Source organism: Clytia hemisphaerica, unplaced genomic scaffold (assembly GCF_902728285.1).
Source record: "Clytia hemisphaerica strain Z4C2 unplaced genomic scaffold, Clytia hemisphaerica genome assembly, whole genome shotgun sequence".
In the NCBI taxonomy this organism is placed as follows: Eukaryota; Metazoa; Cnidaria; class Hydrozoa; order Leptothecata; family Clytiidae; genus Clytia; species Clytia hemisphaerica.
The window spans coordinates 1,906,248-1,961,360 of record NW_027103598.1 but is presented as its reverse complement, the minus strand read 5'-3'; the positions used below and the strand labels follow the sequence as shown (position 1 = coordinate 1,961,360).

Sequence of the window (55,113 nt, the reverse complement as noted above, 5' to 3'; positions counted from 1 at the left end):
TAAAATTTAATCAGATTTTGTAATTTTGTAATTTTTTTGCTTTTTATTTCGTTTTCAACCTGAAGATCCTATAGTTTAGAAATAAAAAAATCCTACTTTCAAGATGCAAAGAATAATATCACTGTGTCTTTTTGCCATTTTTGCACTTTTTGCATGCATGCAGAAGCAACTTTTTATTTTAGCTGATTCAGCAGTTTTAGCGCTTATACCCGTACCGGCTATCTTTTGAACTTTCCCACCATGTTTGCTAAACATTCTAATCAGTTGGAGTGGTTAATTTTCGATATTATGATGTAATATAGACAAATTGGCCAATCAGTGCTCGGCAAAACGATTGAGTGCGGAGCATACTATTGGAAAGTTAGCCGTAAATTGTGAAACACGATTCTGTTTTGACGTTCTCAATCGGTTCATGGGAAATGGCGAAGTGTTTTTGTATTCGTTATATTTGTAAGTATTTTTACAGCACAACAAGAAGAAGAATGTAAGATAAAATCCCAGTTTATCACAGAGTGAATGAAAATAAGAAGAGATCATCTGTTGATTCTAGATACATTTATTACCATAAAACTAGAGCAAATGTACATTTTATATGCTCTTACGAACATGTATATATTTTTACGATCGTCCCCGGTAAATATATTTATCTATCTATCTATTATCTATCTATCTATCTATCTATCTAGATGTGTTGTGCTTTTCACGTCAATATCCAGCAGTGTGTGGTCAGGCACTTTATTATTCAGCAGTTCTGTTCTGCGCTGAGAATAGATCCTCTAATTAGTTATTATGCGCTCAACTTCTGAGGATTTAAGCCGTGTAATTGCACAATTTTGATTTGCACTAGACTGCACGCAGCGCCTCTGATATGTTATGATATAGGGAATGCGTACACACAAGTGTTTCAACCGGTATTCCAACGAAGCCATATTTTGGGTTTACAGTATACAGAAATTTTGCCTGCTCAAATCACCAGACGATCTCAATCGAACGGAATCGACGATCGAGCCAGTCGAACCAAATCGAACGCAATCGACCGATTGAAATTCGATTGTCGAATCTCAATCGAATATTACCGCAATTTTCAGGTTCGATTGATATTCGATTGCGTTCGATTGATGTTCGATTGATGTTCGATTGATGTTCGATTGCGTTCGATCGTCGATTCATTGACCCCCGGATTGTTCATTGCATAATTTCTACGGGAAATCGAAAGTGATTTTTCATGCAGCTTGTTATGTTTGAGAGCTTGGATGTTGGGAAGCTGCAAGAATAAAGCCAAACGATCTCAATCAAACGGAATCGACGATCGAACCAGTCGAACAACAATCGAACCAATTAAATATTACCCAGAATTTTGACGTTCCATTGAGATTCGATTGCGTTCGACAATTGAATTTCAATCGGTCGATTGCGTTCGATTTGGTTCGATTGGTTCGATCGTCGATTCCGTTCGATTGAGATCGTCTGGAAATCAAAACAACAAAATGGTCAATCTCACTAAAGCAAAACATTACCGCCACGACATTTCCCTGGATAAAAATTCTGGTCACATGACCATCAGTGATTTTAGACCAACCAATGAAAACACATGAAAACGCTTCATATTTCCCCGGATTAAAGTTGTGTCTACACTAACACGCAGTAAATAGTTAGAAAAAGAGAGAAAAAACCGGGGGTCAAATTGAATTTTTCTCCCTTCTTGCGGCAAACATAAAAGACTTTAAGAGCCCATTTATTTAAGAAAGGCAGGGGTGTTATATCATAAATAAATTACTGATGTAAGTAAGTGATATTTTAAGTAACAAGTTCATTAACAATTTTATTGTAAAGTAGGGAAGACGTTTTTTAATGAAGAGCATGTGTATAAACTCACCTTTTTTGAGAAAGATCTTGAAAATGAATTAACTTGATCATCAAAAAAGACAAAGATCAAATAAATAAAAGCACTAGTTGCCATTCTGTTGGTGGAAGGCTCAACCTCGTCCCCGTGTATCCCAGGCTTTATTTACGTTACTGATTGACGCCAGAGAATACCCTGGTGTTGGCTGATGCGAGTTCCCCCTCTCAGAGGGGGAACTTCTCAAAACAATACGTCATAAAAAAATCTGACGTTACAAACTTACACTGCAATGCAATGGTTTCAAACCCAGAAACGAATGAAATCTGACGTTTTGTTTTTGAATTACGTAATCTTACGCGTTCGAAAACCAGCCAATGCCAGGGTATTATCTAGCGCTATCAGTAAGCATCAAAAAGCTGATAATGCGCAGGGGAACGAGGTTGTGGAAGGCTTTTATAAGAACATGCCAAGAGTAATGTAGCCAATGATTGTTCTTAAAAAAGTAATAAACATACAAAAATGAGTTTTCTTTTAATAAATTTTTCGCGCCAAAACTTTTCTATGGCGTCAAGGCTTTTTCTTTCATTTTAAAAATGAGTGAGGCATGCGGCGAACATTTTCTTTCTCTCGCTATCAATTTTTGATTTTTCTACACAGAAGATATAAGTTATTTTAATCATTCTGGTTATGATAAATTAATTCCCCTTCTTTTTTTGATTTTTCTTTTCGTTATTGTTATATGTTTGTAGCTAGCATTATGAAAACTTATTCGTGCATAATTAGAATAATTAACATAAATCGACATAAATCATGCATGGATAATGCATCGTGCATTGTGAATTGTTGGATTGCGCGTCGTAAATTACACAAATCGTGTAATCTTCACTTTAGATGAATACTTTTATTGGACCTACCTGGAGGTCCTATAAATTAACCTTTGTCCGTCCGTTAGTTACCAGCTTTTCTCGAGATTGGCTCATTAGTTTTTTCTAATTTTTGCACAATGATGCAAAATGGCAATGCCCAAAATGTGACGGAGCCCAATTTTCGAAAAAATAAATTTCCGGCCAAAAATGGCGGAAATATGCCGGAAAAACTGGTTTTTCAGCATTTTCTTGAGATTTCATCATTAGTTTTTTCTGATTTTTTGCTCAAAGATGCGTATTAACAATGCCCAAAACATGGTGTAGTCCAATTCTTGAGAAAAAAATTTTTCCGGCCGTATATGCCGGAAATATGCCGGAAATCGCCGTTTTTCTGGATTTTCATTTGACTTTTTCCATATAATTGGTTGTTTTTTCATTCAAAAACCTTATTGATAGCAATGCCCACCATCAAGCATGTTTCAATTTTCAATAAACTGGAACTTTCTAAAAATCACCGGAACAGCCGATTTTCGCTGGAAAAACCGATTTTCGCCGGAAAAACGGTATTTCTTGAATTTCTTGAGCTGTACTTTATATTTTTTCATGAAATTTTGCACACTGATGCCAAATATCAATACCTAAATTGTGACGAAGCCCGATTTTCGAAAAAAAATTCAATTCCGGCCGAAAATGCCGGAAATATGCCAGAAAAACTGGTTTTTTGGCATTTTCTCGTGATTTTATCATAAGTTTTTTCTGATACTCAAAGATGCGTATTAACAATGCCCAAAACATGGCCGAGTCCGATTTTTGAGAAAAATTTTTTTCCGGTCGGAAAATGCCTGAAATATGCCGGAAATCGCTGTTTTTCTAGATTTTCATTGGACTTTTTCCTTATAATTGGTTGTTTTTTCATTCAAAAACATTATTAGTAGCAATGCCCAGCATCAAGCATGTTTCAATTTTCAATAAAATTGATTTTTGAAGCCGGAACTATTTTAAAAGTCGCCGGAACAACCTATTTTCGCCGGAAAGACAGTATTTCTATTTTCTTGAATTTCTCAAGCTGTAAGACTTTATATTTTTTTATGAAATTTTGCACACTGATGCAATATGACAATACCTAAAATGTGACGAAGCCCGGACATTTTCTCGAATTTTCATTTTTAGTTTTTTCTGATTTTTTGCAGATGCGTATTCGCAATGCTCAAAACATGGCCGAGTTTGATTTTTGAGAAAATTTTTTTTCCGGTTGAAAATGCCGGAAATCGCCGTTTTTGCAGATTTTCAATTGATTTTTTCCTTATATTTCTATGTTTTTCACACAAAAACATTATTGATAACAATGCTCACCATCAAGCATGATTCAATTGTCAATAAAACTGATTTTTGTAACCAGAACTTTCATTGATTTATTGAGCTGCAATAGCTGATTGAAAAACAAAGACTTTTGATAGTTATCAGCTTGGGCTTGGCCGCCATTTTGAATTTCGATTTTTTTCTCCTGTACTCGGCAATTTAGAGGTTGTTCTTAATACGCGATTTGGCTTACGCGTAACACTTGTGTACCGTAAAGTCAGGTAACTTGCATCAGTGGAGAGGGAAACTTCGAAACTTACATCGACCAGTTAGGTGTTTAAGATATAAAAGGACCTTCCCAGGGCTCCAGAAATGTCTTGAGCAAAAAGTGCCGTTTTCCGTTCCCCAGAACACCGGAAGATTCCGGAGCACGATTTTTGGCGATTAGTTAGCTTCGGAACGTTCCCGTGTTCCGGAGCAAGATATAATATATATAATTACGATAGCGCTTGCTGTTTGAAACTAACTGCGCACACTGTGCATATTTTTAAAAAATTGGCCAACTCGCGACTCGGTAGATTATATATTCGTTATTTCGACAAAATTAATTTAATTAATGGCTTAACCATCATCCTCAAAGACTCTTAAGTATTTAATTTGACCCAGGCTGGAATTAGTGAACAGATTTGGCATGAGGCAGTAATTAATTTTGGCGTATTGGCGTAAGGAGTGGATATAAAGTGAGATATTGGCTTAAGTCAAAGCTTTTTAAGAGTAGAGGATCACCGCTATTTTAGTTCATTAATTCCTAATCCTATTAATTCCTAAAATATGGCTCCCAGCAATTCAAGCTCTTTTTCTACAAATTTTGAGCAATTTTTAGACATGAGAAGATCAAAATCTCAGGGCTTTCATGGGCTTCGCCCCCTGAACCCCCATCCAAACCCCCCCCTGCAATAATTTCGCCAGCCTTTTCGGCAAGCCGAAATTCTTTTGGCGTGCACCACACTTTAATCAAATAACAATTCGCCGTGGACTTTGCATCGTTTCCACACTTGAATTTGACCAAAGTTCATCACCTGTTCATCACCTAGTGTTTTTTTAGCTGCTCCAGAAAACTCTGGAAGTTTCCGGAGTGCTGGGAAGGTCCTGATATAAACTGCAATTATTGCTCTTTTTGGCAATTATTGCTGAAAACGGCAATTTTTTCAACGATGAAATGCTGAATCAGAAGAAAAATAAAAAAGTAAATAAATGAAAATTGCCCTTTTCAGAAAATATTGCCGTTTTTGGAAATAAAAGTTGATTTTATTATTGAACACGTGGTATTTGACACCCTCGCGATAAGTGGGCCCACTGTGCCTTGTTTAGTTTTGTTTTCAACTGACAGTCACGGAAATCCTTGCATTTGCACAGGGTTCGACATACGGCAAATGCAACGGGTCAAAAACAAAAGTGACAAAAAAACCCTGTGCAAATAAACTCGATCACTGCGACTCGTTGCATTTACACAGAGTGGAAAAATGTTACACTTGATTATAGAAAAATGCACAGATCAAAATTTTAACCGATAGACAAAATTTTTGTAAAAAGGCTAAAGAATCTTCTAAAGAGAAAATGAAAATGCCATTCGTCTTTGTTTTATGCCATTTACTCGTTGCATTTACACAGAGTGGAAAAATGTTACACTTGATTATAGAAAAATGCACAGATCAAAATTTTAACTGGTAGACAAAATTTTTGTAAAAAGGCTAAAGAATCTTCTAAAGAGAAAATGAAAATGCCATTCGTCTTTGTTTTATGCCATTTTCATTTAAAAGTTGAGATTTGTTAATTTTCGCGCATTTTGCCTAACACATTCTAGCTCATTTGCACAGGGTCGGAAAAAATCGTTGAAACCATTGCAAATGCACACCTCGTGCAAATGCAAGGATTTCCGTGACTGACTGGTTTTTGTTGGAAATGCAGATAGCAAAATCTAGTCATATGTAAACAAATTTACAACGGGGGTTTTGTTATCTCTTTTTGGCTGTGTTTGGGCATCGATGCAGGATCTTTTTACATATTATTTTAGAACTTTTCATGTTATTGAGCAACGAAAAATTGAAAAAATCACTTTCAAAAATCCTAAAAACCTTTTTCTTGATGCAATTTTACTATTTTCAAACACCTCTGACATCTTTGCCCTTAAAAGGACAACACATTTTGCTGATTTAGCATTCAGCAAAATTTTTGTAAAAAGGCTAAAGAATCTTCTAAAGAGAAAATGAAAATGCCATTTGTCTTTGTTTTATGCCATTTTCATTTAAAAGTTGAGATTTGTTAATTTTTGTTCGTTTTGTTATCTCTTTCTGGCTGTGTTTGGGCATCGATGCAGGATCTTTTTACATATTATTTTAGAACTTTTCATGTTATTGAGCAACAAAAAATTGAAAAAATCACTTTCAAAAATCCGAAAAACCTTTACTACTTTCAAACACCTCTGACATCTTTGCCCTTAAAAGGACAACACATATTGCTGATTTAGCATTTCATCGTTGAAAAAATTGCCGTTTTCAATAATTGCTGAAAAGAGCAATAATTGCCGTTTTTATCTTAAACACCCAACTGTCGACCTCAAATGAATGACCATCAAAATGGTCATTGGTCATTAAAATACAAAGTTAAATCAAAACAAAAATGGTAGAGTAGAGCTGCGAGCAGAGCTGTGTAGTTACTTTGTTTTGAAATTTTGCTGCTTTGATTGGTCTTGATGGCTATGCAAGTTTCCCTCAACTGAACACTGATGCAAGTTATATATATAACCGACTTCACGGTATCGTGTATAAAAATTTCCATCCAAGAGTTTTTATCCAAACGGTGTTACAACCGAACGAGTTCAAATGAAAATCGCGATTAAACCATTTTAGCGCGATTGTTTTATTTTCCAAAATTGGAAACAGGAAATCCTAAATCCAACAGCCCTGCCTAAACCCAATGGGGTCTGTCGAAGTAACGTCAAATGCTCTAACTTGGGACTACCGTGAGTGGTCCTAAATCCGACAGCCCTGCCTAATTCCGATGGGGTCTTTCAAAGATACAAACTAAAATAAAAACAAACCTTTTGCTGTGATGCAATGAAGATACCAAAGTGTCAACTAAACTGAGAGATTTGATACACTGAACCAATTGAACCAAAACATTAATTGCTTCTTATACAAAACATATTTTTTTATTACAAAATTGTTAACGTTTTAAACACGAGGAACAGATTCAGAATAATAGTTTTTTTACAACTCAAACTTTTTTTATCACATTAATTGACATTTTGACATTTTAGTCATCTTGTTAGATGTTTTGTTTTAAGAGTTGCTGCAATAGTTTATTGTTCAACCTGGAGAGGGAATCTTTTTTTTCTTCATAGCAGTCATTTGGGGGATCAAATGTAGGCAGGGCTGTCGGATTTAGTACCACTCACGGTACTACGCAAGTATTCAACGGCCTTGAAATTACCACGCAAAAAATTAACACAAATTTGATTTGCTTTTTCAAGAAAGGACACCACGGCTGGTTTTAATTAAGGGGGTTTTTATGTGTAAATTAAGGGGTTTATTCAATTTTATTAACACAAAATTTTACAATTCGTGTTAATAATATGACTAGTAATATTTGTGTAGTAAGGTAACCATTATTGCAATCAATCTTAGTATCAAACATTATCGTAATTGACAGCTTGGGAAATACTGCGTGTCTTGTTTTTGATATAAATAAGCTTTCATATTCTTTCAACACCCCCTGACAATTAAGCTAGGCTAGACTTACTACCTCTTTCCTCTTTCCTAATCCAACAATACATGTTTACATAGTTGACACAAAACAGATACTGTCAACTGCTCTAACTTGGGACTATCTGACAAAACATGGAACAGCAATTCGGCCACCATTTCACCGAACCTTCAAAGTTATTTGATTTGAGTTAATGAACGACGTATTAAAAAATACACGATTTCTCTCTCGCACCGAGTAGGCTTTTGAATCGAAATATGAGAAAAATTTATAGTGGAACACACGCAAGTGTCTGGAACGAAGAAGAACAAATTAGTGGCAAAACGATGGAGCGTTTGCCATTACTCGTGCGGCAAGTTACACACTTATTTGTTAATCCCATTGGCCGATAGGCGGTTAGACGGTGGGCGTTCTCTAATTCTCCAATTGGCATTCGGTCATTTTGAATGAAAACAAAAAAGTTTAAAAGGGCGTGCTATCAGTGAAAGTTATTGTGACAAGTTATGACAGTAAGTATGAATTGTGAAGTTATCAAAACAAATTTGTTGTCAAAAAGTTAACAGTAAGTGAAAATACAGGACAGATATCAACAGGTCCCATGTTTCCCAGTTGACAGTATTACTATTGCCAGAACAGGAAGTAGTGCACACCTAAAGTGAATGGTATTAAACAATTAATGTAATGTTCATTATTAAATTTTATAATCTTTAAACTTTTTCTTTTAGAGAATCTAAATAATAATGTCTAAAAAAGCTCAAAGAACCAAAGGGAATGCAAAGGTATTTTTCGTTGTTTTTTTGGACCTACCGGGAGGTCCTTTAATTTGACCGTTGTCCGTTCGTCTGTTACAAGCTTTTCTCGGGATTGGCTCATTAGTTTTTTTTTAATTTTTTGCACAATGATACAAAATGGCAATGCCTGAAAAGTGACGGAGCCTGATTTTTGAAAAAAATTTTTGGGGGGCAAATTTGGGCCAAAAACTACCTAAAAATAAGGTTTTTTGGACTTTGTGCAAAATTGCTTCATTAGTTTTTCCTGATTTTTGGCAGAAAGATAGAGTGCAAGGTACCCTAAAATGTGGCTGAAGTAATTTTTCTCGGAAAATTTTTTTTCGTCGTCAAATACGGGTTTTCGCAAATTTGGGCCAAAAACTACCTAAAAATAAGGTTTTTTGGACTTGGTGCAAAATTGCTTCATTAGTTTTTCCTGATTTTTGTCAGAAAGATAGAGTGCTAGGTACCTTAAAATGTGGCTGAAGTAATTTTTCTAAGGAAAATTTTTTTTTGTCATAAAATTTTCAAAAAAAGACGACCAAGTTACACAATGATAAAAGAAAATAAATCAGACATTTTTGCATTGTTCTAAAACTTATTGTGTTTGCTCAATACCAATAGTAAAATGCAGAGTACCTACTTTTATCTGATTTTGATCAAGGTAGGTCCATTCAGCATGTTGCTTGTTTTTATTCCATATCACCAAGGCAAGCTCTGTACCGGTGTAATGTCAACATCTTCCTCTAATTCTCTCACTCTTCCTTAGAGATAGGAATGATAGGCAGGTCAGAATCAGTCTGTTAGACCTGCCTGGGTTGTTTGTTAGACAAACTTTTATTTAGGCATACTTAGGCTCCAAATTGGTGAGAAATTAGCATAATGCTAAGCATACCCCTAAGCTTAAATGCTTGTGTATCTTTTCTAAAACGCTGACCTTTTTAGGGTTACTTTTAACGCTATTTTAGCTTTCTTAGACCAAAGATTTTTGCCTGCGGTGCCAAATTACAAAAAAACTTTTTTTAGCCTAATCAAATGTTCCGACTTAAAAATTCAAAATTTCCATGAACCCAAAGAAAATCAACAAAACGAAGTCTAAGCATATAAATAAGCATAAATTCTTATAAAGTATATTCTTATAGAAAAACAAACAAAAACAGAAAAACATAAGAACAAAAGATGAACAAATGTATTGAAGATATACAAGTCGTGTCAGATGGGCAATGTCGATACTGTCTTCTTTGAATTTTTCTTTTCTTTAATTTTCAAAGATTTCGCATATTTTCAAATGTTTTGATTTAGACTTAATAAGTTTGTGAGGTATTAGATATTCGCCCCTGCAAAGTATGGGTTTTTGAAATTTTTAATATTTTTTAGTAAAAATTTTGTTGGTAAGAACTACATTAAATAAATGGGAAGAGAGAAGTGTGAAAATAAATCCTGGTAATACTGGATACTTTCCAGTAAATGAAATGGACTGATCATCACAAAAAGACCCGCACACACCCATGCATGATAAATTGAGATCCACACACCAACTCTAAAAATTTGTACCCACCCAAGCACCCACTCTAACCCACACACCCACTTCACCCACACACCCACACACCCACTTCATCCAAGCTATTTAGCAGATCTAATTGAAAGTTGTACAAACAAATGAATTTGTGCACATTTGTGGCTATTTCAGGCTATTTTTAAATTCACCAAAATATTTGTAAGGGTGAAAAGTGGTCATATAATACAGATATGATACAATATTTATTTTTATTTTCTAAAACACAGCCTTCGAGCAGCAGTCGAGCAGCCAATTTTCTTAATCAAGAAGGGAAAGCTGGTTTCATTGGATTTTCTGGATTACAAGGAAATAATCTTGGTTATGTCCCGCAAGTTAAAGGTGACGAAGAGGAAATCTCAGGTGACCTGCAAATGTTGATGCGAAAAATGACCAAGAAGGACACAGTAACCAAGCTGAAAGTATGTACAGTGTGTTTTTTGTAATATTAAAATTGTGGATGTCAAGGCAAAATCTAGTGTCTTAGGAAAGTGAGAATTTTTCTATAAGATAAATCTTTGACAACCAGATTCGGCCTTGGGTCATGTGGTTGAATCTCTCCTTTGTAAGATGAAATTGGCCAGTTTTATTGTCAAAGGTTCAATCATCTTATTTATAGAAAGATAATTATCTTCAATGCTTCTTTGAAATTTTGCCATTCCAAAAGTTAATTTAAAGAAAAAACAACAAAGTTTTATTTCAAGATTTTAACATGGCTTGTATAAGAGCACTGAAGATGTTTTTTAATCGAAAAGCTTTTGGTTTTCCTCAATCTTCAATGCATTTCTCAAGAAAATCAAAGTTAGACTTGAAGTAAGTGATCGTAGACAAAGTAAAGTATACTGACTGAAGTTTTGAAGTAGCGAGTAGATGAAGTAATAGGTAAACGAGTGTATAAAGTTGCGAGGTAGTGGCTTGATAAAGAAAGATGCGAGGTAGCGATTAGGTAAAGAAATAGATAAATTAGTGAATAAAGTAGCAAAGTAGCGAGTAGATAAAGTAATAGAAAAACGAGTGAATAAAATTGTGAGATAGCGACTTGATAAAGTAATGGATAAACAAATGTGTGGAGTAGCAAAATAGGCGTTGTCTTATAATTTTTTAACTTCCCATTTTTGAGTTAGAAAATCTTTTTTGGTCGCTAAATCTAAAATTCGCTTCGCATTTTGCGAAGTGTGAAGCTATAATTCAAGCCCTGATACATTTCACTATGCATAATTTTTATTTCAATTCATTCTACCTTTATTCTCAATGAAACACTTTCAGGCAACACAAGAGTTTACCGAACTCTGCAAAGTAAAAGACAATGAAGCCATTGGAAAAATCCTATCATTTTGGCCAAGAATTTATCACAAACTTTCTCACGTAAGAATATTTTTTGACTGTTAACTATAAAAGAATTACTTTATCAACAAAAATCCTTTAAAAGCCCTGACCAGAGCAGTTTGTAAGCATTTACTCATTTAGTAACAGATTCCCACTATTATACACTGTCACTATAGCAAACTGTGGTGCAGTGGTAGAGCATCCGGTTGTGGGTTCAACCCCCAGCCGGGTCATACCTAAGATTCTCAAGATGGTACTTGATACCTCTCTGCCTGATGCTCAGCAATTAAGAGAAGGATCAAGGGTAAGTGGAGAAATCCAGGGAGAAAGAGTGGCGTCCTCCCCTACCTTCGGGTAGATAGCTATCAAAAGAGGAGCCTTCAGGTCGCCTCCGACTGCGGTTGCAGACTTTCTTATTTTACACTATCAAGATCTTTCTGGTTTGTTCTTGTATAAAGCAAACTAAGAACTATTTATTGCAATTAACAATGATCTAATCATAGGATTTTGATCATCGAGTAAGAGAAGCAACACAGCAAGTCCATTACCAACTTGTTACTAAAGCTGGGAAGAAGTTGGCACCTCATTTAAAATTAATAATTGTTGACTGGCTTATGTCTCACTTTGATAATTACGTACCTTCAGCTGCTATCGCTAAATCTGCGTTTGATCAAGCTTTTCAAGAAAAGAAACGAAAAGATGTCTTCAATTTTTGCAAATCAGAAATATTTGAGGTAAAAAGATTTTTATTGTCAGGTTCCTTAATGATTGCATTGTTTATTTTTCAAATAATGACCTATTTGGAAATTTTGGCCTTCTGATAAACACCATGAAAAAAATTAGTAATAGCTTATCTTATTGTTCTCACAACATATTTGCACCATTCGTAATGTGATAATGAAAAGCATTCCAACATCTCTATCTTTGTAGGCTGTTTCTAATCAAATTTTGAACGAATCTCCTGATACATTGAGTGACCCAAAGTAAGTGCAATACTTTGTTTTTTTATGTTCTCTTAAAAATTCCAATTAATTTTTTAATCTCTTCCATTCTAATGCCTTTCATTTTCTCTGCATTTCATTGCTAATCCTTAAGGAATTGGGCATAACACCCATAAATTTTTGACAGTCTTCTATTTGACATGCCCTTATCCCATGGTTTTAACTTGTCCAATATTCATACCTGGCATTGGTTTACCCACATGAACAGTCTACTATTATTATTATTATTTTAGATTTTTAAATTTTCTCTCTTTTAGAGTTGTACCTGTTGAAGAAAGAGAAGCAAAATTCACAAGATATATTTCGAGCTCTTTTCATTCCATGAGTCTACTGCTCAAAAACCTACCAGAAAATGACGAAACAACAAAAAGTCATTTTGTGAATCTGCTTTCGCAAAAGAAATTTTGGAAATTCGTGAAACACAAGTCCCCTATGGTAAGAAAAGCCTTTTCCTTTTAGAAATGATGATTTAATTTTGATGTTAACGTTGTTTGAATTCAATATTGTTGTGGATTACCTGGAATATTGATTTTTTCTTTTTTGATAATTCAATTAAAGAAAGCTATCAGAAACACTCAAAAAGATAAACCTTGATAGTAAGATCAATATGTCACTAAATAAAGAAAAAAACGTCCCAAGATATGAATTTTAGAAGTCAGTAGACAATCATCCACCTTTCCATTTTCCTCTTAAAACAATGTAGAAATTAATACAGTCAAAGATTTGTTGAAAACTACAGTACAGAAGACCTGGATTGAAATTGAAGAAACCTTGAAGTACTTTCTGAAGTAGGGGTACTAAAGGGGGAGAGCCTCTTCTACATTATGCTGCAGCTTGCCATTTTTGTCAAACTTCCAATTGCCCTTAATATTTTTTTTCTGGATTTTATCTATTCTAGATTCGGAGTTCATTCTACACTTTCATTACTGTTGGTTGTCAAAATGGTGATTCGTTGTTCACTGAATATCTATCGCAACTCTGCCCTGCTGTACTAACTCACCTTGACGAACAAGATTCAAGTGTCGTCAAACCCATGTGGGATGCTGTCCTGTTATGTCTCTTGAAGTACAATGTAAGAATTTTATTTCCCCTCAAAAAAAGATTGAGAATTTAGCGTAGCAAAGAAAACTGCCCTGATAATATTATGTTTTACTAAGTTTTAACTTGCCACAAATATTATTGTTTCTTGAGATGACCGCCAAATTGACTCCTAAATCATTGATTCTGAAACTGTCCCCCTTAAGGTAACCAATTCTTAAAATCCTATGGATGTGTTTCAAAAGTTCAGAACATGTACTCAACATTCTCAGGAATATGATTAAAAGCCGAGAATCTGAGAGATGTCTCGATGATGATTTTTGATCTTATCTAATCCCTTTGAGAATGACGTGTTTTGGATTTTTCATTTTACGTTTGAAGTTTAAAACCGAACTTCAAATCAAGAGACCATCCTATATTAAATAGCTGAGTGCTTTGAAGAGGCTCGATTTATTAAAGGACCAACCCTTGCTTTGATACTGCACTCAAACATATTTTTCTTTATCACTTTTTTTGAAGAGACAAACTTACTTTTCTCTGTCATTTTAGGGGAAAAGCCTAGTTGGGGAGGGATACTATCCTCGGGGGAAAGCCACTCAATGTTAATATTATGATAGTCTACATAATATACAGCTCCAGGCTTTTAGGCCTTACTCTTGGTCTATAGGCACTGCTATATGCAGCCACTAGTGGCCCCCACCGGGAATTTGCTTTTTAATTGGATTAAACATAATAGCGTTTTATAGAAGTTTTTAACAAAAGAAGTTTATCAATAGAGATTTCAAATAAAAGAATGTTTAAAACACAGCTGATTTGCTTAGGTTTAGAAACTCTCTATTGTTTCACTAAAACCCTAGTGCGCATGCGACGTATCTGGAGAAATTCAATATTCAAAACAAGAACAGTGCGCATATCCCGAAGAGTAGGAGTTTTACGCTCGAAACGAAGGAAGATATGACGTAGCCTATATTATAGCGAATTCCAGATAGAATTGATGGTAGCAACTGACAGAAAACAACTGGCTATTTTTAAATTCAATGTTTACTTTAGATAATCTGTCTCAGTAGTCTAGATACTGAAGCTGATTGCATTATGTTATACACGCTCGACTAACAGTTTAACTAACTTTGGATGGCCTTTTTAGATCCGATCTGCAATTTTCTTGGTTATTGTTATTAGTACCCTAGAATCAACCATGCCGAGTTGGTTGTTAAAAGGGCAAGATAAGAACATTGAAAGTTATATGTGCCAAATGATTAAGCTTTAGTTATAAAAGAAACCTTTCAACATTCCTTATTCCTATTATTTGAAGACGGAATGATAATCAGTAATACTTCATTATCTTTTTAAGGACTGTTGGACGCATGTTAACAGCCGCAAAGCAGTGTTCCCAGGACTTTGGAAACTGTTGAAAAACTGTGGTTATGACAATGTGCAGTTTGTCTACCCCAATTTTCTTCCATTCATCACTAATATTCCAAAAGAGGTAAGTAATAGTAATATATTAGATCATCTAAAGAAAATAGGGTTTCGTTAATAACTTTTTCTACATTTACCATACAAATCTGTTCAAAAAATTTTTTCGTAATCATCTTTCTCTATTCAGCTCTATCGAATCTTTTCACCCAATAGTTTTAAAGAAATAAGTAAGAATACAAATATATTTTACCTGTCGATTTCACCACTTTCAATTTTTTTCAATTCTCTATAATACCAAATGCCTTTTACCGAATAAAACTATTTGAGTCACTCATATGTAATTTATACAAGCATATTGATTACATTCTTATTATGTGAAGGATATAGATCATGCTGCTTTTGTGTAATGACCCTGCTGAAAGTCTAGGAAATCATGTTGGTTTGAATTAACTAAAATTGGTTCTGTCTAGGAACTTTTACTGTTTTAATTCAAAGCAGTGTCAATTCCATTACTTCGACAAGAAAATGTTTTATGGAATCAGATGACGTCATACCTAACTTTTTTTTTAATTCACGAAATAACCTGATGATTTGAAGGTTTCTACATTTCCTGGTCTATTCATATTTATCCAGTATGTAATTGTTTTGGATAACCATAAGCTATATGTACAATCTATAATTGCGCTATTGACACTTCAAATACTCCCAAATTATTTGTAGGTATCTGGAGATGGCCTTGGCTTTTACAATGAGTTCTTTACCAATTTCACTGAGGGGCTACATTCAAAAGAAGGCATCTCTCAAAAAGATGCTGACATCATCATTAAATCACTCATGGAGTGCATTCGCTTCCTTATCGTAAAACGCGCTGATGAGACACAACTCATTGAATATATTTTTAATGAACAGGTAGTTTTAATTTCTAAATTTCATTGGTGATTTTTCTTCATTTGTCTCTATTGGTTCTAAAAAATTAAGACTTTCTCTTCTCGATGGAATGGAATATAATCTTTGGATCGTAGAAATTTTAGCGAGACTAATTTTAGCGTATATTAGCGAGTCAGGAAAATCTTATTTAAGCGAATCACGATTTCAAAAAATTTCGCGTGGATAAATTTTAGCGAATACTCGTATTACATTATTGACTGAGTTCGTTTGCTAGCATTTCTCTGCACTAAAACCCTTCGTATTGATAAATATGTATTAAGACAATATAACCAGAAATTTCGCGCGGATAAATTTTAGCGATCTGTTGATTCGGCGTGTTTTAGCGAGATTTATTTTAGCGAAAATAGGGAAAACTCGCTAAAACGCTAAAATTAGTCTCGCTAAAATTTCTACGATTAAAGTAATAAGGAATTGATTAACTAATGAAAAAGTAGAGGGATAATGATATAATTGAATACAGTCAACTCTCTCTCTCTCTCTCTAATTCGAACCTCTTTTATTCGAATCTCCCTGTTATTCGAACTAAGATATTGGTCCCTTCAGCTTGAAAGTCCTTAAAATACTTTCTGTAATTCGAACCTTTCTCTAATTCGAAGAAAAAACTCTTGGTTCCTTGAAGATCGAATGAGAGACAACTGCACTAACAAGAAATTATATCGTCTATGATCACACCCGAAGGCACCCTATGGTATTTACATTGTAGCTTTTCTATATATTTTTTTCAGTTGAGACCGTTGATACATTTGATGTTTTCCAAAGATGAAGAACCAAAGATCTGGTATCCAGCATTCATTACTGAAATGAAAACCCTCCTCTTCTTCCTCGCTGCACAGTCTTCCAACACGCAAATAGAATCTTCAGAATATTTCAAAGGTGTCGAGCAAAAGCTCTGGTCAATCGTCACTGATGTAATTGTAGACCAAAACACTTTTACATTCAGATATATACATTCAAGTTCTTTTAATACCCTCAATGTTCTTTTAAATTGTTTCTGCATTGAAATCAGCGACGAGAAATCAGACAATGTTGTTCTGCTCGAAGATAAATTCAACGGCAATTTATTTCAGTTCCTACAAACCATTGTAAAATCTATACTACCCATCTTGGATAAGGAAAATTATATCAGGAAATATTTTGTCAAAATGGTTATTCATGCATCAAGCAAGTCTTTATTGGTTTACACTCTGAACGAGTTTGGATGCAACGGAGACTTCAAAGAAGCAGAAACGATTTCGGTTGTCCAGTGCTTCGCTGAGAAAATGATCAAATCGTTCATAGAAAAAGATTTTGATATTGTTTTTGTCAAGACGTTGGTTGCGATTGCTTGTCTACTTAGCAAAGATGATAAATGGAATTATTTATCATTCCTCCTAAAAGTAAGTTTCCTTTCCTTTGTTTAATCCTTCGTATGTTTCTACATTGCCAAACTTTCAATTTTAAAAACTAAGCTTGTCATCAAAATTGGGCTCAATTTCTACCTCTTGATATAAAACGGGTTTTTTCTTGAAGAGACTATTTTATGATTTTTACAACTGCTCCTTTACATTGACTTGTCAATGAAAAACGAGTTCAACCGCGTGGACGGTAAGAAGCATAGTTCGGACCCCCCCCCTTTCTTAAGGGGGGATGACACCTTCCAAAAAAGTGAAGAAGGGGGGATCAGAAATTTTCATCAAAAAGGGGGGGTAGCAAGGAGGGGGGATCGTTTAAGAAGGGGGTTTTACATATATTGTAGATTATTTTCCAGCACTGTTATGAAATTCGGTCTGCATGAAAGGAAGTTCTTTATTTTCACTAAAAAGTGGTATTATATTTGCCAGACTTAATTTTTCTTTACTGTTTCCCTTCCCTTTTAACCATAAAAAATTTTGCCCAAAACCCTTGGGGGATAGGCATTTTTAAAGGTTGGGGGGGATGCCAAGAAGGGGGGATCATTTAAGAAGGGGGGAATCAGACCCCTTTCCGCACTATGAAGAGGATCATGCGGTGAGTTTGAAGCTCCGAAGGGGCCGTATTAAGAAATTTTGTCTGAAAACCACACGGGTCACGTGTTTAGGATGGGAAATAAGAGGCTTCATTTCCCATCCAGAAGCTTTGGATCTAGCCCCTTCGAGGCTTTGAAATCAATGGGGCCTGCGTGGAAAAAGTGTAGACAGAGTGGGGAAGGGAGTTAAAATATTGCCAAATGTGTATAGATGTTTAATTTACCGACCCTTAATTCGTTCAAATTATTTTTTTACAGGATTTCTTCACAGATGCAACAATGAAATCACATTTCTTTTTGGAGGTATGCTAGAGTGTCTAATGTCCAGTATTAAATCGACAGTAGCTATGATTAAGATGATAACAAATAATTTGGTGTCCTTTGTCATTGGAATTATAAAGAATTTGACAACTTTTGTTCTGATTCGAAATGGAATTAACATCGTTTTAGCTTCTTTCCTTCAAAGATTGAAAACCATCTGGTGAAAATTGTTCCTCGAATCTAACTTACCAATTCAAATGTGATAATTTCCTTTTTTTTAACAGCTTACGCATAACAAAGACACCGATATCCAATCATGGTGGCTTACGCACTCAGTTCAAGAAGAGTTGGAAATCCTTTGCACCAATGAAAAACTCGCTCAAACAGATGCATGTTGGGTTATATGTCGGTTTAATATTAGGAAATTGAAAGGTAATTATTACTAGGCTAGACTACACTATTCAGTCCAACGAGCTCTGTCCATCTCGGAATGTGCTCATGTCAGAAATTAGACCTGTAGTAATGTATTCCTGTCGCCCGCCCAACCATCGTGCGTGATGATTATAATGGGTTTCGCTCTTATTTACAGTCGAGGTTCTATCAAATGATTAACCATATTGAACATTAAAACGTCGAATTAGATAATTATAGAAGCAAAAAGGGATGTTTATTGATTCTGTTTGTGTCTTTATCACGGTATTGAGGATACCAGAAGGGTCTGAAAGAATTCTTTTTTCTTTGTGATGACAAACACGTTCCTTAACCGCGCACTTAAACACGCGTTCCTTGAGAAATCAAAAATTTTCTTGAAGAAATGAAAACATCCTAAACTAAAAAGCTACTTAGCATGAGTTACCCGAAAAGGCGCGCTTTCAAACGATTTGGCTGTACTTTGATATTAACTCGAACATTTTATGATATCATTTTATTGCTGGTATGGAAACCTACGTTTGCGGATAGTTCATTATCATTGTGATTCTAAGTGATTTATTTTGTAATAACCAGAAAATTTCGGTTGAGGGTCGGCTGTTCTAGATGTGTTCGAATTTTCTAGGCATAATGGCTTTCGAAGTGCATCTTATACAAAACTGTATAAATAGCCCACTGATGAGAAAAGAATCTCTCAAAAGATAGCCAAACGTAATTCTCGTGATCCAAGGCACGATAAACTTCCAAAATGTATGTGTACATGTGTCTTTTAAATATAAAAATCCAAATTTTTTTGTGGATGTGTTCTTAAGTTCTTTAGTTGTAAGCCTAAAAATGTTCTAATTTGTTCTTATTTTATCATTTTGTCAGTATTTTGGCGATTTTCCTATGAAGAACAGATGAAAAAGCCTAATAATGTTCTTAACTTGTTCTTAACATTTTGGCCATCGAAGCCATATGTTCTTATATAGTTTGTTCTTATAAAAGAACGTGTATTGAAGTCGTAATGTAATTTCTCACTCTGATTTTTCAAAGTGTGGAATATCACAATTTAAAAAAATCGCCCATCAATCCCCTGAGTAATCATTAGTGATTGCCAACCAATTGCAAATTATTCCATCTGATTTTCTACTAGATAATCCATTACTGGTCAAGTTTTCTGATTCAGTATTAACATTGATGGACAAAGTCTTTGGGCAACCGGATTCTTCTTTGATTCTTCACAATGTGTTTGAATGTTTTAATGAACTGGCAATTTCTCATATTGTAAGTTTAATATTCTTGGAAATACTTTTTTATTGTTATACACGTTTTTTTTAAGGTTATCCAAAATTTTGAAGCCTTGGGATGTTTTAACATGTTCTTATTTTCCCTATTTTTATGTATTTTTGTCAATTTCCTAAGAAATTGGCTGTTTTCCAGTCCGCGAAGCCTTAAAATGTTCTTAACTTGTTCGTAATATTTTGGCCATCAAAGCCTTATGCTCTTATATAGTTTGTTCTTATAAAAAAACGTGTATCTCGATAGGGTAAACTCTTTTTCAGCGATATTTCGTTCACTTTTAGAGAGCTTCACCTGGTATTTAACTTCGTCGTTATATCATTTGAATTTGGTTATTCTGCAACTTGTTTCTTCTGGTGTATATCTTTTGTAATAACCTAATAAACCATTATAACCATTAGACCATTTTTTATTTGCCTTCGGCTCGAGTCTCTTAGTTTTTTCACTTTTTTATTATATTGTAAGTTCGTCGTGACTGTTTCTCAATTACTGATTTATAAAGAAGTTTTTTATTTGATTCACGAATTTTCATCTAAAAGAGTGTTTCAGTGTCCAGAAATACCCCCACCCCCTCACAGGTCTGACTGACTACATTTATTCTTCTCTTTTTTTGCCAGGATGTCACCGATTCATTTCGCAAAATGCTATATAGCATTCTCAAAACCTCTTCAACTGGTAAGGTGATTTTTATAATATTAAGGGTGGCTTTCACACGCCCAACTTGACCGCCCACCTTTCCATGTTTACATGTGTTCTATGATTCAACTTTTTCCCGACTTTATTTATTTCAGATGCCTAAATAAACGCTCCCCGTTTATTAATTTTTGAAAATATTTTCTGCTATCGAAAGAAGAGTCCTTTATTTGCTCTAAATAGCCTGGTTATTCAGTGGTAAAATTTCCAGCCATCCCCCACCCGTAATTAGGTCCCTTTCTATTAGATTTTGAAATTAGAATTCATCAATCCAACAACACTGTTCAGACTATTTTGATTGATACCTTAGATTTGGCAATACCGTCGAAAAAACCCTTGAAGAATGGGATGACAAAAATTGCACGATCTTCAGATGAAGTTTCGTCGAAATTTGTTAAAGATTTGGTTGATCAAGTTTATAGTTGGACTAAAGAAATCGATGTGCAAGAGTAAATTTTATTTTTTCATTTTCGTTTTTCTGAAAATCTGTTATAAAGAAAGTCCTCAAAATCGAGCTGTAATCGAAAAAGAACTTCCCGTGTGATTGTTTCAACAAGATGACTCGTCAATTTCCATCTGTTTCTTAAAAGTGTCGGATTTGTTATCAACTTTTGAACCGTATTCAATTTTCTCTGTGCATTTTTTAGTATTTTTACCTAAGAGTCTGCAACGCCTTAAAGGACACTGCTTAACGTTTTTCCTACCATTTTGCTTACACAGCAATTTTAAACAAAAGAACTTTTTCTTCCTCATGCACCGCTGAATCACAAATTTTGAGAACTTAAAAATCATACCTTTAATTTTGTCCTTACAATACTATCAAATTTTTGCCGAGGTTGTCAAACTCCTTTTCTTTGCTCCTGTCTTTTCAGTTTGTCCAGATCAATATATGAGATGATTTTTACACTCCAGAAAGATGAAAATACATCAAAACTATGCGGTGAAGTCACTGTTGCTGTTTTGACCAACGAAAAGGTTTGTAAAAACAGGGTTATATTTGGGTCTTTGATATAACCATATATTTATGCATATCTTAAGATTCATCCTGTTGTATATATACTAGCCGTTTTTCTATTAGTTTCAGTTCCCTTGCTTTTTAGTTTTAAGGATTTCATGATAAAAAATATATGGATGTGTTTCAAAAATTTCAAAATGTGTGGCAAAATTCTCAGGAATATGATTAAAAGCCGAGAATCTGAGAGATTTCTTCATGATGATTTTTGATCTTATCTAATCCCTTTGAGAATGACGTGTTTTGAATTTTTGACCTTTGACTTGAAAATTAAAGAATGATTTTTTCAAGAGCGATACCATCCTACAGTGAAAATTTTGAGTGATTTTTGAAGAGGCTTTTTTTAAAGAAACCAACACTGCCTTGATACACCGCTCAGACAGCCTTACAAGTTTCAAGTTTCTTTATTATTCTACGTGTGTTTTACTTTCATCTTTTCTTTTAAACGGGTCTATCCTTATTCGGTTGTTTGCCTTATCGGGGAAAAAGTTTTGAGAACAAAAATCTTCAGCGTGTCTTTGAAATAATTTTAGTCAGGGGCACATTTGCCTTTTTGAGTCTCAGTATCTTTTACATTCTTTTTTGAGTTTGTAGAAAGTAAAGTATTTCTATGTGTATGGATGTGTTTCAAAAATTTCAAAATGTGTGGCAAAATTCTCAGGAATATGATTAAAAGCCGAGAATCTGAGAGATGTCTCGATGATGATTTTTGATCTTATCTAATCCCTTTGAGAATGACGTGTTTTGAATTTTTGACCTTTGACTTGAAAATTGGAGAATAATTTTTTCAAGAGCGATACCATCCTACATTGAATTTGAGTGATTTTCCTTGAAGAGGCTTTTTTTAAAGAAACCAACACTGCCTTTATGCACCGCTCAGACAGCCTTACAAGTTTTAAGTTTTTTTATTATTCTACGTGTGTTTTACTTTCATCTTTTTTAAGCGGGGCCTATCCTTATTCGGCTTTGACATATTCACTTGTTTGACTTATTGGGTAAAAAGTTTTGAGAAAGTGAAGTTTTTTTCAAACCCAAGTCTTCAGTGTGTCTGTAAAGTAATTTTAGTCAAGAGATAATTTTGCCTTTTTGAGTCTCGTTATCTTTCAAATTATTTTTTGAGTTTGTAGAGAGTAAAGCCTTTCCATGAGAATGGATGTAATTCAAAAGTTTCAAAATGTGTTGCACATTCTCAGGAATATGATTAAAAGCCGAGAATCTGAGAGATGTCTCGATGATGATTTTCGATCTTATCTAATCCCTATGAGAATGACATGTTTTGAATTTTTGACCTTTGACTTGAAAATTGAAGAATTCAATTTCAATGAGCTATAATAACATCCTACAGTGAATTTGAGTGATTTTTGAAGAGGCTTGTTTTAAAGAAACCGACACTGCCTTGATACTCCGCTCAGACAGTCTCATTATTTTTTATCATATTCCAGGCTAGGTTTTGTTCTTAATTTGATCTTATTTTTAATCCTCTCATACCTCTGCTGTTTATGAAAATGTTTTCGTAAAACAGTGTTTGCTGATAATTTGCATCAAATAAGTTACTACTTGATGAGTTTAGTAAAATGTAAATACCCGTGAAAGGGTCCCCTTGAATTTGAGATGTGCTTCGAAATTTGCGTCAACATTCTCAGGAATATGATTAAAAGCCGAGAATCTGAGAGATTTCTCCATGATGATTTTTGATCTTATCCAATTCCCTTTTGAGAATGACATGTTTTGAATTTTGACCTTTGACTTGAAAATTGAAGAATTCAATTTCAATGAGTTATAATAACATCCTACATTGAATTTGAGTGATTTTTGAAGAGGATTGTTTTAAAGAAACCGACATTTTTCATTTGACTTGAAAATTAATGAATTTTGCACACTTGTTCCTTTGGTGAATATCTGGGGGTCTACAATTGGGCCTATGAATAATTTGAAGCCACTGAAGTTGAGCCCAGTGCGTTGCGCACGTTCGACTATGATATTATACATATTTAAAGATTCATTTTTCTTTGTAGTATACTGGCCATTCTTGCTATTAGTTTCAGTTCCCTTGCTTGCTTTTTAGTTTAAGGACTTCCTGATATAGAATAAATATATGGATGTGTTTCAAAAATTCAGAACATGATTAAAAGCCGAGAATCTGAGAGATTTTTCCATGATGATTTTTGATCTTATCTAACCCCTTTGAAGTGCCTGAAAGAGCTTTTGTTTTTAAGATTACATAATGCTTTACAACACCCGAACATTTCTTTCAGGAAAATATGCCTTAATGAGGCATATTTTCCTGTAAAATACAAATTTAGTTTTTATCTGTGTGATGTGGGTGCGGGTCATAGAAAACGAAAAATTGATCACATTTTCATTTTGAAACGAAATCTTTCTTACATAAAGGACCTGGATGACCCAAGCACACACAATTTCTGTACATTGCTCGTATCTCAATTGCTGGAAAATATTGAAGACCTGCATTTTGATAAACAAATCAGCTCATCACTCCTTGACCAGGTTGTCCAGTTGCTGTGTAACATGAATGAAATGGTATGTCTTTTTTATTTACGTTTATTAATATTCATGAGGTCCACTTCGTTTTTTTAAGAATGTTATAATTTCTTGGAAAATTAGAGAGGAAAGTTTCCGAGAAAGAAATCCCCGAAAATATTCGGACCATTTCTAACATGTATTCCTAATTTCGATTTTTCTAATTTGGAAAAATCGGATTCTCAAAAAAAACTTTCCCATAATGAGCTCTCCCTCATATTCGTGAGTTTGATTGCTAGAAAATTACTACAATGTATTCTAGGGGATACTTTACCCACGTTTTCTAGATAACTGGTTTCTGTAGACTGGGGATGAGTTTTTCACTATTGCTCTAAGTGGGCCCTCGGAAAAAGCTGATTTTTACGCGATTAATGTTAAACTCACCTTGATTCTAATTCAAGCCACACCCGCCACACTTGTCTAAATGCGTAGATCTCTGAATCTTCAATATTCTGTTTTCAAGAAACTTTTATCAATTTTAAGGGTTCTATTGATGACATGTTGGATCAACTGATGGTTCATGAAGCTCTATACAAAGATTTCTTCGACAAGCTCATTCAAAGGTATTATACGTGCGTTACATTACTGTACAATGAAATAAAATCTCTCGGATGACACAGACTTTTTAGAGGTCTTTATTGTCGAGCTTTTTATCCTGAGCTAAATATACATACTAGCGAGTACCTCACTAAAAACCGGGATTTTTCACCTCGTTTCTCAGTGAGTTCCACTTTGACGATTTTTGAAAAATAGAAGCCTTTCAAGTGTTTTGACGCAAATTCGCTACTGCAGGAGCTTTGGAAGTTAAAAGTGACGTCAAAAAGTCGAATGTTTAGAGCCCGAAAACCCGGTCTCAAAACATTCGAAAAAGTCGCAAAGTGAAATAGACATTAATTGCGTAGAAAAAACGCGGGTGACGTCTAGTATAGGTTATATACAGACAGGGTTCACAAGCTTTAAGAATGACAGATTTCTGGTTATTTCTTAGCTTAAAGATTTGTTTTAATTTTCAGAAGCATCGAAACAGATTACCACGACCAATTATCATACGTATTGACCAAATTTCAAGATAATGCTAAACTCACTGAAGACATCTTGGATCAGACCATGCAACTAGCCTCCGAAGACACATCTTCGACTAGCCTGCGATCACGCAAAGTGTTAGCCTTGATAGTTTCATTCAATTATGATGTGTCGAGCGTTCGGGCGATGGTGGAAATGTATACGGATAGCTTTTACGCCACTGTCGAAAAGAAAGATATTTCTGGTATGACGCTTACTGGGGGGTTTCTTTCTTGATATGTCAATATACAATTAGTCACTGAAACACAAAGAGCGTTGTGGTCTGATTAAAAAACTACATTTACTTTTTATTTTATTTTCTTCCCCGACGATGATGTTGGAGAAAGTGACTACTTCACAACATTTAAAAATAACGACAAATTTCACCATACACAACCCCGACCGAAAGTGACTGTACCACCCCTACGTCATCCCTTTTAGTGTTTTGCGTATAATAATGACTAACAGTAAAATATACGCATGCGTTTTAACTTTGTTTTGAAAATGAAACAAGTGCGATTACTTAATAATTATTTGGGAAAAGTTTCAAATCTGAAGTATCTTTTTTTAAACAAACTTGTCAATTCCAGGTGTGACTGGTGACCTGATAGTCCTGACAAGCGCTCTGAAAAGATGGTATCATTTCATTTCCCAACAACAAGTGGACAACGAAGACGAAACCTCTTCTGATCATCACATCAAAGTGTTGGAGATTCTAACCTTGTTAAGATCAGCTAGTGGAGGACTAAATCTCTCCTCTTTGGAACTGAACGAATTGACGGACCATACGGAAGCATTACGGGTTGCTGTGGTCGATTTGTTTATCGTTTCCATGACAATGAGTTCAGTACAATTCAGCCAAGACCATTGGGATTTCATTCTATGCACACTTGTCTCATGGTTGAAGGTATCCTTTTGAATCCACTTTCCATTTGGTTAATTTTGCGTTCTCTGTAATTTCGGTTTAATTTTTTTCATGGTCTCTTTCCGCAAAAAGAAAAAGAAAGAAATTTCAGCGGAAAGAAAATTTCACGGATTTGGCAGATTTGGCAAAAATCCGCCAAATTAAGTTCCCGCCAAATTTGAATTATTGTATTCTTTCCCCAAATGTGTGCTGTTTCAGGCCTTAAAACAGGTTTTTTCTTATTTAATAGTGTTTTTGGCCAAAAATATACTTAATCCGCCAAATTTCCCACTAAAATTTCTTTCCTTTAGGTACGGTGTGGATATAATTGATTGGTTTTCCTATCAGAAAATATAAATGAATTTTGATGTACGAACTTTAGCAAAAATAAATTATTGCCAAATAATTTTGACCCTAGAGACGTTTTAAATTCAAAGTTTCATTTATCTTTTTCCCACTATAGAATTGTGAAGATGAAGAGGACTTTACATTGGTGAAAAAACGTTCGTTATTCGCTACAAAATCTCTTGAACTCTTTTATATGGTGGCTTCTCTTTTCTCACCCATATCAGATGGTAAGTGCAATCATGCTATATGAAAAATATATTTCATTGCTTCTAAATTCAAGTACTCTTAGGTTCCAAATAAACGCCCCTCCCCCCGCTAAAATTTTCCAACCCCCCCCCCCCGGACCTTATTATAGGACCTCCCCGTTTATTAATTTTTAAGAATATTTTCAGCCTGATTTTAGCCTATATTTACCTTATTTTTGGGTTTTCAGAAGTACCAACCCTCCCCCCGGCAATTAGCCCCCCCCCCCCCCCCCGTTTATTAAAATTTCGAACATTTTCGAACCCCCCCTTTTATTTGGAACCTAAGAGTATGTGTATTATAATACCCATCGTTAAAAAATTATATGTGCTTTGAAAAAAATTTCATACTAGATTGTAAGTGGCATCATTGCTACAGCCTTGCTACTCATTAAGTGTGCACATTGGACCATTAAAACAATATTTTCTGGGCTCCTTTTGGGGAAGGAGTATTTTGCTACCCTACCCATAGCAAAAGGATGTAAAACCAATACCTGAATTTTATATGCACTTAACTCTCGCTAATTCGACGTTGAACGGGGAATCTTATTTGTTAGAATTATAGAAAGATTCGAATTAGAGAAAGTATTTTCATTGAATCTCTTCTTCACGGGGACTGGAAATGAGTTCGGATTATAGAAGATTCGAATAATAGAAGTTCGAGTAAGTGAGAGTTTATTGGACGTCATCTCTGCATCTTTCTCTTAGATACCATCGATTCCTCACCGTCAGTCGGTCTTTGTGACGTCACTTTTTCATCTCTTGGCGACAACAACCAATTGAAAACGGAATGGGATGAGTTCTTCGGACCTACTGTCAATGCTTCAGTATTGGTCATCTTTAAGAAGAGCTTGGAGTCAGGTAAGCGGGGCACTATTCGTTCTCCCTTGCTTATCAGATCCCAAATTCAGGTTATTTTCAGTTTGTAAAAGTAACGTAAATTTCGCCAATAAGTTAAGAAGAAAGAATTCGTATTGCGTAAGCAATCAATAACCTTTTCGATTCGATAATAAATGGTGGTGACGGGTCATATGCCAGACATCGTGGTATGTGGCGGCATTCATCCCGTTATACTTTCGCTACAAGCTATATGCTCTCTCTTGCGTAGTTCAAGTGTTATATAATCATAATGGCGGATCTTCGCTAAGTTACATAACTTATAACTTAAAACATAACTACCAAAATATGAAAGACCTCTATTGTCACCCTTTATTTTCTTTACTAGGTGGCCTTCAGCATGAAGACGAACTAACGAAAGCTATTTGCGCTTGTTGTAAATTCTTACAAGAGGTGAACAATGAATCTACTGAAGAATTGACGAGTATGATCCAAAATGGTAGCTGGTGTTACAAATTGGCTGGATTTCAACTTCTATCAAAGTAAGACTTGCTGTTGTCTGAGTTCTCAACTGAGTTTGTCTGTTTGTCTGTTTGTCATGTAATAGCTGGAAAGTTGGAAATGAAATAGATTCGGACTCAGTAACGACTCCGTTCAACTTCATCAGACTCTATGTATAATCTATATTAAACGAAAATTTCAAAATGCGTTTCTTCAGTAAACAAAAACGATAAATGAGGATAAAATCGCGTTAAAAGTTGGTATTTATTTTAACCAATTCGAGTAATCTTAGCTTATTTAAGAAATCCTTTTTTCTCGTCGTAGGAACATAACAAAATTAGAGGAGATGTGTTTTGACCTTGAACAAGACGAAAATCATGAAGAACAAAGGTAAAGAAATTTTCTAATGGAATCATGAGACTGCATCCTCCATGAAATTAGCGAGTTTTGAGGACGGAGGATTGGCATTAGCTATTCCGAAGAAAGGTACAAGTTACTCTCGGGTACCTAATGTTCAAAATTTTTTCCACCTTGGACATTTTTATTCCAATCCAATCAAATATTTTTTTTGAAAGTTCCCTCTTTTGCCCTAATTCTGCTGTATTAACCTCCCTTTCAAAAATCCCCCAACCCGCTCCCTCCCACCGCTTATTAAGTTTTGAGAATTCTTACACACACCTGCTTATTCCAACCCCCCCCCCCCCCGTGTATTAGGTACCCGAGAGTAATCGTCTGACACGGAGCCTGCAACGAGGACTTTGTGAGCGAAGAATGACGGGGTTGTGGGACAAATGAACCCAAGTTGTGAAAGCATTTTCTTTTCTTCTCTAGATCATTCCCCAAAAATCTATTGGCCATAATGGAAGTTAACCGAGACACAACTGTCAATTCTTTAACCAATCAATGCGCTTCAATCATCGAACCAGCCAATGAAATTGAAGATACGGAGTCACGTGGTGGCAAAACTTCTTTGCTCGCTTACCTTTTATCATGGCAACTTATCTTGCAGATCTTCCAGACGTCGAGTTTGGATCAACGAGCAAAACTGGCGAATTTCTTGCATCGTGGTCGACACGTGACGGACCTGGCAACATGTTTGTTTTGTATCATGCCCAAACAAACTGAGAATAAAGCTATCGATACACGAGGTTAGTTTTTTTTCATAGTTAACACCAAATGCTTTAAATGCGATAACTTATGCAGGGTCATCGACGACACAAGGTCATAGGTAATAAAGGATGAACAGATTATCGTCGTTGTCAACAATTGTCGGCCCTTAAAATGGCTTAATTGTTACATAACTCTTTCGTTGAGAATTTCGTCCGCGAGGAGATCGATTTTTCATCTGATTGTCTCGACTTCTGTAGTGCTTAAGGCTATACACAATAAACAGTTCTAGGCTTTCAGATTATAAGTGGTTTTACGATCGTAGTGAAGGAAGACACGACTTAGCCTTATGGTGCGTTTGTTATCGGTTCAATTATTCGCTTGAAATTTCCACCTTGACTGTATTTCGGAAATGTAATCGATCGTCACAAATAAAACAGAGAAGGTTTAACTAATAAACAAATGTTGCTATGAGTCGCCTTGCCTGCAGTCCACGTGGAGCGTTTTTGATAGACTGGATGATGCGATCACTTAAGTGACTTCAGCTCCATCAAAAATAATCAAAAAACAAAGAAGACTCAAGAAAACTCTCGTCTACTTCAGGTCACCTAAATTAAATTGAACATGGCTCGATATTTATCTCAATGTCAAGTTTTGTGATTAATCATATAGACATATAGACATGTATGTTGGGCGCCACCAAGAAGAAAGTCTCCTTCGTCTCGTTTGTGGTTTTCCCATGGGATCAATATATAGAAAGATGTGGCCAGCCAGTCGCCATTATGTATGGAAAAAAAAGTAATTAGGTACAGTTATGATAAGGATATGTGAAATCTAATGAAGCTTTAATGAATTTTGGCTTCTCCTATAAATAATAATAATACGGCGATCTTAGCATCTAGTTAGAACATCCGGCTACAGTGTACGTAAAGTACTCTGTACCAGAATGTATCTCACGTTTATCGCTTCGTAGTACAGTACGGCAATGAGTTTTGAAATTAGCTGTAGATACTGTGTACAGACCAGGGGGGGGGGTCTTGCAGTTACTCCTTGACACTATGTGGAGTAACTGCAATTTTGGACATTTTCTACAGACACCACCACCCTTGCAGTTATTCCATAGTGTACTAACTGATTTTACCCTCAAAATTGGTATATACCACCCCCAAAAATGCCAAATTTGGCAATTTTTTCACTGAATTCCTCATTTTTGATACCATTTTACTGGGTACGTCTTATTAACGACCGTTCAAGAGTTAAATATCTCAATCATTTTCCAAGTTTGTTAAAATATCTTTCATGCCTTGATTGAAGAAAAAATTTTGTGATTTTTTTTTGACTTTTGAAAAAAATGTTTTGAATTTTTTTGGTTCCGGAATTTTTAAAAACCTAAAATTTAAAGTGAAAAATTGAAAAATGTGCTCAATTAGTACTCCATATCCTACCAAAATCGACAATTTTGGGCTTAGGCACCACCTATGTTGCAGTTAGTCCACTGGTGGAGTAACTGTTTTCCCAAATTTTGGTTTATATACCACCACGGTAGTAATTGTCATAGTGTTTATATAATAACTGCATGACCCCCCCTGTACAGACAATACGTAAGGTTGTAGGTTCAACCCCAAGTCGGGCCACACCAAAGATTCCCAAAATGGTGCTTGATGCCTCTCTGCTTGTGTTAAGCAAATATTAAGACGGATCGAGGTGGAGAAATCCAGCAAGAGACGTTACAACCTCCTTTACCCTCGAGAACACAGCAAGGGAAAGGATCGCTCTCAACTTCGATCGCTTACTTACTTGCGGTAGTATACATTTGAATGTTTTCCTTGGACGCAGACTCATCTACAAACCCTAATTCAAAAATTTAGAACTTTGCTAGCTAAGCAAAAAAAATAATGAGTAATGAAAGGTCTTTGTTTTGAAACCATAACTGGCAAATCAAAAGACCACACCCATTAAATAGATGGACATTTAATGTTTCGTTTATGCGAGTCATAAACTCAGACCTCAAGAATGGCATTAAGCGAATCATTGAATTTTTGATGTATCAGTTTTAGCTACGTCTAACCACTAACTTTATTGCTTTAACGATAACATTTCAGTTATAGTTTCAAAGGTGGCCTTTATTTCCTGGACTAATTGTATCCGCATAATGCCATGACTCAGCTTGAAATGTAGGTTATTTTTTCTCGAGTATTTTATCCTTTGGCAATATTTACATTTAGCTTAACTGACTGATAAGGTTATTTCTAAACTTAGTCTATCCAGCAATCTATCGTATAATTGATGATCAAAGTTGCGTTGGGAAATATTAATAGATAATATTCAAATTGTGTAACCTGGTTGCTTAATTAATAATTGCGCGATTCAGCTATGTCTGCTATGTACTCCGACTAAAGGTTCAGTCATGATAACTGGGGATGAGCTGGAGTTTTTACAAGATGCTTAACTGATTGGTTATTTTTAAACAATAGGGATGATGCGTTCTTTAGAAAAAGTAATAAAATTGTTTGTGTCAACATTTAACGACCAACAGAGTCATCAAAGAACTTGTAAAAATTCCAGCTGGTCCCGATAACTGAAGTAGTTTTAGTTCTCAAGCTTCTGATTATTTGGAAATATTTTCAAAAAACTTTGGAAAATTTGTCAACGGCCTTGTCTGATAGAGTTACGAGTCAAGGTTACTTTCAATACAAAGGGCTTATCATAGCCAGTTGGCAAACAAGTTGTTCCAACACTAACCCTCCTGTGCTGTTATGGATGTTAGATCAATGTTATTTGGACGTTTTTTATCTCGATCCTTTGTACTTTGGCAACCTTCACAGTAATTATTTGTCTGATTGATTGAAAACAAAGCCCAATTGAACTCTCCATCATTTATTTCACAAAGTTCTATGATGATGTCATCAACAATCTTATTGATTTGATTTTAAGCTGATCCTATTTTGATGTGCAACACACTAATTAAACTGAAAGATAAAGACCTATTTAAAGGCTTTAAAGATTACCTCCTAAAGCGCTTCATGAAAACATTCATTTATCAACCCAGATTAGATAGGCACTGCCTCGTTGTATTGTAAATTGGTTTCCAGGGCAACAAAAAAATGCGATAAATTTACTTCGATAATTTACTGACCGTGACGTACATTTCTAATTTTTGACGTCTGAGGAATAATTCAAGCTTTTCATGAGACGAATTTATTGTTCTGTGGAGTACAGGCGAAGTGTTGAAAATATCCTGCTTTTGAAAGCGTATCGCTCAGAATTCGCCTTTTGCGAGATAAGAGCCTGACTAAACTCCTACCAACTTGTTCCTTTATGAGAGAAACATATTTTAGACGAAAAGGTCTTTAGTCTTAGCTTCCGGTGTCTCCGCCTAGGGACTACCTTTTTCGTTGGTATTAAATGAAATCTCCTGTCCTTGGGGAAATTTCAAAAACTTTTATTCGCGAAAGGCTATTAGATTTTTGTCTGGGAATTTTCCTGTCGGGACCTTCAGTTTCTTTCTTTCTTCACTGCATCTCCTTGTATGGTATGAACTGTATAAAATTCGAAATCAAATGCGTCACTTATTAAGCCTATTAGCTGTATAATAATAAGATTTGAAAGATGACGTCATATTCATTTTATCAAATCAATAATGGCGCAGCAGCTATGTAGCTTGATTCTGGATTCGAAAACCAAGTGATTAGCATTAGTTTGTACGTGATTCTATTCTATTTTCTGCTGTTTGAATGTCTCCACATGAGGATGTCCCTCTCCCCTGTTACTTTTTTATAAGAACTCAAGTTTAAAAAGATGAGGTCTCATTTGGTCTGTCGAGAAAATCGAATCCTAAATTTTTCGTTCATAATACAATCAACGCCATCCAATCAAATCTATTCTTGATTAAAATTAGGAGAAACTTTTCATTGTGTTATAACCAGGTTGACTTTCGGTACAGCTCACAAAAAGGACTAGGCTGTGTTGAAACTGTTTTGTTCTTAAGAAAAAAACAAAGCTAACAAAAAAGAAACAGTGGTTGATTTTCAATGCAATGTGCCTGTGGTCAGTCATAACTTGATACATTTTACAACAAAGTTTTGTTGCGAACGATACTTTAGCGAAAGAAATCTATTTGAACAACGTCATTCTTTCATTAAAATTGTTTCGTCTACTATTTTTAAGCGAACATAAGAATTTCACTAACTCTTCTTAATAGCAGGAAAAACAAAGGCTTGAGTCATACTTTAAGCATTAATGTACTAATGCACTAATGTGGGGCATCTCTGTAGGAAAATCTGACTCAGTTCACATGAAAAAACTATCGAATTCCAGGATTGGAAATTGACCACTTTCGCACCTGCAAAATTGCGTGACGCCTCTTCCAGCCTTGGAAAAATGACTTTTTCCAGGGTAGGAAAAGTGCTTAATTCACACCAGAGAAAACAATTTTCCAGCCTCGATATAATTCCTGGGAAATGCCCATTTTCGGGGTGGGTGTTCAAACCTCTGATTTTTTGAAAAATAAATCCCACCCCGAAAATGACCATTTTACAAAGATTTATAAGCCCGAAGGGCTAGATGTCGGGCTTTAAGCCATCGCAGGCAAAAAAAATTGAATATGGGAAAAAATCTTGTTGCTATTGTTTTCAAAAACCCACGAAGCTTCGATTAGTCAAGTGCTGAAATTCTATTGTAATGTCACGTGACTTGTCATGTCACCTCGACATACTTTTCAGCAAAAGCACTCTATCTAGCCCTTCGGGCTTTTATAGATCTATGCATTTTACACCCCAAGAAAGCTCGGGTCTAGATAGTGGCCATTTTCGGGGTGGGAAAGTTTGCATAAAAATTTTCCCAGGGTTGTAAAACGGCCAAAATCATCCCCGAAGTATAATCGAAATATGTAATCGTTAAAAAATCTCAGGGCTAAAAGAAATCCCAACCCGAAAATGGCCATTTCAAGACATGGGATTTTTTCCTGTGTAATCTTTTTGAAGATTAATGGCAAGAAAAATCAGACCTGAATTTGGCTGTTTTCCAACCCGGAAAATTACCACCCTTTAAAGTAATCAAATTAGGGGTGGATTTTTCAAATCACTAATTTTTTTGAAAATAATTGGCAACACCTGAATTTAGCTGTTTTCCAGCCTGGAAAATTATGAAATTCCAGACAAGAGTTTTTGTGTTGAAAGGCTGGAAAAGAACAATTTTCACACCCGTTTTATAATTCCAGTCTTTATAGAAAATCAAGCTAAAAAAATTCCAGGGTAGAAATAAATTCCCACCTGAAAATAGTATTTTTCCAGCCATGGAATTCGAACATTTTTACCTGAAACGTTTCAGGTGGCTTCAGCAAAATTAAATATGAAATCGAACTACACTGTAAGGGTCAGAAACGTTCGGTAAAATGCACTGTAAGGGTACCTTTTCACTGCTCAAGGGCTGTAGCGGTTTGAAAACCTTTTTTTTTGGCGGCACATGCCGTCGCTTAGAAATTGAATGTCCCCACTCCTCGGGTTAGATGCCTGAAAACCATACTTGTCTCTATTTTCAGTATATGACTCCAGTTTCAAAGAAATCCAGAAGATTGGGATCAAGCTGTTGATCAATGCAATGCAATGTATTCCAGCGTTATTACGTCATTGGTTCAAAAATAACATAAACAGGAATGAAACTATCCATATCGATAAGTAAGTAAGTTTTTGAGTCTCATTTCCATGTCTTGTAAACATAATTTTAAACCTCTTGAACTTGCCAAAAAAACAACTCTTTTTAGGTGATAAGTTTTTGATTTGATTGATTGATTGATTGATTGGAATGTTTTCACAGGACAGATTGTCAAAATATTCTCATCTTATTTTTCTCCATAAAAAAAACGCTAAAAAAGCCTAGGAGTGCAACAAAATGAAGCGTCTCCGGAACTGAATTGACGTCAAACTCTCACGGGTAAATCAAAACTATGTCAAGAATGTTTGTGAAAGAAAAGAGTGTTTGAACCACAATTTTGTCGTACGTTCTGTGGCCTGTGACTTTCATATTTATCTCGAACATTTGAGTAAAATTTAGTAAATTTTGCTCAAGCCGCATTTTGAATTTCAACTTTTTCACATTTTCTAACAAGAGTCATAAGTCCGGTTTTAAACCTTTCTATTATTATATTGCAGAATTCAGGGTTGTAGCAGTCATGCAATACTCTTTACAAATCGATTCTGCTGTTTTCTCACAAGCAGCTCTGTAAATAAAACTATAGTATTTAATGACTTTTAAACTCTTTCGATTGAGTGAAAAAAAAAACAACGAATCAAGTCTCACCGTTGTGTCTGTTCAAGAATTTGAATGAAAAAACTTTTGTGATTAAATGTTTAAGAAATAGAGTGTGGTCAAGAATTTCAATTTGTCGTAAAATTATTTAAATCAGCTTGTAATTTATTACAATGACGTACTCAACTGATTTCCGATGTCTTGAATTGAATTGATGTATAACGATCTGAATTTTGTCAAAATTTTGAATTTGTTCTCGAAGTTTTGAAGATTCTTTTATTTGTCAAAGATTTGATTCAGGCTTTTTATTAAAGCCTTTCTTGTATAAGATTTACATTTGGGTTGTATTGATTCCCACAATTATGTAATTCGTTTTAAAATAGTACGCTTTGTCAGTTCAAAAAATTGTTGTCTTTGGTACTGCAAGCTTAATAAATAAATTTTTTCAAAGACATGCTTTGTACTCGTTTTTGTTGGTATTGAATTGGTAGACCTTATGTAAAAGATTGTTGATTTTAACGTTGTGTAATTTCTGGTGAAATTTTTGCTCGTGTTTAAGTGTTTTGGGCTGTCGAGGCTTCCCCTAATTTATATTCAGATTATTTATTTATCATCTTGTTTATACAAGGCGCGTCATTCGGTTTTATTTGTTTTCCCGACACCGCCGTTTGATTGATTGATTGAATTGATTGGATGCTTGGGGGGATCGATTGATCGATTGAACCCCAACTTTTCAAAACGTTTTTCGGCTGTCAAAAAATGTTTCTTCTCGTTTTATTTTGTTGTCACGTAACAATATTCACGTTAAGGTCCCACTAGTTTTCTTTTTTCTACGTTTTTTCGTATCCTCGTCGTATCGCCGCACTTTACGTTAACGAATTCGACGCTGGATAATCAAAACGTTTGATAACATGGTGGTCAAAACACGCCCTGGGGCGCGTGAAATAGTGGCGGTGTACAGCATCGAAGAGATTTCAATGGAGTTGGTAGTCAAGCTATCTTTGAATCATCCGTTGACGCCCGTTGTCGTTGACTGTGGAAAGAGAATCGGAGTATCGAATGCGTTGTGGAGACAATGGATGTTGCAATTGACCACTTTCCTCTCGTTCCAAGTAAGTTTTCAGTTGCATAGTGCGGAAAGAGGTCTGATCTCCTCCTTCTTGGCATCTCCCAACCTTTAAAAATGCCTATTGCGCAAGGATTTTTTGGACAAAAATAGCTAATAAATATATGTGAAATATCTTTAGAGAGAGAAAGCGAAATAATCTTCTTTTTGACTCAGACTACTATAACAGAAAACTTCCTTTCATGAAGACCACATTTCGTAACATATATGTAAGCCCTCTTCTTAAACTATCCCCCTGCTTTGCTATCCCCCCCCCATTTTTTCATGAAAATTTCTGATGCCCCTTCTTCATTTTTTTGGAAGGTGTTATCCCAGAGGGGGTCCGAACTATGAGTTGGCTCTCGCTAATTCGATTTTTAAGAGACCAAGACCTTCGGATTAGAGGAAGATTCAAATTACAGAGAGTATGTTTTATTACTTTGTAGCTGAATGGATCAATATTCAAGTTCAATTTATAGAAAGATTTGAATACATGTTTTTTTTATAAGCATACAAAAATCCAAAAGCTGGCTCGGAAATGCTTGGATCGAGAGATTTACAAAGCTGAAAAATGCTTTGAGGGATGCTAAGCTAAATTTTAGAGAAATTTTGAGAATCTGTAAAATTCCAGTCAAAAAGAAACAAATTCTGAGTATGAAGGCTCAAGGTAATGTTTAGCATATGCTTAAATTTTTGCCATGTATGAGCCTACTTATGCTTATAAGCGCAATGCTTATAAAGAAAAAAACATGTAGTATAGGCTCGAATTAGACCGGAAAAACTGGCTTTTTGGCATTTTCTCGACATTTTCTCGACATTTTATCATTAGTTTTTTCTGATTTTTTGCTCAAAGATGCGTATTAACAATGCCCAAAACATGGCCGAGTCCGATTTTTGAGAACAATTTTTTTCCGGCCTAAAATACCCAAAATATGCCGGAAATCGCCGTTTTTCTGGATTTTCATTGGACTCTTTCCTTATAATTGGTTGTTTTTTCATTCAAGAACATTATTAATAGCAATGCCCACCATCAAGCATGTTTCAATTTTCAATAAAATTGATTTTTGAAGCCGGAACTATTTAAAAATCGCCGGAACAGCCTATTTTCGCCGGAAAGACAGTATTTCTTGAATTTATCGAGCTGTACTTTATATTTTTTTATGAAATTTTGCACACTGATGCAAAATGACAATACCTAAAATGTGACTGAGCTCGATTTTCAAAAAACATTTTTTTCCGGCCGAAAATGCCGGAAATATGCCGGAAAAAACGGTTTTTTGGCATTTTCTTGAGATTTTATCATTAATTTTTTTTGATTTTTTGCAGAAAGATGCGTATTCGCAATGCTCAAAACATGACCGAGTTCGATTTTTGAGAAAAAAAATTTTCCGGCCAAAAATGCCGGAAATTTCCAATTTTGCAGATTTTCATTGGATTTTTTCGATTTATGTCTTTGTTTTTTTCAAACAAAAACATCTGATTTTGGTACAGGAACTTTCTAAAAATCGCCAGAACAGCCGAGAATCGCCGGATTTCTTGAATTTCTCGAGTTGTTCTTGTATTATTCTGGATTTTCATACTATTGTTGTCATTTTTAAATTGTCTTATTACATCAATCTTCAGGTAGGTCCATTCAGCATGTAGTTTGTTATCATCTTGCTTCTTGGTTTTTGCCTTTTAAAAAATTTGTTTAAATCAAACAAGACATAGTTTAGGAATTGATGGGAATGGGCCTGCAGTGCTAGGATAAGACACGAACGTTTATTAGCCACCTGTGGGTGTGTGTACAGAAAAGTAACAATTATGAATGTGTGATCTTAACTTAAAAAAAAACTTAAAATATAGTTGACTCTCTTTAATTCGATTTTCAGGTGGCCAAAAATCTTCTTCGAATAGGCTCTTCCAGAATACTTCCGTACATGGGGGATGGAGAATATATTGTCCGGGGGGGGTAGCGAAAAATCATCAAAATTTGTCTTGTCCGGGGGGTCAACTGATGTTTGTCCGGGGGGGGGCCAAAAGTCACTTTGTCCGGGGGGGTAAATCACTGAAAATTGTTATATCCTCCACACCCATATTCAATTTTTTTCTGGAAAAGCCCAATTAGGGAAAGGTTAGAATTACAGAGAGTAATTGAGACCACTTTTCAGCTGAGAGGACCAGTATCTTAGTTGTTCGAATTACAAAAAGATTCAAATGATAGAGGTTTGAATTATCGCTTTTTTTTCTTCAGAACGGTACAATATTGGACGGCTTGACATTATGGAAACGTAACGTGGACAAGAGGTTTGAGGGAGTTGAAGAATGTATGATTTGTTTCTCCATCATTCACGGAACCAATTATTCACTTCCTACCATCGGTTGTAAAACTTGCAAAAAGAAGTTCCATCCAGCTTGCTTGGTAAGTCTTACTTCCCGCGGTGTACTCAAGTTCCTTGGTGTACTTAAGTATTATCTCAATACTGCAGTGGAGACAAGATAAGTTGTAACTTTTGATAGAATTTGAATAAAAAAAGCGGTTTTTTGCTTATTGGAAAGATGATAAGGAGTGGAATGTTATAAAACAAAATATAAATAAAAATGTATGAAAAATAAAAAAAAATTGAAATAAAGAAGTAAAAAAAATTTTCAGGAGAATTTTTCAATGATTTTCATTTTCGTATTAGTTTTTCATCAAAAAATTTATATTTTGAAAATGGGGTTATTACAGATCAGTCTTTCAAAAAGTTGTCTTTTCCTTCTTCATTTTTCATCTTCTTTCTTTTTTTTTTCATCTTGATTTTTCCATTCTCATTTGGTTTTATTCCACTCTTAAATATTTTTCAACAAGCACTAAGCCGCTTTCTAATAGCGCACCGCGCTGAATCTAAAAATAGATTTTATTTTTGACACAATCATTACTCTCGATGTGTTTGTACGAGTTCCTATCCCATCAACCTTTGCTTTAATCTCTTTTACACGTTAATTGTATCATTTGACAAAAGATATATAAGAACTTGCACGTGTCTTTAATTGAGCCGCATTGAATTGTGGGATTGCAACTCGTAAAAATGTCAAAAAAGTGAAAAGTAATAATTATGACGTATGCGTTGCGGAGCGCTATTCAAATTCTCTCAGAAGTTGCAGCCGTTTTTGTCTCCGTTGCAGATTAATTTGGGAAAAATGTAGTAATACTTTTCGACTTGTAGTTGTCGAAATGGAAAATGGTGTTAAATATCATTCTTAATCAACATAATTAACCTTATTTTTATCTTTTGCGAAATTATCATCTAGTACTCAATAGATAACTCCAGGCTTTAAGGCCGTTCTCTTGAAGATATGAAAATTAGCTCAAACGAAGGAAGACAAAATGTAAACAAAGATAATATTTTTCTTTTTTAGTACAAATGGTTCAGCACGAGTGGGAAATCGACATGTCCGTTGTGTAGAAATACGTTTTAGTTCAAGATATTTTGTATTTTATAAATATAAGTGTAGGTTTGATTGTTTAGGATAAAAGTTAAATAAATATAATAGATTTATACAAAATAATTGTTCTAACGATTCTTTTTCGATATTTGGCAATTTTTGCAGAATAGAATTAGCACTATATTCGTTTTAAGTTAAAAGATTTCAAGGCAGTGATTCAAAAACTGGATTGCTTAAAATTGTAGCAAAAAAAGTTAATGACCTACCTCGAGGGTCCTATAAATTAGTCCTATTAGTCCCAGGGGTGGAGTAGTATCTACCCAACGGATTAGAATATTCTATTCTAATCCGTTGATCTACCACGCTGGTTTTCTTTTGTGTATATCTCGGAAAAATATATTTGAAATAATTTGAATCTCTCTGACTTTTAATAAAATCGTAATAAGAGTACTCTTAGGTTCCAAATAAACGGGGGGGGGGGGGGTTGGAAAATTTTCTAGATTTTAATAAACGGGGGGACCTAATTGCCGGGGGGTTTGGAAATTGTACTTCTGAAACCCCAAAATAAGGTAAAAATAGACTAAAATCAGGCTATTTAGAGCAAAAAAAGGGGCCTTCTCTCCTCTTTGACAGCTGAAAATATTTTTAGAGATTGATAAACGGGGGGTCCTAATAAGGTCCCGGGGGGGGGGGGGGTGGAAAATTTTCGAAAAATTAACAAGCGGCGGGGGGGCGTTTATTTGGAATCTAAGAGTACTTGTGCAAATTTTTAGGGTCATAAGTCGTCTAAATCAGGTTTTATGACTTTAATTGCGAAACGTGACATAAAACCCAGCTGATAACTTCTGAACTATTTATCCAATCATTTTCAATTTTTGACAATGTGGATCTAAAAAATTGAAAAGATCTTTTTGAAAATGATGGCGTCAACATTTATGACATCATAATTTTTCTTTGTTTGAGGATAATTTTGATTGTCTAGGGGGTCAACTAATGCTTGTCCAGGGCCAGGGGGTTAGACATGCTGTCCAATGTCCAAAAAATGTTAAATTCCAGGGACTATGATCGGTCAAAATAAATAATGAAAATGACCAAATGGAAAATTACATTTTTTCTCGACGTTTTTCAAATGATAATGTCTCAAAGTACAGGTGCTGAGCATTGGAAAATTTTATACAGTCTTTCTATTTTATCAAATTTATTTTTCGCACTTTTTATCAAAAAAAGTCTTCTGTCTGCGGTCTCACGTTTTCAGTTCAAAAGGTTAAAAGGTAGACCCAATCTGAAGAAAACTTTAACTCGAAGACCCATCTTTTTGCCTGTAAACTGAACCAAAAAGAACAGTTCAAAACAAAAGGAAAAGAAGATTCCCCCTTAAAAATGATACTTTAAGTTTATTATATAAATTTTCACGGGTACTAAATTTTCACGAATCGGGAGATTTTTTTTTTGAGAAACGCGTTTTTCGCGAGTACTAAATTTTGCGATCGCCACTTTCTGAAAATTTTCGCATGTATTAAATTTCTTTTAAGAAAAAGGTTAACTCAAGAAAATGAAACCATGCATTTTATAAGATTAGCAGGACCAGTGATTTTCAGAATTAAAAAAAGACTTTATTATCAAATCTATTTTTCTAAAGGGTTATATTTTTTTCAAAAAAGTGACTATATAAGATAAAATTGTTTTAGTTACATACGGAATAATACAAAAAATGCATTCCCGTGACACAGACAAAATTTCCTTAGTTGAAAAAAGTTCTGTTCCATGTTGGGAAGTGTATGCAGAGTGCACTGTCTTGATTTACAAATACAAGGCCCAACACGGGGTGTACTTTTCACTCTTATAAAGAGTTTTTATATAAAAACTAGTATAGGTTGTTTTTGTTCTAACTGTGTAAACATAGATCATTCCCCTATTCCAACCGGACAATCATATATCTAACCATCGGACACTCCCATTCATATACTACGGATAGATATTCACGACGTAATCATCGGTACGGAAACACCCCAAAAACCGGATTTTTGCCACTAGTTCTATTGTTTATAGCTTCTAATGGCAAAAACCGGTTTTTTGAAATCTTTCCGTACAAAAGAATACTTTATGAATACCATGAATTGGATGTTGAATCCGGCGTTTATGGGAGCGGGAATGATCTATTTATTTTACATTTGACGATCATCATGTAATCACTGGTCCACTTATAAAATGGAATTCACAAAAATATATAATAGTATAAAAATAAGAAAATATCAGAGATAGAAAATAATACTTAATAGAAAAATTTCATAAAGAGCATATTGGAAATCTTGCACGAATATTTTGTATCCTTTCCGCGAGTCGACTAATGAAATCTGACAGTTGGAAATAGTTCGAAAGGTTTCAGCAATCTAAGATATCTTGGAAAAAATGTCAATATAAATGTACAGATAGAAAATATAGAAAAAGGTATTTGTATAAAAGGGTTTTTTCTAAAAATACAAAATTTTGAAAGAAAAACTTTTTAGTAAATTTTCAGTAAAATATATTATATAATATTAAAAGAATAGTATTGAAAACTATATTTTTCTCTTAAAAACATTAATAGTCAATAAATATAAATGTTTCGTAAATGTTTTGCAAAAAATTGTTTCAAAAATAAACTGAAAATCTTAAAGGAACAAAAACAGGGGCAAAAGGTAGCAAAATGACGTATTTTGAGGGAGTCTATTTAATACGTCAGCAATTTTATCTTATGAAAAATCAAGCTGAAAATCGCGAATTTCGGATTCAAAATTGGAAAATTCCGGTTTCAAATAATATTTTGAAGAACTGAACAGAAAATATAAAACAAAATTTATGCGCAGCGTGCAGTCGTAATATATAAACATTGCAAAAAATAATTTTCTTTTTTTGGAGAATTTTTTTAAAATTATTCTGCATATATCAGCATTTTGCCAATGAAATTCAGTATCAAACCAAAATTTATTGTGCCTTTATACACTCTTTCAAATAAGGCAGAGCTTCGTCAACCGATTTTATCTCGGGATATGTTCGTAAAATCCACAAAATCTGGTCGTATTTCTCAGGGTAGAGTTCGCGTAGTTTATTAACAATGTCAATTTTAGGGGTCGGTCGCGGTTCTTCCTTTGTTTCAGGTAAAGTCGGTCCACCACGTGATTTATAAAAAACTTTTTTCGGATAGAAATTTCCGCCATGAGAAGGAAATTGTCTTTGGTAGCCCCACTGCATGGAGCCAAAATCACCTGAAGATGGGCGACTGTTATTCCCGTAATCACCCGATGCGGGTCGGCTCCCATTACAACTTCCAGCGTAACTATATTCGCCCGATGACGGACGACTACCGAAATCTGACGACAACGGACGGCCGATACCCTCGTGATTTGGCGGCATCGCAACAAATTCGCCAGAAGGTGGCCGTCGCTGTGCATACATGACATAAGGTTGCGTATGATTAAAATGTGAATAATCACCGCTATATTGTTTCTGTTGGTTCATAAGTTCAACTGCTGCACGCGCGGCTAAATTCTGTTCACGGGCAGCCGCATAAAGTGGATAGGGTTGTTGATTATTAGCGGCGTTCTCCGGGAAAGGAGGCCCACTAACGGGGCGCGATTGTTGTGAGTTCATGTAAATATGTCTGTGTAAAGAGTGAGGGTGAGAAACGTATAATTGTTCCAAGTTCGGTAAACTGATCGGCCTTTGTTTATTATCACCAGATAAACTAATATGACCAGGATCAGAGCGAGGGCGTGACCCACTCCCTCCGCCCCCACTGGGGTGGTGATGTTGATTCGGTAAAGGCGGTAACGGCTTTTTAACAAACGAGCCTGAAAAACGTCTTTCTGGATGATAAAATTTACACTTTGGTCCGAACGTACACTTCTTTCCGTAAGGACAATACTGCGTCATACGCCGTTCAATTGTATTCTTACGTAAAAAATCACTTAAGTTGGGACCTTGTCGACCTAACGGGTCATCAGGTGGCATAAAAATATCACCAGCGAAGGTATACATTAATAAACGTTTGTTAATAAAATCTTTCCAGTTCGGTTCTTCCTTTTGTAAGTCACGAAAATGATCGTTTGACACAATTATCCCATCCGTTTCCATGGCAAGACGTACGATATAACGATCGTCGTATGATTGTATTAGTTTGCCGTCAACGCGACGTGACGGCGTGAAACTTAACACACCATCACTGTCCAGTCTGGTTAATATGTCTTGATCGATGATCGGCGTGGATGATTTGGACGTTTCTTTACGCCATGCGGGAACGAATACCGTAACGCCGTGTCCACGTTTCTGAAAATAGTTAACGATAATGGCAATCCCACGGCAGGAAAACACTTGATTATTTCCATGGCTGAAATGAGAAGAAATCAAACATAAATTATTGTGGTTAAAAGATAAAGCTTGAACGTTAAAAGAATTGACGGACAGGATAACATTTAAATTTAATATAAGCCCCTTTTTGATTGATTCAATGACTATTTCAAACCCTGGGATTCTTTCCAATGATAGATTTAAAATTCTTTTTTTAATCCAGCCAATCAACTTTCCAAGCTGGAAAAGGCAGGGCTTTGAAATATAGTAGCACAAGTATAAAATGCCGACAAGTATATCATCTTGAACGAGGCATCTTTCTCGACAATCCTGCGTACTCTTGGGTACCTAATAGCCGGGGGTGGGGGGTGCTTATTAATTTTTCAAAAAAATTCCACCCTAGACATTCTTATTCCAACTTTTTTGATAGTTCCCTCTTTTGCCCTAATTCTGCTGTATTAGTCTCCTTTTCGAACATTTCCCACCAAGGACATTTTTATTCCAACCCCCCCCCCCCCGCTTATTAAATTTTGAGATGAGCTTATTCCGAACCACCCCTACGGCTATTAGGTAGCCGAGAGTAAGAGTTGCTACTTAATTTATATTATCATTATCAAATAGCTTACAATTGATCTGTCTATAATTAATTGCTTGGAACATGATTTGTCTGCAATATGAATTTTATTTAGCTCAGTTAATTACGATGTAATTTAAAATTTATTGCGATGTGGATGAGACGATGGGTAATTGCGACTTGATTTAAATTGCAAAGCCACCCAGCTTGGAATAACAGATTTTTGCATGTAAATAAGAAAGTAGAATCTATCGTGGAACTACAGGTTTTTTCTACAAGAAATTTTTTTTTTTTGGGCTGAGAGCAAGTTTTCTCAAAATATTCTTATTTTTCATAATTGTTCTCTTATCTAATAAAAATATTGTGTACATCCGAAGATCCGTTTGCCCGTATCAAAAAATTCAGCTTTTGACCATTGTGAAGAGGAATTCTATCCAGTCGGGATGATAATGAAACAACACACAGTAAAATCATCAGTAAAATCAAAAAGTGGTGTAAGTGCTGGCTCTGGGTACAAGATTGCGTGTGATTTTGTAATATAGACGATGTACTCATTGTTGGAATAAAATCTAGTTCAACAGACTATATTATTTTGATAACTGGTATGTCTGAATAAGACAAACCGGTCCCAAGTGGCTCTAGGCACGAGATTGATAACATGGGGCGAAAAAGACAAAGAGGAGAATCACCATGGTACATGATACCTGGTTGGAAAGGAGAATAACTAGTAAGACATAGCTTGAATACCAAGATAATTAATGTCATTTTTGTTTGAAACGTCCATTAATGATGATGACAGACAAAAGAGAAGTTTTTGCATACGTTAATGGCATTCCATCAAATCATAAAGCCCCCTTAAAATTTTAATCATCTATTGTATAATTCTTAAAGAAAAAAGCTAGGGAGTTAAAGAAAGTAATGAGAACCTTTATGAAGAAAAGATATGAGATAAAAATTCAGATTGACGTTGAATGTTATATAAAAAGACACTTCGAACATCATAGACCAACATTCCTGATAATTCTTGACGTTTATCATAACATTTTTATTGTTAGAACCAAAACAGCATATAATGAATTCTTATAGGTAAAATATGAGACTTAGCGTGACATTTGTACGAGTTAAGCTTTTAAAATTCTAGATTCCGAATACAGTATGACAAAATGATAGCTCTGTCTCATGTTTATAAGCCAACCTAAACTAAGGACTTGGTAGAAAACTCTACTGATATCTGGCCTGGAGTCAGTTGGTGATTTCTGAAAGCCTGCCAGTTGTTTGTCTATCTGGAAGGATCCAAACAGCAAAAACACTTGATAAGAAATTCAAAATTATGATGTCAGTCAAAGAAAGGTATACAATGTGGAGGATTTTCATATCCCACAAAAAGTTTAGAGAAGACAATCCGAGGTGCGAGCAAGTTAATTCTACACGCGAGTTAGGAGAGGGAGGTTCGAGCTGAATGTAAAAGAGATGTATAAAAATCAATGAATTCAAAATTAAAGCCACAGATTAGACAAGCATTGAAATCAAAAACACGCCTTTTTCAACAAAAATTAAGTCATACTTTAGATGATAAGACAAAGTGCGCCTCCCAGAGCTAAAAGTAGAACGGCCGTTTTAAAAATAAATCAAATTTTACAACCTTATTAATAAGGAATCTGGGTATCATTACTGACAACCGCAAAAATTTCCAGAAATAGTTTTCAACCTGTCAAAGTTTTACCATCGAAATTACAAAAAGATTTATCGCAAATTTTTGGATTAACACCTTTAAAGGGACCTAACCTTTGTAACGTGATGAATTAAAAATAAATTAAAAGCATGTAAACATGAATCTTTAAAAGCCAAGGATAATCGATTTTTAAATCAGGCAATCCTTAAGAATTCAAGAGAAAAACAAAATTATAAATTTAGGCTGAAAAATTTTAAGACCAATAAACTCAGAAAAGTCTCTGGATATGGAAAGTTATTAACAAACTTAAGCTGATGTACACTGTTCGGTAGATATTTTCAATAAGCGAGTCAAACGCAAAGCCCATTTTTTTCGAACATATCTACGGCACACTCCCGTCGGGTTCACAAGCCCCTGCCCCTTCCTCCGTACTATGTACCAGAGTGTATTTCACGTTTATTGCTTCGTAGAACTACGGCAATGAATTTTGAAATAAGCCGTAAATACTGAGTTTGTGTACAGACAACTTCCTCCGGGATCAGATAATATCAACTTTGAAAGGAGACTGTAAGCCTTGTAGGAGATTAAAAACCATTTTTCTTTCTCCTCTTTAAATGAAGCGAAGGTGGTTGACTCATTAAATGATAATCACTTAGGATTCACCGTAATATAACAAGAGACAGTTGAAGAGAAAGAGAATTTGGAATTCAAATAAAGGTTAAAGAACCATTAAGGTATAATAGAGAACTGACCACATTGAGGTACTCAAAACCCTTTTTCCGACCGTATCGCACTGCAGCAAGAGGACCATTAACCCAATTACTTTAACCAGTCAACCAATATAGTGATCGAGCCAGAAACCAAAGTTATGACTTAAGCACATCATTTTAAACCTAGTTTCAGTCCGATAAATCAGCTGACACAATGGTTGTTTAAACGTTCATCTCATGTCCACAACGTCCATGAAATGTTGCCCGACGTCCATTACGTCCATTAAACGTCTAAAGGACATCGGCTAGGATTACTGGCAAGATTGAATAAATAAATTCTATGCAATGGACTTAGAAAGTGAAGGCATAATTATAATATCCGACAAAGCTTTAAAAATATCGTATTGTGCATCTATTACATTACACTGAAATAGACTACTTTATGGTATGTACTTCCTACATTACATTACATTATACATTGACTTTGTTCCTGAGGAAGGTCCTGCTTGTTAGAAAGACATTAAAATAATGACAAACATTGCTAACAACAAACAAGACGTAAAACAAAACAAAAAGCCGGCTTGTCAATAAAGTAGCATTACTTTTCCTGTCATAATAATATAATCTTTTTTTCTTTTTTAAATTTGATTTGAACTATTATTAACAACATTCCGAAAATTCTGGGATGATGGTCAACCCTCTCTCCAACAAAATTGTATTGATAACTTGATAGCAACTCAAAGAGTGTAAAGTAGCCTACTTCAACAAAATGGCAGTTAAGCAACATATGGATTTAACTTCATTTTCGGGTAAACACCTTACTAGCAATCTTCTCGTTAGCACTAAATCTGATACGCCGCGCATGGCATTTATTCACTCTAAAGGCCATGACTCCGTTAAGAGAGCGCATTCGCCATTATATCCCTTTAGAGCAGAGCGTGGTGTGCGTAGAACGGATGATCTGTTACGAGATTACGTTAGCTTGGATTTAAGGTTATCAAGTAAAAAGATGCTTGAAATACCTGGTTCGAACTTGGTTTGAGGTAAAATGATTATTAGAAAAAAGAGAGCCAACTTTCTCAAGGAAAATTACGCATTTAGTATGACCAGAAATTCGAAATTATCAAAGTGTAGGACAGACTTTTCAAACACACTTCAATATCTTAAAAATCGATAACAGGAAAATTTCTTAAGGAGTTAAATGCACGATGAAATGCAAAAATCTTTCTTTCTTGACAAGAGATGGGTTTTGGTTACCAGCTTTTAATTACATGCTAGACTTTTCTATATAAGGAAAACTACGTACGACTTTTAAGAATGCATCAAACTACATTTTCAACTGCAATTAGATCTTGAAATAACAAAATTAGAGCTAATTAGATTGATCATCAGCCATCACAATGGAGAAAGTAATCAAGATAGAAAAGATTTTTTACGTGGTACACAATCAAAAAGATACCTTGAAAAAGGGCTGTAAATGGTACACTGAAAATTATGATATTCTACGAACTAACTGTGATTAGCATGTTTATGTATAAAGACAGAATAAAACAAGTTAAAGAACGTGTAAGACTTTTACCCTGTAAACTTAGTAAACGATGTTTACTAGAAAATGACTTAAAAATGTAATACTACATGGCTCCATGAAAATCTAAATGAATTAATTCCTGGCCAGCTTTTTTCCTAGACTAGACACGACAAAAGGGGTCAATTTCAACAGCTTAAGAATATGATGATATAATCAACAATTGTAACTCATAGTAGTAAGTGATGACAGTTTATACTTGAAAAATAGGGCCGTATAAAATCACAAATTCACTAGTGAAATCAAATAGTCAGCTTATAAATTGCTCATCAAAGTAGTCTCTCGTTTTCAAGTAGCCTTTCTCTCAAAAACAATAACACAATTCTTATGAGAGGGATAAGGAGAGAACTGGAAAGGAAAAAAAAAGTAAGAAAATTTGTGAGTGTTGAGTACTCACTAAAGTCATGCAAAATCATGCCAAGACTAAGTGGAGAATCTGGGAGGTTCCTTAAGATTTCTCCTCATAGAAATACTAAGGACTTGTTTATCCAAAACTAGGAAATGTCTTTCTCTGGAATTGTTAAAAAGATGGCTCCATATCCATGCTAGAATCGACGATGAAAAAGAAAAAAGCTATACTGATTAAATTATGGGAAGTTACATACTGATAAGATTGTATAATTGGTCAAAGGTAGTATGATAGTATAAGGCAAAGATGAATTGGAATGCCGAAATTAAAATGAGATTTTACTATTCAGTGTTTTATGTTGATACTGTAAGGAACATTAAAATGCAAAAAAATGAGAAGATCGGTTTTATAATAATATGGCAATAAAAAGCATAAGATGACATATTTTGACAACACACGTGTAATATGTAATAGGATGATCAATAATGAGGCATAAAAGAAGGAGATAACTAAGAATTAATTTCTCGTCAATGAATTTAAGAGGATCATCAAATATATAAAAGAGAAAATTATCAAAAAAGCAAGAAAAGAGGGGAAATGAAGGAAAAATATAAAATAATAAAATAAGCTTTTCATGACAATTAATTTCAACTGCTACATAAGACTTGACAATGACGTCAACATATAAAATAATTGACACTATAGAACTCGAATGGACTGACGTTTTTTACGGTTCATCTCCAAAAGCCAAAAGATGGGAGGAGGACAAAGTATGGATAAACATTGTTTTCTTAAGCCAACAAAAATGCTTCAAAATTCTCTCACACCGCAAAAAAATAAAATTGAAAAGAGTTGTGAGAAAATGAGAGAGAAAAATACAGAGAGTTCCCAAAGTTTTCTGAATTTTTTTGGTCTAAATTAAAAACATGACAAGCCACAAGATAACTTACAGTTTGTTTTGATAGCAATCGTGGTAAATACACTAAGAAAAACATCATCTTTTGCATTTTTTAATTAGAAGCAAAATCGATAAACAGTAAAATTAAGTTACTTGGAAATTCCCAAAGTGGAAGGAAATATATTCCTTTTCTAACCATGAGACACACCAATGAAAACAAAAGGACTGGACACTAGGACTATAAGTATAGCTATTAACGTCACAACTTCACAGTTAAGCAGTTAATCAAACTTCGAAACAACATAAGTTTTGTTATTTGAAAAAGGACCTTGATTGTGTAGGACGAAACAACTTTGAATGAAAACAAAAATGGTTCTATATGATTTGCATTCAAAATCTAAACTACAAGGAAAAGCATAAATTTATAGGCCTTATACATAAATCTTCAAGCTACGCAGCTTTAATTCTTGTACAAATATTTTTTCCATTCTATCAAGTATGTTGGATGTTTGAATACCTAATATTTTCGCCCTAACTTTTGGTGATTTTTTATAGATTTTATTAACATTCGCCTGGAATAATTAAAGCAGGTTCTTTCCAAAATTTAAAAAGTTTCGATGAAAGGAATGATACTGAAAGCACACTTTACTTCAAGCTAAAAAAAACTATCAAAAAATGGCGCAATCAGGTGCAATGGTACTTGAGCTTAGACAAAGACAAAATTTAAAAGTTAATGATACCTAAATTGAAAATTCATTGGAAGTTCATGATGCAAAGTTTTAAAGTAAAAAAAAGTTGTCATTCGAAAAATTATTAGGACCATAAAAGGTTAACTACTTCGCAGCTGATTACTTCATTCACTCTACGTCACTAATAAAGAAAGAAGAGAGAAATATGAAATACCATTTTTATAAAACATCCACTTTGGTTTCTATTTTAAGAAAGAAAAAACCCATCAAATTAGTATTAAAAATGCTGTTTTAAAAAACATTTTTTTTGGATAGGAAATTAACGTGAAGTTTTTGTGGAAATGACTCGAGACAGAAACAGAAACTTATTCTCGTTTCTAAAAGTTAAATTTGACACGAATTTCCTTTTAATGGTTTTCTTGAAAATCTGGAAAGTTGTAAAATAATTTCATGAATTTGTAAGCTGCATACTCAGTTGCAGAATGTCTAACAACAGTGTTAAGTAGTACAAGAACTCAACGACTAAATAGCCAACAAAAACCCAGATGTTCATAAAAAAGAAAACGTAAAACATTTTTGACATTACTTTAAGGTGATAATCAGGTAAAGAATGTTGGCTTCAAACTGATTCATTGTCTAACCTGTACGTAGACATTCTTAAATCTTGTTTGTGAGCTATTATAACAATGTTGCGACTATGCTTTTGGTCAAACATGAAAAACAGCAGACCAGCTGTGCAGATTTAATATAGCCCATGACTTAGAACAGCTCCTTTGTGGAATTTCAATTAAAATTCTTTGATGGGATAGACTATAAAATTGGATGCAGGCAGTCTGCCAAAAACTCCAAACAAGGCTAAAATCAGCTGATTAGTTGGAGGGACTTGGATCAAATAGAAAAATACCCAAGGGTACATTTCCTGAAAATAAGGACACCGTATAAACAGTAAAAACCGTAATTCTACCATACAAAGTGACAAAATATTGAAATTTGGTTGATCTGGATTTTATCAAAATTTGCATATACCAGATCATTTCTGTTGGCTTTATTGACCATAATCTAACCAAGAGTGAAAGTATCACCATCATCTAACAAAAAAAATGTTGCGTAAAATCTTAATCCCTTGACATAAAAATAACCACCTTTTAGAACATGATTTCTTTGTAATTTGAATGTAATGTTTGAGAAAAGATAAAACTTTTGTTGACATGGTATTTTCTTTCACAAAACAAACCCTTCTTCAAATACAAATCTTACAGAATTATCAAGAAAAAAAACAAGATTTTTCATCACAAAGATTTTCCTATGACACCAAATAAACACATAAGCAGTAAGCACAAGAGTCCCTGAAACCTGGTTATTCTGAAACAATTTGTTTCATATTGTCTTGTCATGAACTTGAAATCTTAAGTAATGATTTAGTATTAGATCTTAATTAGAATCAAAACCAAAATGCCAGCAAACCTCAAACCCAATTATATGAACGGTGACAGAGTTTGATATTTGACTTATTAAAAGAAAAACTCATGGTAACAAATAACTCCAAGGAATGCTTGATTTTTAAATGTTTCCTTTCAAGCCTGTTGAGAACTTTGCAAAACTTTGCAAAATCATATCAAATGAGCTTGTAAATTTCAACCATTACAATTTTTTTTAATGTCTAATGTGATAAACTTTAAAACAATTTAGATTCTCAATGAAAATTTATCCGCTGGGGCCTCGTTAAGGCGAGACATTTGTGTATAATTAAAATTCATCTGAAAAAGAATTTTGAGAATCGGAAAACATAATCAGCTTCCCATTAAATTTAACAATTTCTAGTCGGTTAAATCTTTTTGAATTTATGATTTATAAAATTTAGAACGAGAGGAATTTAAGAAAACAGCAAGAGATGTTTAGTTAAATTGTTGCAATTTTGGCAATTTTAACTAAACTTTCAAAGGACATAATGATCTCTATTTAAAGTTATAAGAGTTCAAAGCTTTTTTCACAATTTGGAAAGGTTAGCACTGAATTAATCCAAATATGTAAAAAAGATTGGTATATAACCACAAAAATATCTGCACTCAAGGGATGCAAATTTCTGACCTTCTGAAGACTATGTGACAAGTTAAGTTTTATAATTAGTAAGAAAATGTCATAAAACCAATATGAAAAGGACATCAAAAAGTGGTTGCGGTATTTATTGTTAGATTCACTTGAAGAAGATAATATTGATTTCCAGTGGAATAGCAAAATGGATCAAAAGTGTAATAAACATGATTTCAAACACAGTTAATAATAGTGACCTTTTTGTTTTAGTCTATATTTCACCCTGTTTTAGAACGATCAGAACTCTCTTTGGTTGAAAAACCAACAATGAAATAAAATCTGAAGTCTCCGTCTTAAAAACCAACAACGAAGATGACTTCAACAAGAATGAATTCCTTTGGCAGAACAACTGATGGCGTAACCTGCATCACATGTGATGGCAACTTTGAAGTAACTCCTGCTCATAATTTCAAGGACAAGTTTTTGAACCTTACTCGTACAAATTATATAGCAATCCTATCAAACAAAATCATGTTGAGAATGTTTTGAAATTCAAGACTTACCTCATTGCAACATTTGATCCATCAATTACGATATGCCGAAGAAATCCATTATCAGAGTTAGTGGAAAGATTTGAAGCAGTATCATATAGTTTTTTCAAACTACCTGAATTGTCCTCTAAAAATTTATTATCTCGTATAGAGTTAGATGCTTTTATTAACTCGTGAAGTAAATCATTTTGATCTACAATATCTGGACCAAGTTTTTTTATTGCTGATTTAACCTGGCTTTCACTGTAACCCAATTTTTTAGCATATTCCATTAGTTCTTCGTTATCTGTTGAGTTTCTAGGTGAGATACTGTCACTACGGTTATCATCTAAATTATAATGTTGTGAATGTAATTCAGAGTCTGCTTCAAGACCTTCATCAACTGTTACGATACTGCTTCTGTTTAAAGAAAGGTCTGATTGAGAGTCATAGCCCAGAGGACATTTTAGATAAATTCCACTATCTCGTTCTACAACACATGTATTATAGTCTGGGTTATCTTCTGTATATTCTTCGTTTAATGGTAATGGAGGCGGAGAGTGGTTATTAACAAAGTCTTTGATTATATCTTCAATTACAGTAGAGGCTTTTGTGACAGCATTTATTGACCCTGATATTTCAACTTCAACTGGTGAGTAAAATACAATGTTTGCTGCTGTTTCTTGTTCAAGTTCGTAATATTTGTCCCCTTCTTTTCCACAAATTATCTCGTAGATTTCCTCTGGAAATGTGAATCGTATAACCTCTTCAGGGCTTGATAATCCCTTGACATATTCCTAAGAATAATAATAAAGGAATATATTAGATTGATATCAAATAAAGAATGTGAGAGGTTTTTATTACAGTGATATGAAAAAATGTAAGATATTATATTGTTAAAGATCACTATCATTTTTTCTTGTCAGAAAAGTTCTGTTAAAGCCACACTGTCATAACACGGCCTGCATGAATGAATACTTGTGTCTTTTTTTCGATGACGGTTTTTTGATCAAACCTAATTTGGTATGTAAACATAAACTTTCCAAAGTAAACAAAAAACACACGAACACTAAAGGGGTTCTCGTATTCAAAATGGTTATAAAAATAACTAAATGAAATCAAAACATTTGCTATATTAACAACCAACCCTAGCTTTGATAACATTCCTTCTTTGACCTTCGACATCAAGCCACTGTCCAGCAACTGGCATGTACTGTTTTCCTTCACCTGATGTAAACTTGAGTTCAACATCAAACAATTTTTCAACATGTTCGGTGTAATGTTTTACTCGTTCAACACGATCTTCTTTCACGTATAAATCAAGCATGTAATCTTTATTTTCCGACATTTTTTTACCCAAGAGAAAGACAGATTTTTGTCAGTTGTTCAGTCAGTTTGTTATCAAGCTACATTTTATAAAGATCTTTCTATCATCAACCACTACTCAAAACCATTGTCGTATCTAAACTATTGTTTATAATGGTACCTTCTAAATACTATACACACACCCGACCGACATAACAAGAGTTCAAAAGATTGACAATGTCTATTTTATTGACCGGAATAATCAACGCGTTCCCGCGCGACCGCGTATAGCTGGCAATTAAACGTTGTGAATAGAAAATTTGTCAAATCAAGGGTTATTCACTATTGAGGTTTGATTCAATAGTAAGTAGTTGTATTTTGATAGATATTTTTATTGAGCAAATGGGGAAAAAGAACGTTGAGACCGAAGAACTTACATCAACTTTCGTTGTTTCCTGGTTAGTAAGTTAGATTGGCATTACTTAAACAGCATAATGGGTCCACAAAAGGTTTGAAGCTCAGCATGCGTAAAACATTTATTTCAATTGATTTATCTGCGCACCTCTGATTGAGACTTCATCCACTCATAATTCAGATCCTTTTTTCACCATCTGAATCCATCAAGTGTGCATCGTTTAGTTCTGAGACTGCTTCAG

The 55,113-nt window shown here is 34.6% G+C and overlaps 2 protein-coding genes across 2 annotated transcripts; one reads left to right on the top strand and one right to left on the bottom strand.

Moving 5' to 3' along the window:
• The first annotated feature begins 8,492 nt into the window (after positions 1-8,492).
• Positions 8,493-39,911, top strand: LOC136801960 (E3 ubiquitin-protein ligase listerin-like). The gene is made up of 29 exons (XM_067058658.1): positions 8,493-8,552; positions 10,329-10,520; positions 11,365-11,463; positions 11,928-12,158; positions 12,355-12,407; positions 12,683-12,860; positions 13,324-13,497; positions 14,815-14,949; positions 15,603-15,791; positions 16,556-17,206; positions 18,073-18,117; positions 18,360-18,507; positions 19,640-19,770; positions 20,403-20,460; positions 20,789-20,927; positions 21,351-21,453; positions 23,882-24,028; positions 24,512-24,591; positions 25,042-25,295; positions 25,681-25,997; positions 26,458-26,569; positions 27,293-27,445; positions 27,810-27,963; positions 28,247-28,312; positions 28,754-29,070; positions 34,569-35,295; positions 35,781-36,387; positions 38,614-38,781; positions 39,762-39,911. The coding sequence occupies exons 1-26, from the start codon at positions 8,514-8,516 to the stop codon at positions 34,706-34,708; spliced, it is 4,305 nt and encodes a 1,434-aa protein (XP_066914759.1). The 5' UTR covers positions 8,493-8,513; the 3' UTR covers positions 34,709-35,295; positions 35,781-36,387; positions 38,614-38,781; positions 39,762-39,911.
• A 2,251-nt stretch (positions 39,912-42,162) lies between these two features.
• LOC136801957 (protein KHNYN-like) lies at positions 42,163-54,646 on the bottom strand. Its single transcript, XM_067058654.1, has 3 exons — positions 54,300-54,646; positions 53,186-53,949; positions 42,163-44,154 (listed from the first exon to the last, which is right to left on the bottom strand). Exons 1-3 carry the CDS (start codon positions 54,498-54,500, stop codon positions 42,753-42,755), a joined length of 2,367 nt encoding a protein of 788 aa, XP_066914755.1. The 5' UTR covers positions 54,501-54,646; the 3' UTR covers positions 42,163-42,752.
• Between the last annotated feature and the right edge of the window lie 467 nt (positions 54,647-55,113).

Bases quoted from the DNA above. Each gene is read 5' to 3' on its own strand.
- LOC136801960 (XM_067058658.1), top strand. From the start codon at position 8,514: ATGTCTAAAAAAGCTCAAAGAACCAAAGGGAATGCAAAG. The intron at 18,118-18,359 runs GTATGCTAGAGT...TTTTTTTAACAG, and splicing joins AATCACATTTCTTTTTGGAG to CTTACGCATAACAAAGACAC. The intron at 24,029-24,511 runs GTATGTCTTTTT...ATCAATTTTAAG, and splicing joins TGTGTAACATGAATGAAATG to GGTTCTATTGATGACATGTT.
- LOC136801957 (XM_067058654.1), bottom strand. From the start codon at position 54,500: ATGTCGGAAAATAAAGATTACATGCTTGATTTATACGTGAAAGAAGAT. The intron at 53,950-54,299 runs GTTGGTTGTTAA...TATTATTCTTAG, and splicing joins GGAATGTTATCAAAGCTAGG to GAATATGTCAAGGGATTATC. The intron at 44,155-53,185 runs GTAAGTCTTGAA...TTCTCATTTCAG, and splicing joins GGATCAAATGTTGCAATGAG to CCATGGAAATAATCAAGTGT.